The 72,089-nt window shown below is 36.9% G+C and overlaps 3 protein-coding genes and 1 pseudogene across 8 annotated transcripts; 3 read left to right on the top strand and 1 right to left on the bottom strand.

Moving 5' to 3' along the window:
• Window positions 1–8,659: 8,659 nt before the first annotated feature.
• Window positions 8,660–9,952, top strand: LOC148843565 (gamma-glutamyl peptidase 5-like). The gene is made up of 4 exons (XM_088959179.1): window positions 8,660–9,166; window positions 9,258–9,422; window positions 9,491–9,658; window positions 9,752–9,952. Exons 1-4 carry the CDS (start codon window positions 8,849–8,851, stop codon window positions 9,848–9,850), a joined length of 750 nt encoding a protein of 249 aa, XP_088815305.1. The 5' UTR covers window positions 8,660–8,848; the 3' UTR covers window positions 9,851–9,952.
• Window positions 9,953–27,504: 17,552 nt separating this feature from the next.
• LOC148843564 (gamma-glutamyl peptidase 3-like) lies at window positions 27,505–29,083 on the top strand (annotated as a pseudogene).
• A 12,069-nt stretch (window positions 29,084–41,152) lies between these two features.
• Window positions 41,153–61,893, top strand: LOC148843563 (ubiquitin receptor RAD23b-like). 2 transcript variants are annotated; one of them, XM_088957992.1, is made up of 13 exons: window positions 41,153–41,466; window positions 41,906–42,067; window positions 45,348–45,386; window positions 45,483–45,580; window positions 45,664–45,708; window positions 57,388–57,568; window positions 57,641–57,796; window positions 57,873–57,935; window positions 58,395–58,442; window positions 58,530–58,639; window positions 58,973–59,051; window positions 59,141–59,260; window positions 61,536–61,893. In XM_088957992.1, the coding sequence occupies exons 1-12, from the start codon at window positions 41,401–41,403 to the stop codon at window positions 59,255–59,257; spliced, it is 1,164 nt and encodes a 387-aa protein (XP_088814118.1). In that variant the 5' UTR covers window positions 41,153–41,400; the 3' UTR covers window positions 59,258–59,260; window positions 61,536–61,893. The 2 variants fall into 2 exon arrangements, with proteins under 2 accessions (XP_088814118.1, XP_088814119.1); XM_088957993.1 differs by having other exon boundaries at window positions 41,155–41,466; window positions 61,549–61,893.
• A 4,120-nt stretch (window positions 61,894–66,013) lies between these two features.
• On the bottom strand, window positions 66,014–69,672 carry LOC148843562 (peroxidase 46-like). 5 transcript variants are annotated; one of them, XM_088960069.1, is made up of 5 exons: window positions 69,440–69,672; window positions 68,021–68,185; window positions 67,763–67,942; window positions 67,501–67,666; window positions 66,014–66,710 (listed from the first exon to the last, which is right to left on the bottom strand). In XM_088960069.1, the coding sequence occupies exons 1-5, from the start codon at window positions 69,464–69,466 to the stop codon at window positions 66,316–66,318; spliced, it is 933 nt and encodes a 310-aa protein (XP_088816195.1). In that variant the 5' UTR covers window positions 69,467–69,672; the 3' UTR covers window positions 66,014–66,315. The 5 variants fall into 5 exon arrangements, with proteins under 5 accessions (XP_088816195.1, XP_088816194.1, XP_088816191.1 ...); XM_088960068.1 differs by having other exon boundaries at window positions 66,014–66,731; window positions 69,440–69,666; XM_088960065.1 differs by lacking the exon at window positions 69,440–69,672 and having other exon boundaries at window positions 66,014–66,731; window positions 68,021–68,396.
• Window positions 69,673–72,089: the final 2,417 nt, after the last annotated feature.

Raw genomic sequence — 72,089 nt, 5'->3', positions numbered from 1 at the left:
CTATAGTATTGTTATGAGGAATTTCTGAGAGTGACTCCAAGTGATGATTCTCTGGCGCAGGCGAAAAGACTGCAAGAAAGAGAGGATATTGGTCATTCAGCACATAAATCTTCCTATTTCCGACCAACCATGCATCAAAAATTTACAAATACATTATTCAAAGAGCCAAGGAGCAACTGGCCATTGAAGTACATGAGCTGTTAATATCCACAATGGTCTGACAATTTGCAACTTCTTGTATAAATGGTGACCCGTCAGTTCGTGACTGCACTAAGGTCCAGAACAGGACTGGTTAGCCGTTTGTGATGCACCACAACTGCTGCAATCAAACCCTATTCCATCGGCCCTCTGGTTAAGTCTAATCAAAACAAGACACAAATTTAATTGATAAAAAAGATGAATATATATGCCAAGACATGGAGATGAATGAGATGAAATCATCGACGGCCTCTACCAGGATTCATAAAGAGCACTAGAATCATTGATAACTTAGGAGGGCCAATCTCATGAGATCACTTTCATCACTTAAAAAATAAAAACAAAGGAAGAATCCTTGTTATACATCATCTTCACCATCTAATTTATTACGAATGTGCTAATTGTTATGATAAAGATACATAATTGTCATCATGAATGTTGGGGAAGATGGGGTCACTGTAACTTAAGAGGAGAAGTTCTGAGGCGCGTTTGAAGACACTGTCTTTAGAACGTTATTTGCCCCAACTCAGTTTTATTGAGTTTGCTGTTAGGTTACAGGCAAATTCGTTCCCAAGATATAACAGAGCCTTGGGCGAGAATCTGCAACCAGCAAAGTTGAAGAGTCTCCAAAGAAACCTTCTGTGAGACTATAGCAGACCGGACTGAGAGAGAGGGATAGTGAATTTCGAAATTGTGTGTTTTGGAGTCTGATTCATGCTCTTTAAATAATTTGTGAAGAGGTATAAGGAAAAGGTAGGTGTTGGTTTAGAGAAGGCACCTTGAACAGTCACAATTTCAACCATTGTGACTATTTAAAAAGTTGTTAACAGTTGGTGACTGTTAACTTTGAATTGTGCCTCTTGATCACACCCGATCGAATCATGACCGTTGATCTCATCAATGGTGATCAACGATCATCAATGCACCAAAGCCAGAGCCGCCCATCGCGAGCCACACAGGTGCGAGCAAAGTGCGTCTCTAAAGCGTCTCATTGCGCCACACACACGCGCGCACACGCGTTGCGTGGTATCGAATCCCCATACTCTCCTCTACTAATTCTAAGGAGTGCAAATCGACTCCTATTGAAATACTGAAAATAAACCTTGTAATTATCCAATGTGGGACAAGTTCAAAACTTGGTTTTTTTTTTTTTTTTTTGTAAGAGAAAAACTGATTTTCCAACCAAGTGTGCAGGTGCAATTTCTCATGTAATTGACCAATCAAACCCATTGGATTTAATCTCTTATGAGATTAAAACCCAACAATGAATCCTTCAAGAAGCTTTCACATCAATTTGTTTTGGACTTTACTTTATCCTGCTTCATGTCTTAGTTTACTTCATTTGTGCTACAATCAAACAAAATAAACTAAAGTTTGAAACAAAAAGATGTCAGAATTTACACTCAAATCATTGGTACCGTCATAATTTTGCATCAGTACAAATTTATTTGCATTGCAACCAAACACAGCCTTATAGGCTCAGGTTGAAAATAGTACAAATAAAATATGTACCATGCAAAACCTTGTATTTTATTTGTACAGATTTGCATTTGTATTATTTCCAAACTGAGCCTTATGTAAAGTACAAAATCTTGTATTTTGTATTCTAGTAGAAATCTTGAGTCCGTTTGCCGAATTCAAAAAAGGAGTCCAAATCTGTTCGTGAATCGTGACTACAGGGCTCTCAAGCAATCTCTCTATAGAAAGTTCGAAAGAGATCTATAATGCCCTATCAATACACTGTCGGTTTTGGTGTCCTTATACAACAAGGACTCACAACACATCGAAAAATATTGATCCGTCCCAGCACAATTACTTATTGCATGCATTAGCTTGCTGGTGATTATGGAAAGAAAAGAACTATAGAATAATGGATTCATTCTCTTGGGAGATTATCAATGTTTTTAAAACTGGACCAGACCGGACCGGATGGTCGGATCAGAAAAATCAGGAACCAGTTTCATTTTAAACCAAAACCGTTTTTGTAAAAAACTATTAATTTGGTCGACAAACTGCTGACGTGGACAGTCAATCCATCAAGCCGAATAACGATTTTTGACCTTTTCAAATTTTTTATTATATTTTTGTTAGAACTAACTGTCCGTTCAATTCAAATGGTCCTAAGAATTAGACCCCAAAACGATTCCCTGTCCAATTCAATTTTAAAAACCTTTGGGACATATCATCATAAAAAATTTCAAATTCGGATCAGCTCATTTATTTTCAAATCTTGAGAGAGTGTAACTGTTACAAATCATAAGAAATTTCAGTGTAGTACGAATCTTCCAAATTTAATGTTTGGTTCTAAGTTTACACTAATCAACGATAATTCATTAAATTCATGGAATTCAAGAACAACCCACTCTCTCTTTATTTATTTATTTATTTATTTCAAATTTGTCACTCGAAACCACCTTTGGATTTTAATGAATTCCCAAGAATAATCCACTCTCAATATTTTGCACTCTATACAGTTGTATTTACACTCTTTCCAAATTGAGCCTTACCTGCATCCTTCTCTATTCCCACTCTTTATCATTGCACCAATCATGGATCCTCTCGGCTTTTATGGGCCCTAAATTCAAAAGTTAAGTTGAACAATCTGATCTGAGACATCATGTGGCTACTAAGTTAAGTCTCACCTTTGATTCATCAGAGGGTGCCATGTCAGCACTTACCCATGCGTGAATCTACCATGTGCAAATGATATTAACATAGACGTTTCAAACCTTTCTCCAACTAACTGAATAGCTCTACCAGAAAGAAAAATAGGGGATAACACTTCAGGCTTCAGAGAACCGATTGCCTGAGACGATTATCACATCGTTTGCTCAATTTTGTTAAAGTAAGAATGATGAACATCATAACCAGAACCCATTACACATTCTTTTATTGAAACCGTTTAAACCTAACCATTCTCGCACGTACAGGTTCCTGGCCTAATCATGTATTTTTTTCGCAGTTACCACCTGCCCCAGAAATGAAAACCAGATTAAAAGCTTGTCGAGCCAAGAATTGCCCAGAAAACCCACTGGAGAATAGCTTATGAGTCTTGTACTCGGCAAGCCTTAGAAGTTGACATTGGAGAAGAACTGAAAGTAAGTAAATATCAAAGAGCAAAGGCAATGGCTTGGCTCATATCTTGCCATTTGCAGGCTGGGTCAGTCGGGCTAGCTCTCGGGTTGAGAGACCCACAAAAACTTGAATCGAAGTCAAGTCTTCGTTTAACTACCCTCATCCCCTGTACAGTGGGGCTAAAGAATTGATAAGTCATTCTCCATTTATTTTATTGTCAATGTTTTCATATTGGTTCTTTCTATTGTGGAGGTATGTTCATATTAATTTGGAAGGCATGAAGACCAGATTCATTTTGTACCTTTAGGCTGTTTTTGATTTGACAGAAAATAAAAGAGAATATCCAGAGAAAGTTGAGAGAAATTTCTTAAAGTAGTTTCAAAGAACCTTCCCTCAACTTTCTGTTACTCCTTTATTCTCTATCTGATCAAACACGCTGTTACAGAAGAAAAAGTAGAGAGAAAAAAAGATCAAAAGCAATGGTTTATATAAGCTTTAAAAATTTTACACTCCAGAAGCATCAATCAAGACCTTTGATTGAACAACAAGTGAGCATAGAGCAATCTATTCATTAACCCTAACCCTTAGTCTGGTGTAAATTTGGTTTGGTAGAAAATAATTAAGAGAGCAATAATAGAAAATTGAAGGAAGGTTCTTAAGGCTCAGTTTGAAATGAGTACAAATACAAATATATACAGTATAATTACATAAAAAATAATACAAAATATAAGGTTTTGCATTTTATATATCTGTATTTGTACTCCTTCAGATCTAAGCCTAAAAAATTTTTTGAAATTCTACAATTTTTTGTTTCTCTCTCATTATCTATCAAACCAAACATGCATAGCCTTAGATTAAGATTTGGTTGCAAAAATAGCTAGAAAGCCTAGAACATTTTAGTGAATAACTCATGAGCACTGTACCCCTAAATATAATGATTGATTATATGACTATCCTATAACAAGACAAAGCTACAAATCATTCTGTTCATCCAGTTCAGCCATTACTGAATGGATTTTTACTTTTTTATTTCAATATTGTTGTGGCAATTTAGTTAAATAGCTAATTGAATATGTGAGATTGGATTCAAAAATAAAACAAACTCCCAAGGTCAGATTTAGATGAACCAATATGAATGATTTTGGTGGTATTCGCCTATTCCATCGATCGGTTCGTGGTTTTGAACCAAACAATAGAAAAGAGGTTGTTCAATCATGATGTGTAAGTATGTATACATGTACTTTCATTATTAACATGACAGTTTGACTGTTTGATTGAATGGACGGTCCATTCTGACAAAAATTAAAAATAAAAAAATGGTCAAAATCCGTTGAATTCGACCACCTGAGTTAATAGGACATTAACTGATTCAATAGTTTTTTGTCAATGACCAGTTTTGGGATAAAACGGAATCGGTTGCCTAAACGGTTCTCAGGCCGAATGATCCAACCGTCCAGACCATTGCCCATTCGAAAACCATGGTTGAAATGTGTTCCAATGGCAAGAGATCCCAATAGAGGTGCAAGTGATGTGCTTGATTTTGAGATTTTGTACTGCATCAAACTAAGTTTTTGGTCGAGCATCATTCAATTTTTGACAAAACTCCAACCCAAACCCGTCCAAATTGCACCTGTACATCCCAACTCTAGCAAACCATATTTCTTGGTCGAAAAAGCTATAAAAAGTAACAAAATAGGAACACACAATCAGGAACCTAAGATACCCTCTGTTTTAGTTTTATATAAGATAGTAATGCATATTGACAAACCTGTATTATCAAACCTGGACTAGATCAGAGGGTTGGACCATTTAACTAGGACTGACAATCAAATGGTTTGACTATCGGTTCTCAGAAAAGCTGACTTAGTCAAATATATCTTTGCAATCTAACATGGTGTTTGGAAGCGTGGGCGCTTTTTGGGACCAATTTTCAAAAAAAAAAAAAACGCCTATGCTTCCAAGACCTGTTTTTCACAAAAAAACGCTTCTACCACATAGGTAGTGAACAACACTATACTGTTTGGTAAGGTGTTTCTCATCACCGTTTTTCGTGTATATGCTGACAGGTAAGCACCATTCAAAGGTAAAGGTGACGAGGTTTTACATCTATCATTTAAAGATGATGAGGTTTTACATCTATCAGCAACGTAAAACTACAATCTATTCAAACGCATGCAAAACTGAACCAGAGTGTAGTTTTACGTCGATAATAATTACACTCTTTTACCAAACTACACTCTTTTAAGTTCGACTCCCACATATGACACCAATTTGTTGTAGTAAAAAACCGAGCAATAGATGAGAGGGAGGAAAAGGAATTCAATAACCAATTAATCAACTAGGTCGTACAAATCAAGCTACTTTTGAAAACGTCTACAAGAAAATCAAAAATCTCTTAGAACTCTCCAATGATGAGGTGTAGAGAAAAAAGAGAGCTATGGTGTGCATACCTTTCTTGGGGCGCCATGCTCACCGAGGAGTCCTAATCTTGTTAGGAGAGACTCCGGGCCTAGTCCAGTCTTCTTGGTGATCATCTGTATCAAGACCTTAGCATATAGAGATGTCAAATAAAAACCGGTTAATCAGGTCGATGGCTGGACCAATTTGAGTCATCAACAAGTTCCTTGAATGCTTTGTTCAGGGCTGCATGGTGGTTTGGAATTGGGCCACATAAATGGACTTCATCAAAATTGAACTTTATTGCAAGTATACATATTATATAGGAAAATTGTCTAAAACTCACCATGATTTTTCAGCATTTCTTAAACTCATAATAACGTTTCAAAACGTCCAGGGAACCCCATGTGAGAGTTTTTATTTTCCAAAACTCATCATCCATTAGAACACTATTTGTGTACACTAACAGAAGTTGTCCAAAACAGCATAAATGCAATTTTCATGACCAAACTTTCCTTGAATGGCAAATCAGCCTTATTAAACATACTTTATGACTAAAATGCCCTTAAGCATCCAACTACCTTATATATAAGATAGAGAGACATTTTGCTGTTATTGTGCTGCTCAAAAGTATTCAAACGAAGCTAAAAAATGGGTCTTGGGTCAAATAGTAACAGGGATATTTCTGAAATATTCAAAAGTGGGTCGAATATAATAAAAGGTAAAATGGTACATGGTTTTTAAAAATGACCCAAAGGCCGAACCGGTCAGGGGTCCGGTTACCGGGTCGAACAATCGACCTGTTCTAACAAAAAAAATTAAAAAAAAAAAAAACAAAAAATGATCAAAACTGTTAGAACAGTTTGAACAGTTAACTGCCCAGGTCAGCGGTTTGATGACCAAAATCAACGGTTTTAGGCAAATTTCCGGTTTTGGAGAAAATCGAAATCGATCACCTGACCGATTCTCAGTTTTTCTCTGATCCAATCCAATTTTAAAAACCATTTATTACTCTACTAACGGTGTTAGCAGTATGGACTCCAAAGGTTATCAAAAACAATTAACCCCCATAGTCCATCTCTTATTCTCCTCCCTCCCAAGTCCCATCACCTCTTCATAGCACCAAGAAACAGCCCAAATTGCACTGCCAACCTGCCATTGGAAACGACTCTATAACCATCACCGCTGCAACACTCACATCCCCTCTCTCTTCTCTTCTTCTCTCTCAACCGTTGGAGACGGCAAAGCTCCATTGTCCGTGCATGCTTGATGAACTAATAACCTACCACATCAGCTCATGAATTTACTAAAAGTAAGATCCAACATCCAGCTTGGTGGTGGACAGAAATATTATTAGCAGTTTATACACATTTGCAAAGTTGTATTATAGTACTCAAAGAAACTTTCAGAGATGAAATATTCCATTTTGGTTAGAAGGGCCATGGCTTATAATATGTTTTTCTGGTTGCTATTTGAAATTTTGAATTGATATAGAAAAGGGTGAACGTTGGCAATTAGAAGAAGCCAAGAGATTGACAGTGGAGGTGTTAACAATGGGAGATTAAATTTGACTTGGGAAATGAGGTGGAGGGATAATATATGACAACTTCTCAACACGAAGCCACGTGAAGGATAGAATAGTTCGACACACATCAAAATATTTGATTGCCATCTGTTGCACTCTGGATCTGCTGGGTTACTCATCTGTTAAAGAGAAAAATCTAAACATTTGTGTTGTGCAATGGTAGTGTTTCAGACGACTATGATTAATAATCCTAAACTCGAGTCCGGAATTCATGAATTGCTATAATTCTGTTGCATTTTATTCACACTTTCATTCACTTTGTGACAAGTATTCCAAAAAGAGAGAGAGGGGTGCGAGGGTTGCAGCGGTGAGCCTTGCCGTCTCTGACGGTTGAGGGAGGAGAAGAGAAGAGAGAGAGGATGTGAGGACTTGTTAACGACGGTGAGATTGGCACTGTGTGTTGGTGAGGGTGAAGGGGTGGTGGTGATTGGGGAGGGAAGAGAATAGAAGGTTAATTGTATTTGATTAAATTTTGGAGTCCAAACTGTCGTAAGGTCTGAACTCCGTCAGTTTCAAATGAGTCTGGGAGAGGATGGTGTGTTCGATCCTCATTGGATGGGACAGAAAATTTTCTGTGATGGTGAGTTTTATGGACAATTTTCCCTATTATATTATATAAAATATAAACATACAATCCATCACAATGAATTGTGTGATGGTGAGTTTTATGAACTGTTTAGGACAAACACGGATACACACGATGCAGAATTCTGAATTCCAGCCCCCCCTACTACTATAAAGCACATCCTATCCGTGAATTTGACATGAATTCACGGTCAGGATGCATTTCCCCTGTACTTTGGAGCTATAAAATTCTGATTTGGGTATTTGGTCATTCTCCCTTTTAATTTGTAAGGCTCGTTTGCATAGACTGTATGGAAATAACTGTCGGGACTGAAATGGAGTGATTTTCCTTAAAATCCAACTAATTAAATATTTATTTTCATTTTCTTTTCCTGGACAAACAGGTCACAATGGGACTCTAGCATGGAAAGATGGAAACACACCGAATAGATAAGAAGAACTGGCTCCAGTTCAATAGTACCCGAATGAACCTGACTAGAATTGAAGTAAGATTCAATTTGATTAAACCATGCAGAAGACTAAAACCAAAAAGTGAATCGGTCGGTGGTAGGTTCAAAGATTTGTTTACGCCAATAATCCCAGCGAACGAGCCAATGTGCCTATGTGGGGTCAGTATTACGTAAAAACGCGTAGCAGCCATTACCCTCGTGATGATAATCAAGAAATTTCATTGCCTAAATCAAAGGAAAAATTAAAGAAATTTCACAAGAAAAAAGAAATAGTTTGATTGTTACTTACGAAGTCAAAATAGACATGAAAAGAAACCGTGTCCTGAGATTGACTATGAACTATATATACCTCCTCCAATCCTCCCTCACTAAGACATTCACCACAAACAAAAAGACAGCACTCTCAGGCTTTCATTCAACTGAAAAACCAGTCCATTTCCTCTTTAGTTCATAACACAAGTGGGTTTTAGATCTTTGCTTCCCGAAACTTGGTTCCTTTTCCTTTATCTCTTCTCTTAGCTTGCTTGCAACTCTCTCTCTCTCTCTCTCTCTCTCAAAGATGAAGGTTGCAAGGGAAAGGAGATATGCTCTCCTGCTAGCAGCTAGGGACTCTGATTTTGTGAAGAAAATGTATGGTGGATACTTCAATGTCTTCATGAATGCGTTTGCAGAGGAAGGAGAGCAGTGGGATTTGTTCAGGGTTGTCGGTGGAGAGTTTCCTGACATGGATGAGCTTGACGAGTACCACGGCTTTGTGATCAGTGGTAGCCCTTTTGATGCTTTTGGAAACGATTTGTGGATCCTCAAACTTTGCCTCTTGTTACAAACAGTAGATGCCATGGGAAAGAAAGTTCTTGGTATATGCTTCGGTCATCAGGTACGTATATAGTAGCAATACACATGAAAGAAAAGTAATTAGGTTATGCTTTTATTCATTCTTTGCTAATTTGTTTTTCTGCTTTTGCTAGGTTCTGTGCCGAGCATTGGGTGGCAAGGTAGTGAGAGCTTTTAGTGGTTGGGATATTGGTCTGAGGAAAGTCAAGATGGTGGAGGATTTGCCTCATTATGGCTTTTTTGATGGATTAAAGGAAATCCCGCCTTCTCTTTCCATTATTGAGTGCCATCAAGATGAGGTAGGTGGCTAGATTCACATTCCCCTCTCTCTCTCTCTCTCTCTAACAAGTTAACTATGGAATAATAGGTATGGGAGGCCCCATTTGGAGCTGAGGTAATTGCCTCCTCAGACAAGACAAGAGTAGAGATGTACACCCTTGGAGACCACATATTAGGCATTCAAGGCCATCCAGAATACACCACAGATATTCTATATAATATCATTGATCGTCTTGTTAACAACAACTCCATAGAGGTAAACAAAACAAAATGCATTTAAATCTTGTAATTTCATTAACTTTATCCATTTAGATTGCCATCTAATCTGAGCTAGTTAACTAATTACCAGAGGTCATTCGCTGAATGTGCTAAGTCAAGATTGGAGGTGGCTGAACCGGACAGAAAGATATGGGAGAAGATTTGCAAGAGCTTTCTTAAGGGGAGATAGATAGATTCACCTTTAACTTCTAATTTGTATTGCTTTTGTGTCTTCTAACCATGTTCAGTACGTACAACTCCAACAATGTGGATTCAAACTGAACTTCAAATTTGTACTGGCAATCTTTTCATTTCTGTAGTTACATATCAAGTCCGACAACAGAGACTGAGACCGATAAAATTGACAACGTAGGCTCTTTCACTTGAAATCAATGACTTATTTCTGAACTTGTTTTCAATTGTCTCCTACAGTAATTTGAGGGGAGTTATTTTTCTGGATATTGATAGGAGGGAAAGTTGGTAAATGGGATTTTGATTCCCATTGACCAAAAATCCTATGTTCTTTTTTCAGATTTATGTGAGGATTAGGGAAAGTTTATTTTCCTGGGTATCACTTACCCAATTAAGTGATACGGTATCACTTACCCAGGGAAACTTATTTACCCACCTAGGAGATTGTCAACTTTCCCCCATCTCCTAGGTGGGTAAATAACTTTTCCACTTTGGGGGAAAGTAGCCAATACTTGAATAGAACAAAAATACCCCTTGAAATAATGGATTTTTATGGCTAAAATGGACATTGTTTTGTTTGCATGAGAAATAAAAGAACATGGGTGCACTTACCCGGGTAACTTACCAAAAATCAAGTCGATGGACATAGGACTTGGTATTTACAGAAAGTTAACTGATAACGTGCACTATAATTGTGCATAATTAAGGGTAAATTTTTTAAACCATCCTTATGGTTTAACTAATTGACTAACTCTACCCTTACTGTTTGAAAATTGACTATGTGTACCCTTACTATTTCTGACAATCAACTAAGTGTACCCTTAACCGTTAAATATGGATGAAAAAGGTAAAATGCTCGTTATACCCCTATGTGAAATTACATTTTTATCCTTGTTTTTAACTTAACTCAATGCCTCTCAAACAGGCTGCCATCGCCATCATCACCGACGGCAGCCGCTAACACGAAGGTCTGACGAAAGTCAACTCTGGCCAATGACGAATGGCATTGGGAGGTCAGTGAGTTTTCTTCATTCAAAGTCGTTTCTTCCTCTGTGTCTCATCTCTCTCTCTCTCTAAAACGTCCCAGATCTACAGATGAGTATGACGGAGGAAGAAGAAAATAAGAGAAATCTTCTCCTTTTTTAAAGTCGCAAGTCCCAGATCTAAAGAAGGGGACGAAGGAAGAAGAAAATAGGGAGATCGACTCTAGCCGACGACAAACAGCGCTAGAACCATGGACTTCCACCAGAGGTTGGTGAGTGGATGCGATCTAGTTTTCTAAGAGCTCTGCGGCCACGGGGGCACTCGGCTAGAAATTGAACATCTCAGACAACATCCCGCTTGTCTCATAGCTCGGCAGCCCCCCGAACTCTTCCGCTTTTATGCCCACTAAAGGGGGCGGTGGTTCAAACCCTTGCACCCTTAATTTATCCCTCCGGCTTTGTTGGGTGATGTGTTGTGCTTGTTGTGCCGTTGTCGATCTGTCGAAACCATTTGAGAAACCAAAGATCCCCTGATAGAAGCTTTGGGACATAGAATTTACACAACTAGGTTTGTCTTGGGAGGCCGATGCAGTCTTGGGAACTAGAATTGGGAGGTGATTCTTCAAGTGAAACAAGAGAGGCGCTGGCGGTGGTGTTGCTACTCCCATATCAATGTATTCTTCATCATCTCTTTCTTCTTCGCCCCACCAGTACCGTTTCTCCATTCTCTCTGGGAGGAGGATGGAGGAAGAAGAAAATAGGGAGATCGATTCCAGCCGACAATGAACGGTGCTGGAACCACCACGGCAGTAGCCATGGCTACCACCTTGGGCTCTTCTTTACTATATTCCTCAGATTTCTTCTTCTTGTTGCCGTTGTTGGTGTTATTATTGTTGATTCCTTCAACCAATGAAGTCTCTTGCATTTTCGATTTCGCTATTCAAACTCACTGGAATCTCACCGGAACCTACAGCTTCACTAGCATTTTCTGGTAAGATCCCAGAGAAGCTCTCCGAATTGTAGGGGTTGTTGGTCCAGAAAAAAGGGATGAGGGTAATATTGGGTTTTAAAATTTTTAAAAGTCACATAGTGTCAAGTGTATACGGATTTTAACGGAAAATTAACAGATGCTAGCGACAGGGGTAGAACTAGTCAATTGTCAGAAATAGTAAGGGTACACTTAGTCAATTTTCAAACAGTAAAGATAGATTTAGTCAATTAGCTAAACCATAAGGGTAGTTTAAGAAATTTACCCCATAATTAATTATTCATGCCAAACAAGTCAATGGACCTGAGTTAAATTGAGGAGAAATATCTTGTGGCCTGCTCACAAGCAGCAGCAGTAACAAATGCGAAGGTTCTAATTCACTTTTGCTTTGAGTTTTACTTCACTTCAGGTTTTGTCTTAATTCATTGCATTGCAAACAAACAAAACAAAATTAAACCAAAATTTGTATTGGACTAATTTGCACTCCCAAACTGTTGCACCAGGATGAAATTGAGCTGCAAAATAATTAGGTCTAATTAACATAGATAAACTGTTTTGTAAATAACACCTGAAATGGAATAATTGGGTCCTGAATTCTACGGTTCGTGGAGATGGACCGAGTGTTAAACTCCGAGTATAACCGTAGACAATTCAGACTGATTAGAACTTCATTTTCGAAAAGGGAAAAAAATAGGGGGACTGGTACAGCTAGACCTGGCAAAAAGTTGACCTAGCCTACCAATCCCACCCAATTCAAACTGAGGAAAACAGGGTTAGCGTCTCATATTTAGATACTTGAATTTGAGAATGGCATGATTCAACCCAGAAAAAATCGGGTTAGGTTGGGTTGGGTTATGGGTCAACCCTTTGACCTGATTGTCAGGTCTAATTGAGGCTATTTATGCATTGTTAGAAGTTTCCACTTTTTAATTTTTACTATTTAATCTTTACTCTTTATTGTTTATTCTTTGAATTGTTAAATGTTAGTTTTTTATTTTATATTTGGAATTTTAAGATTAATTCCTTTAAATATTTTGACATTTTTCATGTATTTTTTTTATTTCAGTTATTTTTTGGGATGACCCGAATTGACCCATGGGTCAACCCTAACCAAAACATTTGACAACCCAATAAGAAATTCAACCCGAAGTGTCTTGACCCAACCCGAACCTAACCCACCCAACCCAATTGTCAGATCTAGGTACAACCGGTGTTCTCTAAAGGAGGGAAATTAATCTTGTAGAGATAGCCAATGGCAACAGTGTTGGATCTCCGCAACCCATCAAGGTTCAGCGACTTCAACCTCTACTAAAGTACATGGTTGAAGGATTCAGCTCAGTGTCTCTGAAACAAGTTCAATCAGAGCGCACAGGAAGAACAACTGTGCATGGAACCAAAAGGAAACTCAAAACTTATTTAGTTTCAACTTGATCAAAAAGCTTACATAATGCCAAGAAGAGAAAAGAAGACAATACAATTTTGGTGCTCAATTATTAATATCCCAAAATAACTAAGCAAAAGATGAGGTTTGCGCAAAGAGAGCTAAGAGCTCAAAATGGAAATTGCAGCTAACTATCACTAGTGACTCCTTTACCGCGCCATCAAGCACCTACCATCGTGCCACCAGAGTGCCTACATCGTGCCTTCATGGTGTCATCATGTGTGTTATGGGTGGGCTATGTATGTATCTTGTAAGGGGGGACCGTCAATGGCGTTATTGTAATTACTCAGTATGATTTTTCACTCTTTTGATGTTTTTTTATGTCATTATTCCAAAAGTTTAGCGTACTCTTTGAGGGGAGGTAGGTAGTCAAGTGAATCAATAGCGTGTAAAGGTTAAGCACGAGATCCCCTTGACACTGAATTGTGTGCTTGTACTTGCCATCTATTAATGCAATACAAATAGCCTTTTACTAATTCGTGTGTCATCTTATTGCCTTTTTATGTGTGTTTGTTTTATTGTTTAGACTTATTCGCCCCATTCTAGTGTCGCACAGGGCCTCAACGATTAACTCCGTGACAACTAACAGCATCTAGAAGGAGGAATCTAAAATGATATCCATTTGAGGGGAGACCAAATCTGCTCGTAACTCTTAGAGCCTCACACCGACCTCACATGCACATCTCACGGTGGGATGTGCCTGTGTGGTCGTTGTGAGGCGCCCTATGTGAGGAACAGATCCCACCTCTTCGGTGTATAATATGCAATGGAATTGGCTACAGAATGCTGACATTTGGTAGGTGGCATATAGACTCAAGCAAGAATATACGTTGGTTCACATCTGGCGCTTTGTGGACTACTCGTGGCTAGGGGTGGCAATTTACAACTCAACCCGCTCAACCCACCCATTTATCAGCGGGTTGGATCGTATTTGTTAACCGTGGGATGGGACCATTAAAATATTTTTAATGGATTGAATGGGTTGGGACAATTGGGTGATGGGCACCCAAAAGGCATTCAATAAGTTTTACTTTTCTTTTTTATTTGAAAAGAGCTTTATTCTCTCTCTCTCTCTCGACCTACATTTCTTACTAATTACTACAATCCTCAGAGAACATTACTTGCAGCGGTGAATTCAACATTAGAGTATGTTCTTATGGTGATGTGAACTTTATCAGTGTCATTGCCTGAAGCCGCGAAAGACAGAGGTTCGATTAATCAGACGATGAAGTTCGGATCAAGTACAAGGAGTTCGAGACTAATGTAATAGTGATGTTTCTCGCATTCTCAGTTCATGCTAGAAATCTGATACTGGTGTAGAAACTACTGGTAAGCCATTGCAGTTTTCAAGATCGTTGCAACTGCTCATTTATCACTTGTATGTAAATAGAGGACTTTGGCTTGAATGGAGCATTTCATTCCTTTTTCACCTGCTTTTTTTTTCTCTGCATTTTATTTTGATATTTTTTTCTGGACAGAAATTCATTCTTCACTTCTACATGTTTTTCCGGAATTAGGATTTTTCTAGGCTTCCTTTTGTGCTTCCCTTGGTTTTTACATTTGCCCTTTTTAGTTGGAGTTTTCTTACTTGAATTTTAAAATTATTTTTAAGCCCAAGAGGAATTATTCCCAACTCTTAAATCTACAGACAAACAAGCTGGTGGGATTTGGACGTTGAAGTGGAAGTGAAATTTCCTCTTCTTGATGTCTGGTCTCCTTCCCAGCATGCTTGACGAAGAGGAAATTTCCTCTTCTATTAATTACATGCTTTGTTACAGTGTTGCTCAAAATATTAAAAGTAATTGATTAAAATGCTAATCTTTTTTTTTTCTGAGGAAAAATTTTCTTCTTGATGTCTGGTTTTTTTTTGTAATTTATATTATTTTTTGGGTTATTTTTGTAATTTATATTATCTTTCTTCCTTTTTTAAGTTATTTTTGTAATTTATGTTATTTTTCTGTGTATTTCTTTGCTTTTGGGAAAAACTCTAATCCTGAACTTACATTTGGTTTGGGTTAAATAATCAAAACTCTAACCTGACCATACACCCTAATAAACCTGACTCTAACCTAATCATGTAGGTAGGGGTGAGAGAACTAGAATTCACCATTTAAGTTAAGCAATTGGCATCTCCATTCGAGATTATCCACCCTTACTTGGGTTTTAACTTGGATTATAGTGAAAGCAACTAAACAGAAGTCAAAAATATAATACTTGATTTGGCTTGAATTGGCCATTTCTTTCTACTTCAATTCTGTGTAACAAAGCCTGTGCACTGAGAATAAAATCCTATTGTGGGATCTCAGCAAGCCATAACCTTTAAAACGAGGAATGCCTGATTGCATTCTTTACTCTTGCAAAACTTGAATACTAAAAATTCTCATTAACAGTTTCATGAAGATATATTGATAGATAAACAAAAAGACTTTTAGATTTCGAAAGATATTTTTACTGTGCTTCTTTAAATGCCATAACTCAATGGTTAGATTTAAAAATTAAAATGTTTAAACAACCACCATTTTAAAGCATAGAATTAAAATAATGATTTTACTATGATATCCAGGTCATCAACTAAGGCAAGGGTAGCATTTCTATAAAGATAATGGACATGGGTGGTTAGTTGGGGTGTCTGACTGACTAGATTTGGTACAATCCGGTCCAGTCTAATGTGAGTCCATTATAAATGGACCAGGTCCAATCCAGTCCAATGAATTTTTTGGATCATTTTGGATTGGTCTAATTCAATGTCTGGACCATCCAATCTATTCAATTTTATTTTGATTTGGATTGGTTTCAACCCAAACCTGGTCCATTGACACCTATATTCTCATCTTATATCAATGGACTATATATTGGCTTAATCCAATCTAGTCCAATATAAATTTATTATGGACGGATCAGGTCCAATCCAATCTAATAAATATTTTGGACCGGTTGATCCAATCCAATGTCTTGTTGGTCCGTCTAATCAATCCAAATTGATTTTGGACTAGATGGGGTCCAAACCAACCCCAGTGAAAATTTTGGGGGTCGGCCCGGAATGACCTAGGCCCATGTGGGCCCGTGCTGTGCCATGTTGTGCTGTGAGCCAAGTTGGCCCGTGAGTCGAGCCCTGGGTCAGGTCGGGCCGTGCATCGGGCTAAAGCTACTTAGTTAAAAAAAATTGACAAAAAACTTAAAATTTTAATTTTATATGAATTTTGTGTATAAAATTGCTTATATATGCAATAATTAAATAAATTAGTATAATAATATTAAATATTATATTTATTTTATTAATATATTATATATTATATATTATTATATAATTATAATTTATATATTATATAAATATATATGGGCCGTATCGGGTCATGAACAACACAGCTTGCTCGATTGTGTCGTGTCGTGCCGACCCGTGGACCTAAAACCCCAGGCCTAGCACGGCCCATGGACCATTGTGCTAGGCCGTGGGCCATGCTGTGCCACGAGCAGCACAGCCTAATTTACACCTCTACACAAGACACTACAATTGTACATTGGGAATATCTCTCCATAAATGATAACATATAAATACAGAAGATATTTCTAATGTACAGCTGTAGTTTCTTGTGGGATAGTGTAGGTAAGATCGTTGTGGGTAGGAGATGCGAGCTCGTAAAAAACGTGGGGTGGGCCATGCATGGTAGGGGAGTAAATAAAAGGTAAAATACTTAATCCTTGTCTCAGATTTCTCATAAATACTACGATCTCCCCTCTCTTTTTTAAAACGACTTAAAACCTCCCTTGTTAGAATAAAACATTGTTTATATCTAACGGAGTCAATAAAAAGACTCCTTTACCCTTAAACGTCCTTTAAATTTTCAACTAGGACCCAAAATTCCTTATCTCATGATCAGCTGAAGTAGAAGACCGAATCTCCATAGAAACGTGCTCTAAGTTTGCTTGTGTTGTGTCAATCGACAACCTCTTCATCACCATTGTAAAAACCCATGCTCGTCAATTTGGGTGGTGACACTCCCTCTTGTATTTCTTTTCTGTTTAAGCTTAATTTGGAAAGAGTACAAATATAAATTTGTAAAGCGTAAAATCTTATATTTTGCATCTATTTGTACTGTATATATTTGTATTTATACTCCTTCCTAACTGAACCTTAATTCTGATTTATCTCTCGGTGAGATTACTGTAAACCAAAATTTTATAGGTGAATGAAAGTTGGATTAAAGCCTTTCCAACTCAAAAAAAGAAAAAAAAAAAGAAAAAAAGAAAAACAGTTGTTGGTCTTGTTGCTGCCAACAACTCAAAATCCATTTTTAGCCCCATCTTCAATTATTCAAAACCGTTCAATTGTTTCCATTTTTTAAGAGACATCTGGTATATATAATGCAATTTTTCTCTTCTGAGTTCTAACCACCCCAAAATCTAAAATCTGTTGCTGAAACCTGTTAAAGATCATGCCATTCTGGCCGTAAATAACAACCCGAAAAGGAACAATAGTGGTTGCTTCATATGAGTACCAACAAGGGCAATATTTAAAAAGTTTAACTGCATATGAGGTCACATGCAACCGAATCCTAACAAATTCCTAACATAATGGAGGTTTTTGTCCGATAAGGAGGTAATATTAGTATTGTAAGAAGAGAGAGAAGGTATTAGTATTAGCATAAAAATCAAAAGAAGTTTAAGGTCATGTTAGGAAGTGCTTAAAAATAAGTGCTTATTTGGGTGGGGACTACATTATTAAGCATATATTGGTATTTGAGAAATAAGCCTGAAATAAGTGCTTATTTTAAAAATAGGGGTTTATTTTTTAAGCCCAAATTTCCAGTTTTTTTATTAAGTGCTTATACAATACATACTTATTCAATTTTTTTCAAACCACGTAATTGTCCCCATTGGATTTTTACAATACCAATTATACCCTTTTACAAAGGCACTTTTATAAAAGTAATTTTATGAAAAGTACTTTTATAAAAATAAAGTATTTTTACGAAAACACTTTTATGAAAGTACTTTTACAAAAGCTATTTTATAAAAAGTACTTTTACAAGAAAGTACTTTTATAAGTACTTTTACATGAAAACATTTTTATAAAAGTACTTTTACAAAAGAACTTTTATAAAAGTACTTTTACATCAAAGCACTTTTATGGAAGTACCTTTATGAAAGTACTTTTACATCAAAGCACTTATATGAATGTACTTTTATAATTTTATAAAAGTACTTTTATGAAAGTACTTTTATGAAAGTACTTTTACATCAAAACACTTTTATGAATGTACTTTTATAATTTTATAAAAGTACTTTTATGGAAGTACTTTTATGGAAGTACTTTTACAAAAGCACTTCTATCAAATTACTTTTATTCATTCACTTTGGATTGGATATTTTGAAATTTTGAAAGAAAATGAAGGATAAAAGAGTCACAATTGCTTATTTAAGTGCTTAGTGGAGAAAAAAACCACCAAACGCCCAATATAAAATAAGTGCATATTTTTTAAAATAAGCACTTGAAAAAGTTGGGTGCCAAATGCAAATAAGTGCTTATTCGAATAAGCACTTGTTTTTAAGCACTTATTTTAACATAAGCACTCCCAAACATGGACTGTCTTTTACCCTTAGGCTCCATTCCCTTTTCGGAAAGTTACTTACCCAAGTAAGTGCAATTACCTGGGTAAGTTTTTCCTAAGAAATACTTACCCGGATAAGTGCATTTACCCATGTTCTTTTATTTCCTAGTAAACAAGGCAATGACCATTTTAGCCATAAAAATCTATTATTAAAAGGGGCATCTTTGTTCCATTCAAGTGTTGGCAACCTTCACCCTAGGTGGGAAAGTTATTTACCCACCTAAGAGATGGGTATCACTTACCTAAGAAAGTGATACCCAAGAAAATAAATTTTCCTTGGCCCCCACATAAATATGAAAAAATAACATAGGATTCTTGGTCAATGGGAACCAAAATCCCATTGACCAACTTTTCCCCTCTCAAAATCCCAAAAAAGAACGCCCCCATAGTAAAACTCCTTCATTTGCTTTGGTTGATAACCCCCTCTTGGCTCTAACGATGGAGGAGGTAAGAAATGTTCTTTTGGAACTTGCGGGACAGTTTTATCAAATTTGAATTCAAATATTATAGCCCTCATTAAGCACCCTTAATCACAGACAATGACAAAAACTCAAGACTTGGAATGGGGTATGGTTGGGGCTTCAGATACGGGTCAAGTTTCTTGCAAAGATTTGGTTTTGGGTGAGCTGAAGGAGGTTGGTGGGTGTAGGGCCCAAGTAGGTTTTGGAAATCCTAGTGTTTTCTATCTGGGATCATTTAAAAAGGGACTTGGGCCCAAATCTTAAGATCCATCTAGCTCTATAGCCTAAGCTCAAAGTTTTGACTTGTTCCAAAGGATGTACTAAGAATGTCGGTTAAAAGTTTTTTTTTCAATGGAAAGCGAACAATTCATTGAAACAACTTAAAGGGGGTACAAGTTCTGATAATCCTGATTCAAAAGAGAAAAGAGTCAGGGTGGGCAAGAAGAGCCCTCTTGGATTACAAAATTTTCATGCCATGACTTGGCTGCCAAATCATGGGCAATTTTGTTAGATTTCCTACAGATGTGGTGTACTTTGCTCTCTGTAAGACAGCTCCTTAGCTGGGAAATATCATTATAAATTACCCCATCAGGAGAGAAACGAGCTAAATGATCCTTGCCAACTATCTTAGTAACTTGCTTGGCATCTACTTCAAAAATAACCCTTGTATTATGTAGAGAAATGGCTAGTTTGCAATTAAGCCTTAAAGCTTGGGCTTTTGCTGAATCCACAGAATTGCAATAGATTTTTCCCGTCTGAGCTTTAAGAAGATCACTATCAGGGAAGCGGAAAAACGCATGAGATGGTGGCCTCCTTTAAGTTGGATGTGAAAGATGCGTCACAATTGCATTTGACCCACCCCAAAGGGAGTGGCTCCCAATGGGCTACTTGAACCTAAGGAATACTAGGCTGAGTAGCATGGCTACCTATATTGTTGATGTACTCCTAAATTTGACTGATACTTAGGTTAGCTATTCTAAATGGATCACCATTAACTTGATTGAATGTCTACTTGTTCCTCTCCTTCCAAATGTTCCAGCTTGTAAATAAGTGAAGTGCTATCTAGTCGGCTCTGTTCTTTGAGTTCCACCAACTAAAGTTTTTCCAAGCTCCCACCCAGTCCAAGAAACTACGAAATAACCAGTCCCATGTTCTGTAATTCAAGGGGGTTGACAGCCAAACTGCTCTGGAAAAATCACATGACCATATCATATGTATGACAGATTCTGGCTCTTCCATGCATCTGGTACATAGGTTTTGGCTAGTAATATGTCTTCTTGCCAAGTTATCATTGACAACTATAGCATTATTGGTGCATCTCCAAAAGAAGCTTCTTACTTTTGGAGGGACTTTGGCTTTCCAGATTTCTTTCCAAACTTCATTTTGGGAGATAGCTGTTGTGAGTCCATTCTGCTCCTGCCAGCCTAAGTGATACCCAGACTTTGTTGTGTATTGGCCATTTTTGTTTCCCTTCCAAATCCAAGTGTCCTCACTGCCATGCCAAGAAAAGGGAATTGTGAGAATGACTTTAGCTTCCTATTGATTGAAGGTTTGCCTTATTAGCACATTGTTCAATCTTCGGGGGTTCGAAATGATTAAATCTGCGACTTTTCAAGGTTGGAGTCGGAAGGTCTCTGAGTTTGGACCTACCCACTTGGAAGATGTGGAACCCATTGGTCATCCTAGATTTTTGTATTTTAACCATTTCCAATTCTTTTAATTAGCCCTTTCATGAGAAAGTTTTTCCTAGCCATTAGGCTTCGCCATCCCCAAGATGGGTTGGACCCTATTTTAGCCGAAAGTAGATTTGTTCCCGTGTAATACTTGGCTTTCATGAGAGTCATCCACAAGGAGTTCTCATTTTGGAGCAGTTTCCAAGCTAGCTTTGCAAGTAGAGTTAGGTTAAATAGTGAAAGATCTCTAAACCCCATGCCACCATCACGTTTCCCTCTACAGAGCTTCCTCCAACCTACCCAATGGATTTTCTTCTCATTTTCTTTTTGTCCCCCAAAAAAAAAGCTGTACAGTTGTTGTGAATTTTCCTAATCAAGTGCAGAGGAATCTTGAAGTGACTCATGATATAGGAGGGAGTTGCAGTAACCACTGCTTTAATTAATATTTCCCTGTCGATTTCATTTAGTAGCACTCGTTTCCATCCTTTCATTTTTTATAGAGTCTTCTCAAGCATGTCCATCAATTGGATTTTTTTCCTCCTTCCCATCATTATGTTGAGCCTAAGTACTTGGTTGGGATGCTTGTTTCCTTGATTCTTATCATGGATGAGAGGATTCTTCTAAAACACCTGGGGGTATTGCTACTGAAATAGATTTTAGACTTGGTATAGTTAGCGAGTTGTCCTGAGGCAAAGCAAAAGACTTCAAGGATGCTTTTTAGAGCTAAGACATTTTGTATATCAGCTTTAATGAACAAAATACAATCATCAGCGAAAAACAAATTCAGCATTGGAGTGGCTTGCCTTGAAATTTTGATGCCTCGCAAGGTACCATCTGTTGATGGTTTGGCGAGAACTGTGGATAGGACTTGAGCTGTCAAAACAAAAGGTAGGGGGACAAAGGGTCTCCCTGCCTTATGGCTCTTTAAGATTGGAAACTGCTAGTTTGATTTCCATTGATGATGACTAAGAAATCCACTGTAGATAGACACTGCTCGATAATGTTCCTCCAGTGCTGGCTAAGACCCAGTCTATCCAAAACTAAGAGAATGAAATGCCACTCCAGCCTATCAAAAGCTTTGTTCATATCAATTTTGACTGTCATAAAGTACGTTTTCCCCCTCTTTTGGACATCATAAAACGAAACATCTCGTGGGCTATTAAAATGTTGTCTGAAATACTTCTCTAATCAACAAAAGCTCATTGAGTGTTATCAACTAACTCTGGCATTATGCCTTTGATTTTGTTCACCAGACATTTTGCAAGGAGTCTATATCTCACATTGGTTAAGCTAATTGGTCTATAATCAGCAATGGTTGTTGCCCTTTGCAATTTGGGGATCAAAATGATATTTGTTTTATTCATTTCCAAGCTAACCTTGGCATCACTAAAGGCTTGTTGTACAGCTTTGATGACATCTGGTCCCACCTCGCTCCAAAAAGATTGATAAAACAGAGCTGAAAAGTCGTCTAGGCCTAGAGATTTGTTAAGGTTCATAGAGAACAAAGTCGATTCTGTTTCCTCTGAAGTTGGAGGTAAGGAGAGCAGAGAGTTTGTTTCTGGAGTTATCTTTTGAGTCACTAGTTCTAGAATTCGAGGATTACTAGAGGATCCTATAGATGTGAAAATATTACAGAGGTAGGAGATTATCTCATGGACTGTTTCTTCTGAATTTTGAGTCCAAGATCCGTCATGGCTTTTCAGGGTGTAAATCTGTTGGATTGGCGTCAGATCAATGTAGTTTGATGGAAAAAAATGAGTGTTTAGATCGCCTTCTTTTAACCATTGAATTCTAGATTTCTACCTCCATAAAGCTTCTTCATTCTTAAGAGTCAACCTAAGTTGGTTGTGGAGGTTCTCTTCTCCGTGTCTGTTACTCTCCGAGGGGGGCTGACATTGTAAAGAAAGAAGCTCTTCTTTGACTTAGCTTATCGTTTGGTGTACCTTCCAAAAGGACCTAATGTTCAAGTCTTTAAGGTATCTCTAACAAGTTCTCACCTTCCTATTTAGAATTTGGCCCTCATCAAAATTCCTTGGGTTCAGGCAAGTCTAGGCTCTATGAACAATTTCCTTGCATTCGGGGTGAGTAAGCCAAATTGATTCGAAACAAAAGGGTCTTTTACCTTTCCTGACTTGATGATTGCAGTTGAGAATAATCGGAGTATAATCAGATCCCATCATTAAGTCATTTAGGACATAAGCCTCCAGGCAGCAAGTTTTCCAGTCGGTAGAACAGAAAAATCTGTCCAACCTTTCCTTTATAAGATTTCCTCTCCTTAGGTGAGTACTACTAGTCAAACTAACACGAAACCTGTAGTATTATAATAAGTCTATCCCCTTACACTTGGTCAACAAACTACTGACCCAAACAGTTGAACCACTAAATTGTTCGACCCAATGAAGGGTTTTCAGCTCATTTTTGTTTTAATTATTTTTTATTTTTTATTTTTCAAAATATCATGGGATGACCCATTTAGATCAAACGGTCAAACCGCTGACCTAGAAATCGGTGGCCAAAGTAGTTCCATTTTCAGGTCAATTTTTAAAACTTTTATTAATTGGCCTAATTTACTTATTTGGATCAATTAGCTTTATTTATTTATTTACTTAATTAACTTAATTTACTTATTCAATTGCTTAGTTTACATAGTTGACTTAATTTATTTAATTATCATACTAAGTGTAATATATTTAATTTATACTTAATAAACTTTATACCATCATAGACCTTGAAGTAATTTACTTTATTAACTTTATTAAAGTACAGGTTTTTCAAAGTTTGGGACTAAATGGCCTTTCCATCATAGCTTGAGGGCAAAAATGGCCTTGTAGCCAAAAGTTCCCAAAAAATAGTTACTTGTTTAATACTGATGTTTTAATTTATTTTTTAAGGTTTCCAATGTTCAATAAAATAGAGAATAATTTTTATGAATATTAAAAAAAAAAAAGGTGAATACAAAAATACCCCAATGAGCCTTCTCACTATAAATGCCTCTTGTTAATTTATACGAACCCAGGAGATAAAACTTAATAACTTTGTAAGAAAAATAAACTACATCATCATTTAATCTCTTCTCTCTCTCGGATGGGCTACCACCCTTAAATAAATGAATAAACAATAAAAAAAAGCTCTCCTTCCCTTAAAACTAAAAAAAAAACTTTGTTATTGCATTTTGATAATGAGTAATGGTAGAAAAAAATCAATTTAGACTCCAAGAAGCTAGAAATTAAAGATCGCATCGTTAATTGTCACATGATGTATAGTTTCTAATAAACAGGAAACCTTCTAAAGGCCATGCATGTGCTAGGTCCCCATCATCTTGAAAGTAATGTTTTATCAAAAAATCCTCTGAAAATAATGAAGTTGGTTGGTTATGCATCCAAAAGACCCACCCAGACAAAAAAAAAAAAAAAAAAAAAAAACCCATTATACCTCCAAAAGCTAGAAATTAAAAAATCACAGAGTTAATTCACTTGATGAATTTGTTTCTAGTAAATAGAAAAGCTTCTTCTAAGTTTGGTGTTTGGTCATGCTTGTTGTATGACCCTAGTATAGCAAAGCTCCAATGTTAGTAATTCAGGTATATCTCCAGTCTCTCTCTCTCTCTCTCTCTCATGGCCAGTTATGAGATCACTATGAAGAGAGAGAGAACTGCGAGATCTGAGATCAGATCTGTTGTTGCCACTTCTGCGGCCATCACCGGAAAACCATCATCTCCTCCTTCATTCTCCCTCCTCTTTTCCTTCCTTCCTTCTTTTCTTTCTTTTTCTTTTTTCCCTTTCCTTTCCCAGCCGACAGCCACTTCCTCCTCTCTTTTCTCATAAATATATGTGATGCACCCTTTTTATCCTAATAGGTCAAATAGATCAAACCACCTGAATAGTTTGGTCCAGATGATGGAACCACTGACCCAAAAACTATTGGTCAAGGCGGTTCTATTTCTGTGTGAGCTTTTAAAACTTTGATTATAACAGTACCAATGCTAGATGCATTGTGAGTCCGGATTCGGTGGATCCTTCGGTTCACGGGGCGCGTGAACCCTCCAATAGCACGTCGCCTCTTCGGCTCTCCTGTATTCCGTTATCTAAGTAACGCTGAATTCGCCGTTTTCCTTGTTAGCGTGGTTCAACTAGGCAGTAAATTAAGAAAGCCAAACTTTCCCTCTTTGTTTGAACTCCCTGTTTCCCATTTTTCATTCGAACCCTAGCTCAAGAATATAAGACCACTGGCGGCGTCCGCATTATTTCACGGAGACGGCTTTCTCTCAGCCGAAGATCTTCGTTTGTATGCTTTCGAACTCAGCTATTTGGCATGGTATCGTAATCCCATCTGGGTGGTGGAACCCATGCTCTCCGGCCTCCCTCAACAAGTCTGTGAATAAAGGGTGATTGAAGTAGATAACCGGCACCAAGAACCGATGAAGACCGTCGTCTTTCTGACCCACGTACACCATGAAGAGCAGAGTCCCTTCGCCCCTCGCTTCAGGCAATTACCCCCAGTTGCAAATTTTGGATATGGCCTTGCTTTTGCAACTCGGAGGATCCAACTCCAACCGGCGGTAGCCAGCTGGCTTTCGATTCGGCCTGACTACCCATCTAAACACCTTAACCAGCTTGCGGCCCAACTTGAAACCTCTCGTCTTCCTCATAGTGTGTGCAGTGAGTGAAGAGAAAGATGAGACAGACAGCGAGAAAGAATGGGAGGTAAACTATGTACGGATATTGTTGTAATTGGCTTTGTTTAGGAGAAAGGTTATAGGTCTGCGATCGACATGGAGAGACGGAAGAGAGTGAGACAGACTTCAGAGAGAAAAGTGGGGATATGTGACATGGTAAGAAGAATGAAGTGTGCTAGAGAAGGAGAGTTTCATTCAAATATTCAACAATCAATTACTTATAAGGAATCGACCATGGCTTTTGCGGCCTTCTCCTCCTTTTCTTCTCTCTGGGAATTCCTTCGTTTACGTTCACTTGTTTTTAATTAACCTCCAATTTTATGGGGCTTGTGGAGGTGGAGGAGACGGCGGTTGCGGTGGTATGGCGAGATTCTTTGATTGGAACAGAAGAATAAGGTTCCTCCGCAAGAGGATTACAGAGCTTTTTTATAGATGCCAAAGCAGTCAAAACCACGAGTTAGAAAAACGAGGAGAGAGAGATTGATGAAGCTTTATTAGTTGGTTGGCGGAAGACGGGAGAGATTGATGAAGCTTCTTTGTCTTTTAGCGTCCGGTTCAACCGGACGGAATCCGAACCGGTTACGCTAAGGGTCCACTGAATCCGAACTCATGCATTGTAGTGTGAACTAACCTACGACACAGGAAAAGCCCTGCTGATAGCCCAGGCTGTCGAACATGGACAACCAAAGTTGTCTAACTCTGTAATGTGACTAGAGATGCAATTTGGGTTGATTCAAGTTGGATAGCAGATAAGATCAACTTTTGTCCCCTAATATTAATAAAATAATATTTTTAAAAATAGGTTAATTTTTTAAAAATTATATCAATTTAGGACAAAAACATTGTTTATCTTCTTCTTATTTCGATCCATTCATCAATGCCGCACGCTGTCGCCTCCGGCAATGCCTGTGCTTATCTCCGCCCAGCTCCACCTCTGCCTCCAGCAACGTTGTCGGAGGTGGGCAAAGGTAGAGGCGGCAGCGGCAGTGCTGATGGTCATTCCTATGCCCAACGCTGCCACCTCTGCCTCCGGCAACGTTGTTAAAGGTCGGTGGAGGCAGGGGCAGCTTCTGCGCTGGTGGTCATTCCTCTGCCTAATGCTGCCCACCTTCGGCAACGTTGCCGGAGTTGGGCAGAGGCAGAGGTGATGACGGAAGTGGTGGCGTTGGGCAGAGGAATGACCAAGGATCTAATCATGCACACATCACTATACAGTTCCGGTATTTGCACGTTACCATTCATATACAACTATAGTATCATTGGCTAGGTGTGGATAAGATTCTTGTGGGTGATCTCAATTGCGAATTGCAACCCTAAGCAGGCCTGGAGCCTAGCCTTGTCAACCACTGTGAAAAAGCAGAAGTAAATGCTTCCAGGGTGGAGGGAAATCCAGTTGTTTCACATGGGGAAACGCAGTACACTTGGTCACTATCACTCATTGGTTTGAAAACTCAGACGACAAAAAGAGATGGGTGATTGAATGAGTTGTATACACAAAGAGCTGTAATTTCCCAATGTGAATGAACTGATATGAGAAAGATCCTGCAATTCACCAATCAAAATCAGAAAATTAAGAAATAAAAACCAAACAATGAGGCCTGTGGGGTCAAAAATTGCAAACCCTTTAACCTGTAGCATACTAAATGATTAAATATCATGATATCCACGTGATGAAAAATAAAGTGCGCTGTAGGGAACAATAGACAAAAATGATTTAATAAGGTCGACCTTGACATACAGGCTTATAAATGCCACCTCCTCCCCAAGAAGACACAACCAAGCTTTCTTTTTTACCCTATTTCCCCTAATCTCTCTCTCTCACATGAAGATTGAAAAGGGGAAGAGATATGCTGTGCTGTTAGCACTGAGAGACTCTGATTATGTGAAGAAAGTATATGGAGGGTACTTCAATGTTTTTGTTAATGCATTTTGGGGAAGAAGGAGATGAGTGGGACTCGTTTAGAGTTGTGGATGGAGAGTTTCCTGACATGGAGGAGCTTCACCAGTACCATGGATTTGTGATTACTGGTAGCCCTTTTGATGCTCATGGAAATGACCCTAGGGTCTTGAGGCTCAGTTTCCTGATTCAGACTCTGGAAGCCATGCAGAAGAAGTTGCTTGGAATCTGTTTTGTGCCGAGCTTTCGGTGGAATGGTAGGGAGAGCTCATACTGGTTGGGACATTAGGGTGAGGAAAGTGAAGATTAATGTTGGGGATCTGCCCTCTTCTGTTCTTTTTGCTGATCTGAAGGACATCCCACCTTGTCTTTCTGTCATAAAGTGTCATCAAGATGAGGTATATATATGGCTCCTCTTGTTGGGGAAGATGGGGTCACTGTAACTTAGGAGGAGAAGCTCTGAGGCGCGTCTGAAAATACTATCTTTAGAACGTTATTTGCCCCCATTCAGTTTTACTGAATTTGTTATTGAGTTACAAGCAAATTCGTTCCTAGGATACAACAGAGCCTTGAGCGAGAATCTGCAACCAACAAAGTTGAAGAGTTTCCAAAGAAACCTTCTGTGAGACTGTAACAGACAGGATTGAGAGAGAGAGATAGTGAATTGTGCCTCTTGATCACACCTGATCGAATCATGACCGTTGATCTCATCAATGGTGATCAACGGTCATCAACATACCAAAACCAAAGCCGCCCATCGCAAGCCACGCGGGTACAAGCAAAGTGCACCTCTAAAGCGCCTCATTGCGCCACACACACGCGTGCACATGCGTGTGCGCGCGTTGCATGGTATCGAATCCCCATACTCTCCTCTACTAATTCTAAGGAGTGTAAATCAGCTCCTATTGCAATATTGAAAATAAAACTTATAATTTTCCAATGTGGGACAAGTTCAAAACAGGGTTTTATAAGAGAAAAACTTATTTTTTCAAACAAGTGTACAGGTACAATTTCTCATGTAATTGACCAATCAAACCCATTGGATTTAATCTCTTATGAGATTAAAATCCAACACCTCTCTCTCTCTCTCTCTCTCTTGTTGTTTTGCTAAGAAATATAAGAAACAATGGAGCAGGTTTGGGAGGTCCCTGCCGGAGTGGAGGTAATTGCCTCCTCGGAGAAGACAGGAGTAGAAGCTTTAAGCCTTGGAAACCACATTTTAGGCATTCAAGGCCACCCAGAATACACCAATGGCATTCTGTACAATCTCATTGATCGTCTCATCAACAATAACTCTACAGAGGTATAACTGCTTACATGTTTATTTGTAGTTTTGTTAATTAACTCGTCAAGAAAACTTTCTTCCAAGTCGTCTACTAATTTAGGGTCAACTTACTACCAGAAAGAGTTTGCCGAACAAACGAAATTAAGACTGGAAACAGCCGATGAACCAGGTAGGAGAACATGGGAGAAGATTTGTAGGGGCTTCCTCAAGAGCAAATAACTTCAATCAACTTCCGATTTATTTTTAGTTGTATTTCTGTACGTAGAAGTCCAAGATCATGGACTTCTATAAATCGATACGAAGACTGTTAAGTGTAACCTGTTCGAAAATGATAAGGGAAATTTGTCTTATTGGTTTGAAGTCCAATGCCAGAAAGAGCATTTATTAATTGAACAACTCTACATGTTCAGATTCCCAGCAGGTGAAAAGACTTATCGGTGTCCGTTGTTCTTTCTCTTTCTCAACCGAGCTATTTAAAAAAAATGTCGGAAAAGGAAAGGGAAAATTCCAAATCAGAACCAACGTGCGCACACGCAAGAAGACATTCCACTGTACCACCTATGATTTTACTTAACATGATTTCTCTTGAGGACTCCGGTCATAGTTGTTGCGGTGAGAAGATGACGCTCCCAGGCCTGTCTGCGTCAGACCCGGTTCGCCCGAACCGAGTTGAGCGGGTCAACCCGACGAGTTACTCCCAGTCAACTTGGCAAGTCAGATTTAACCGACACTGTTCAAACCGGTCCAAATCGAGATAGACCAGACCAACTCAACCCAGACCAAAAGTATTGAACAGGTCGGTTCAAGGCCCTAGAGAGCTTAGCTTATAATGAAATTTCGTATACAGGGGTTTTGAACCACTCTGAATCTATTCATGTGGATCCCACACCCCGGTTCACATCAGAACCTTGTGGTTTGGCCCTAGTTCAACAAATCAGAAACTTTAACAGGTCGGTTTAGTGGTTTTTGGAACTCAATCTGACTCCAGTTTTTTTTTCCCCCCATGGTTCAGTAATGGTATGGGTCACATCCTGACAAAATTTGATAAATTTCTGATCTGTTTTGGGCACAGGTTCATCTATTAGAGCATAAGTTAGCAATATTTTCCCATTGATTTGACATAAATTTGCATGATAATGTTTTATATTTAACTAATAGATGCTTATGTCATATTATTTTACGATTTGATGTGTTGTTGCATGACATATTATCATTTGCCTCATTGTTGTTATTACTAGAGAGGATCATGCATATATGCTTTTGATTCATGCGAGGAATTGAAGCCATTTGAGTTGGATTCTTTGTCTAGTCACCAAAGTGGCATACTCATGAAGGGTTTTATGGTTTTGAGTACAAAAGGCATTCATTACAAATAAGGGACTGTAGTTTGGCATTTGATTGAGCCCAAAGGTGGGTCATTGGGATCATCCAATCAAATTAATGGATTGAGATGGTTAATGTAAGCAATCTAATTGAGAGGTATCTTCTTCCCAAAGGTGAAAATATTTTGAAATTAGGTGGTTTACAGTTAACTAGTGGGAGACTGGCATGTGATGGTCTCGGCCCAAAGGAAAGGTTGTCAAATGGCCAATTGATTCCATTCAGAATTGATAGTCTCGAGGCACATTCATTAATTCTAGAAAGTTTAATTGACATCCCCACCAATTGAACTACTATACTAGCTTATTCTATAGCATGTATGTGAATGATTATTTTGCTTAATGGCAACTTTGGGTGCATTATCTGGAAGTGTGAAAACCCTAACTGGGTCTAATTTCTCCGATTGAAAAGATGACATCCTATTTAATCTAGGAATTGGTAATTTAGATTTGACCTTTAGGATTGATGCCCCTCCAAGAGGAAAAGAAAGCATATGAAGGATGGGAAAAGTCTAATAGGCTTAGCCAAGGATTAGAGGTGATATCACAAATAAACCATTAGCCAAGGATTATCTTCAAGCAATTGGAGAGCATTTAACAACATCCACCTAATCATTGGCCATCACACTCATAACCCAACTAGAGACCATGAAGTATGATGGACATAGTGGTATAAGAGAACACATCCTGAAAATTTTAGACATAGAAAGCCAACTAAAGGGTTTGGACAATTTGATGTCTTTAAGACAACTTATAACGCTCAGAAAGAGAAATGGAAGATGACAGAATTGATCAATAAGTGTGCACAAGAAAGAATCTGACAAAATATACCCGAGGGTGCACATCTGGGAATTCAAGGATTAACAAAAGGAAATAACAAGTTCAAGAGATTTGGGGAAAAGATGAAAAGGACTACAGAATCTAGCAATGGTCAAGCATGTAAGCCAAACGGGAAAAAGAGAGTGGCATGTTTCTAGTGTCACAAAAGAGGCCACGTAAAGGAAGACTGCTTTGGTTACAAAGAATGGCTGACAAAGAAAGGCAGCGCCCTATCTCAAGTGTGTTTTAAGTCTCATTTAGCTGTTGCCCCATCAAATACTTGGTGGGTTGGCACGTGAGCCACAATTCACATTTGTAATTCCATGCAGGAATTTCTAAACCAATGGAAGGCCAATAACCAATAAAGAATCATCTCCATGGGAAATGGGATAGAATCTAAAGTTGAAGCCATTGGTCTTGTTCGTTTGACAATCAAAAGTGGTTTTATTCTTAGTTTAGAAGATACCTTTTTGTTTTCTCGATGACAAGGAATCTTATATATATATATCTGTTGCAGAAAAACCCTAAAAAACCAGATTCAAAATGGCACTCAAGCGAAAATAAAACAGAGATAAAGAGAAAACAAGAATAGATAATACATAGATTTACGTGGTTTGGCTTATAGCCTACGTTTACGGGCGAAGGAGAAACAGAAATCCACTATGTAGTAGGTAATGGAGAAGAAATACAGAGTTGTGCTCTCACGGTAAAACTCTAATAAGACCCAAATACACCCAATGTCTCACTCCTCTCTCACAAGACTCAGACCTCTATATACAAGAGGGAAAACCCCCAAAATACATGACTCTTCGTATTTGGTTCGGACCAATAAGATGAATATGGATCGGGTCCACCACATACCACTATGAAATTTTGCCTTTGGGTTTTCTCAAATTAATTCGGAGCAGATTCATGAAGCGGGTCACCACAAAGAATTCAAGGCACAAACATAACAATATCTGTCTCAAAACTAGACCAGTTAGGTTTTGAATTCCATTTTTGTAATCAAACTATGACTAATATTTTGTACTCTTATCTTGGTGGAACTGGCTCTTTAGTTGATGGTTTTTATTTACTTGATCTTGACTCTTCTTTTGCTTAGTCTCTTCTTTCCTTGAATATTGGGACCAAACATAGTTTTGAGAATAATAAATCTTCTATATTATGGTGTAGATGACTAGGCCATATCCCTAGAGAAGGACTAGAGAGATTGGTCAAAGAAGGGGTCATAAATACATTAGATTTTTCTATTTTGGTGTTTGCATTGATTGCACGAAAGGAAAGTTAACCAAATCTAGGAAAAGGGGTGCTACTAGAAGTAATGATCTCTTAGAAATAATCCATATGGATATTTGTGGCCTATTCCCTACACCTTGGAGTGGGTAAATGTATTTTATTACCTTCATAGATGATCTTTTCCGTTATGGTTATGTGTACTTAACAAAAGAAAAATCAAAAGCGTTAGAAACATTTAAATTATACAAGACAAAATTTGAACATCAACTTAATAACAAAATTAAAAATAGTATGGTCTAATTGTGGTGGTGAATACTATAGTAGATATGATGAAATTGGACGTAATCCAAGGTCATTTGCTAGATTTCTACAAGATTGCAAAATAATTGCACAATACACAATGCCAGGAACCCCTGAACAAAATGGTGTAGCTGAACGGAGAAACCACACCTTAAAATATATGATAAGTAATTCCACCTTACTGGAATTAATCCTTGTGGGAAGAAGCATTAAAACTGCGACATATATCCTAAATAAAGTTTCTACTAAAGCATTGTCCAAGACCCCTTTTGAGCTATGGATGGGCAGAAAGCCCAATTTGGGTCACATGCGTGTTTGGGAATGTGCTATAGAACCTAGAATGTATAACCCATAAGAAAGAAAACTTGATCCTAAAACAGTGAGTTGTTATTTCATTGGCTATCTGGAACGGTCAAAAGGTTATAGGTTTTACTACCCAACTAACAATACCAAAATTGTAGAAATTCTAAATGCTAAATTCATTGAGGACATTGACACTAGTGGGAGTGTTGGATCATGGCACATGGCATTTGGGGAAAATCAAATTACAAAACCTCTATCAGTTCCTCCAAATGATTTGATCATTCCAACAATAGCCATGCAAGATGATGATGAAAATCATCAAATGCCGGAAACACAAAAACCTCCCATAGAAAAAGTCCCTATTGAACCAATGGTTGTGCCATTACGTAGGTCACAAAGAGAGAGAAGACCTGCTATCCCGAATGACTATGTAGTATATCTACAAGAGAGCAACTATGATTTTGGTACAGAAGATGATCCCTTAACATTTTCTCAAGCCAAGGATAGCAAGTCATGCTCTTTTATGGTTAGACGCCATGAAGGATGAGTTGAGCTCAATTCATAGGAACCAACTCTAAATTCTAGTTGACTTACCACAAGGGGCCAAACCCATTGGCTTCAAATGGGTGTTTAAAACTAAAACATGACTCCAAAGGTGAGAGATACAAAGCTAGACTTTTTGTTAAGGGCCTTACTCAGAAAGAAGGCATTGATTATAGAGAGACATTCTCTCCTGTTTCAAATAAAGGTTCATTTAGAATAATAATGGCCTTACTAGCTCATTTTGATTTAGGGTTACATCAAATGGATGTGAAAATTGTTTCTTAAATGGTGACTTGTCTAAGGATGCTTATATGGTTCAACTATAAGGTTTTAAGATCGAGGAAAATGAACATTTGGTTCACAAGCTTTAGAAATCCATTTATGGGTTAAAACAAGCATCCAAATAGTGGTACTTGAAATTTGATGCAGTAATTACCTCATATGGGTTTAAAGAAATTACAATTGATGAGTGTATATACTTAAAGGTCGGTGGGAGTAAGTTCATCCTTTTAGTTTTGTATGTCGATGATATTTTGCTTGCTAATAGTAGCATTGGCTTGTTACAAGAAACTAAGCAGTTTCTATCTCAAAATTTTGAGATGAAGGATCTTGGTGAAGAATCATTTGTTATTGGCATTGAGATTCTTTGAGATCGGTCTCATGGGTATCTTAGCTTGTTCTAAAGAGCCTACATTGATAGAGTTCTAAAAAGGTTCAGCATGCAAAACTATAAAGGTGGAAAGGTGCCTATTGTTAAGGGTGATAAATTTAGTAAAATGTTCTCGATGAAAAATGACCTAGAGCAGAATCAAATGAAAAATGTTCTCGATGCATCAACAATAGGGAGTTTAATGTATGCTCAGGTTTGTACACGACTAGATACTGCATTTACTGTTGGCATGCCAGACAGATACCAGAGCGATTTAGGGATGGACCATTGGAAGGTAGCAAAGAAAGTTATGAGATATTTGCAAGTGACTAAAGATTACATGCTCACATACAAAAGGTAAAAAATCCGCTTTAAGTTATGCCCAAGGATTAAAGCATCGGTATCGGGTATCATATCGGACAATTTGGATACGGATACCGATACAAATACGCTTGAGAAATGCATGGATACAAACAAAAATTATGAAAAAGCTTGAGTATGCTAAGGAAATGCAAATAAATTCAATAATTATATTAATAACTTCAAGTTTAATGTCAAAACAACTATAAATTAAATAATGTATAAATACATAGGAATTTATTTTAATGGTATATCTAAAGAAATATATTACCATTGATATAACAGAATGCATTGATATTATACAACTTTATTGAAATGCATCAATTTTAATTTTTATTAAAATCCAAGGAATAAAAAATATGCAACCATTATATTAGAATTATTATATCAAATATTTTTATTTTACCATTTTCATTTTTTAACATCAACAAAATAAATCAATTAAAAATTAATCTTCAAATGTTCCCTAAATAATACCTTCACTTTTGTAAACGATAAATATGTTTATATAAAATGTAAATGAAATTTTGAATATGCATATCATATGAAAATTCATAAATTTTAATTACTAAAATAGTTACATTATTAATATTTTTATTTTTATGATTTTTTTAAAATAAAAAATTAATTTTTATTTAAATGTAGATTAGTGTATTTGATAGATTCAATTTATATTATATTCTCAAATATTTTATAAACAATATTTTATCTTTGTAATAATAAATAAATTGTTATTTAATGCAAATTAAAATATTAATTAATAATTTATAAAATAATTAATATAATTTATCAAGTCTATATTAACAATTCTTAGTATTAAAGTAATTATTCTATTAATAATATTTTTATTTGTATAAATTTATTGAAACTAAAAATCATTTATATATATATATATATATATATATGTGTGTGTGTGTGTGTGTGTGTGTGTGTGTGTGGATTTGATAAATTATTTTTTTTGTTTATAAAAATCATAATTTTGAATATTATTCTTGTTAATTTGTACTTGGAGTTATTGAATATACTATTTGTTTAGATTAAATATAAGAATTAATTTTAATAAAAGATAATTTATTTCATTTATTATAATGAAATGGAAGGTGGCTTGATGGTTAAGATCCCTACACTCTTGGATGTTACGCAACTCGGGTTTTAGGGATTGAATCACATTAAAAGTCTTTTTCTAGTAAAGCACTTTTCTGTGTGATAATGTAGGTTTGATGTGCCTCCATATCAATGCATACTAGTCGTTACTTTGCGATACATGTCGATACAAGTCCGTATCGGACCGATACGCTTGATTGATACGATATAGTGCCAGTTGTGGCGCATCTCGTATCTTCCTCTATCGATTTCGATATGATCTTCCCTATATCGGGTGTATCGTTTCAATATTTGAATCCTTGGTTATATCTTCATGAAGGCCGATGGAGCCATATCATGAAGAAGTGTTAAGCAAACACTTATAGTTTCATCAACAATGAACACAAAATTTATAGCGTGTTTTGAAGCTACAAGTCCTGCGTTATGCTTGCAAAATTTCATCTCAAGATTGAAAGTGGTTAATTCTATTTCTAGGTCATTGGTCATTTTCTATTCCGGGCCATGTTGCACGCATGGGACTTTTTTATAGTTTTAATCAAAGATTTAAATATCGGCAGAAACTTACGTCACATAAAGCGCATAAATTCGTCATCGCGATATTAAACCACCAAACCACACTTTATCTTATGGTAATTAATGATATAAAACACATTTTATAATGTTTGTACCTACATGCAATTTAAAAGAACACATGCTTATATTTAATTATAAGTATTGAAAGCAATAATATTCAAAAGTAGTAATAATATTTTAATTTACATTAACAAGTAATAACATCACATTTATTATTTACAAAAAATAAAAATATTGTTTACAAAATATTGAAAAATATAATATTAAATAGAATCTATCAAATCAAAAAATCTACATTTATTTGAAAAAAAAATGTTTTTTTTTATTTCATATAACTTATACAAATAAAAATATTAATAGTAGAATAATTATTTTAGTAATTAAAAATTATGAATTTGTATATGATATATCAGAAATTTTAACAAATTTGATATACTTTAAGTTAAGATTATATTTTTATAAATTATTAATTGATATTTTGATTTGCATTTGAGAATTTAACATTTATTTGATTTTTTGTTAATGTTAAAAAATTAAAATAGTAAAATAAAAAATAATTGATATAATAATTAAAATATAATAGGCACATATGTTTAGTGTCTTGAACTCTTGATTGATGCATTATAAATAAAATTATATGATATCTATACATCTCGGTATATTAATTGTAATATATCTTTACCATTAAAATATACATTTTTATGTATGTAAATACTATTTATGACTATTTTAGTTCGTATCCATGTGTTTCCATATTTTCCGTTCGTATCCATGTGCTTCCAAAGCATATTCATATTTGTATTTGTATTCGTATCTGAGTTATCTGATATGATACCCAATACCAATACTTTAATCATTGATTTTGATTATCATGATTAGTGGGAGGTTGTATTTGGCTTAATGTGATCACATGTTTTTTATCCTCATTTATATACATTTATTTTCCATATTGGTGCACGTGTGTATGGAAATTCTAATCGGTTTGTGTCCTAGTCTGAGACACATTTTTTGACCTATGCATAGCATGGTTATTCATTAAGTTGTGGCTATGCAGTGAAACCTGGACTCTGGAATTGGGTGTATTGCCATTGTAACCATGAATAGTCTTGTATCAATGAAATGGTGTAATGACTCATGATTCTATGTTGATGCATTTTAGAACTCCATCGACAGTGATAAACATTTCTCATAAAGTAGTGGTTTGTTTTTCAAAATAGAGTGCACACTCAATAGTCATTTAAAAGTTGTTAATTCAGTAGTCTTTCTAAAGTGATTTTCAAAATAAAAATATAGTAAACCAAGTGAGATAATTTGGGTGGTGGAACAATGGTCTCACTATAATTTTAATTTTTATTTAAAAAATTACACACTAGATTAACATGGTGTTTGGAAGCGTGGGCGCTTTTTGGAATCGATTTTCAAGAAAAATGCTTCAAAGACCCGTTTTTCACAAATAAGTGTTTCTACCACATAGGCAGTGAGCAACACTATGCTGCTTGGTAAGGTGATTTTCATCACCGTTTTTCATGTATGTGCTAACAGGTAAGCACCACATAGGATACACATCAGTCAACCATTGGGGGAAACGGTTCACCGATGCATGAAACACCAAATTTGGCATTCCATGCATCGGTGGGGTCTTGATTTTCGAGGCATGCCCGATTTTTTTAATAGTCGGTTGAACCAAACAATGAGATACATGGGCATTTGTTGAAATGCCTATGTGGATCCGACGTGGCACATTTTTTTTTTTTTGAAAAAATGGCCTTGATTCCAAACATCCCCTAAATCCTTTGTTTTATATGGGACTTGGTTTTCTGACTGGAGAGCCCATAGTTTCAGAGGTCCAGAGTTGGTGATGGAGTGACTCTAAACCACTATATAAGCACAAGGGGTCTCTAGCTCTTACATATCATTAGAAGCATGAAGGAGAGGATTCATCCCTCTTTGCATTTAGTAGTGGAGAGAGTTGAAGAGCCCCGGTGAGATTTTGCCTTCTCATAGTTCGTCAATCCCATTAGTAGTTCAGCTTGAGTTCAATAATGGAAGGTAAGCAACCCAACCATTCTTTCAGTTTCCAATTGATTTCAGCATGTTAGAAACGAGATTAAGTATTATTTTGCACCTAACATGAACTTTAAATTGTCCTTTTACTATATTTGATTGGATTTTCCATTGAAGAAAAGGTGAAAGAAAGCTGGTGTTAAATCAATGGATTTGTTTATTTGCCAACGTGGAGGGGATGTGAATGCAACCAATCACATTGGATAGATGACACTACATTAGAGTGTTGTAAGAGATGCAATTCCATGTTGATGAACTCTTACTCCAAGTTGGAACTTAAGTCAACGTTGCTGATTTGTATGATTATCAAGTTTGTAAAATTGGTAAGCAAACTAAGAGTCTTTTGAAAGTACGTCTACAGGGACTTGGGAATGTAGAGATTGGAGCCGGTGATGCTATTGCAATAGTTTTCCAGACATTTTTTCCGGTGATATTTTCTTTTCCAATGTCATCTTCCACATATTAGAGTCAATGCGAAGAACTATTTAATAAAGAGCACTTGAAGGGCATTTGTATCTTTTTACGTGCCACTTAACAGCTGGTTAACAATAGGCACGATATTCGCATGCTTTGAAAGTTTGAGTATTGGATTGGTACATTTTAAAGTTCGGGGACCAAAATGAAAATAGGCCCAAAGCATAGGGTACTAATCTAAAATTTTCCCAAAAGGAAAAGTCGAAAAGATCCAAGGTTCGGATCCAGGGGAGAACTCAGTAAGTGAAGTTAGGTTGGTGATGAAAGAAAGGGACAAGGTAGAAGCAAAACAAGGGCTATAATGTGAATACCTTATCCGAGAAGGGTCTTTTATAATGAAAGGATTGTGCTCGTCAAAGAGTCATAATCCTATTAGTAGACTACTAGGCCCGGTTTGCACTTCCTAAAGGTCATCCTTATCAAGACCTTTGGCTCGTTGGAGGCATTCGACTAAGACTGCTTAGTAGGTCAGTGGCTAGACCAGTTCAAGTCATTAACGAGTTTCCTTAGACATTACATCCGAGGTCACGTGGTAGCATAGAGTTGGGTCGTGCAAATGGGCCAAGAGGTGTAAATCCCGTGGGCTAAGTTTTCCTATGCCCTATCATTTGAGGTTCATATAAAATGTACATTTCAAATAATAAAGTATTAATTTCTTCTTTTTATTTTCAATTTCAATATTCATATTTTCATAATATGATACAAATAAAACATGTAAATCATATTTCCTAATCCTAGGATCTAGTATTGTAGCTAAGCAATAAAGAGAAGAAATTTTCTCCCAAAATTATTTAAATTTATTTTCCATTATTTCAACAGAACTTTTAAATTTTGAATTATTATTATATTTCTCAAAACATTCACTAATCATAAATAAATGATTAACTAAAATACAATTAGTTCAATAATAAGCACACAAAAATTCATTCGTCGTATCATTAATTTTTTGTAAAAATCATTTATACAAACTGCCACTTTCCAGTCATCTTCAAATATAATATCATGCGGCAATTTTGCATTATAAAAATAAGTAAGAACTTGTTTGTAAGAAATGTAATTAACTTTTTAACATAGAGTAAGTAGAATTCACCTATGTTGAACATCTAATAGAAAATTTTTATATTTTAAACCATAATTTTGACATAAATATTAAAATCCTTGTTTTCTTGTTCCTAAACTTCTAAGTCTATATAATACAATTTCAAATTTTAGAAATATAATGAGAAATAATATTTAAAGCATCCTAAACACATAAATTAATATGTGCATGCACATCTAAAATGAAATAATTTATCATTTAAACATTATTTAATTGAGATTTTAAAATATTTATTATTGAATCATTATTATTGGCATTATCAAAACTAATAGAAAAAAGTTTATATTCAATTTCATAATTATGTAAAGTATTTAAAATACTTACAACAATTGTTAGGCCAATATGTGGCCATTCAAGACTAATAAAACTTAGCATTCTTTTTTGTAAAAGTCAATTTTCACCAATAAAATGTCCAATAATACAAATATAACTTATATTATATTTAGAAATCCAAATATAAAAAATAATTGCAACTTCAGAACTAAGAGTTGATAAAGTAGAAATTTAATTTTGTTTATATGAATAAAAATTTTTAAAGCATTTGATTTAAATAGTATTTTTATAAACTTTTTTAAATTGAGGGTTTATAGAATGTTGTAAAAATCTTTCAAGATTAGTGTCTTCAGCTAATTAAAGTGGTTGTTTATCATGTACAATATATTTTACTAATTCTTGCCTTATTTTTTCTTAAGAATATTTAAAAATACAAAAAAATCCACACCCAATTTGTGTTTGTTATGATTGTTTCACTTTTCCTTCATATTTTTGATTATTGAGAATATGTTTGCCTAAGTTGCTAGTACCACCCTTGCTACAATAACTAAAGTCATTCCTACATTTACGGCAAATGACTCTTTCTCCCTTGCTCTCAACCTCTTCTATGGTAAATGCTTTACAAACTGGTCTAGTCAATTTAATGCCCGTCATTTTCTTTCCCCTAGTAGACAAGGCCGATTTAGATCGGGTTCTCGTTTTGATTAGGGTCTGATTAGGGTCAAGGCCGATTCAGATCGGGTTCGTGGTGAACCAAATCCGTGCTTATTAATCCGCCCCGTTAACATCCCTATTTCTACAGATTTATTAATGGGTTCATGACCTTGTCTGGATTTTTCCTGATCCATACTAGAGACCCGACCAATTGAAAACTTTATACAACGAAACCGGCATGGACCCTGGTTAGATCAGCCTAATCCCGAATGCTCTACAGTTTAACGGCCAATCACGATACACCAGGTTGGCTCTGTATATGTAGGGTCCACATAATCTGGTTTGACGTGCTGTGTCGTGATTGGCCCAGTTTTGACCGGGGGAAGCTCCGTAGTCCGTACTTGGCCGGCCCGATCCGATTGGGAAACCTATTTTTCTTCTAAAAACGTACGTATTCCGTGGTTGGTCTGTCTTCTTGTAGTCTTGTGTTTTGCGAAATATCTTGTGTGAACTGAACCGTATATATATTTTAATGCACCGTCTCGCCTTCTTTCTCTTCTTCTTCTTCTTTATTTTTCCCACTCCTTTTTATCTGTCCCTCTCTCCCGATCTCCGAGCGCTCTAGGGTTTCCCTTTTAGGGTTTTTGTCATTTCTCCTCTTCTCACATTCATCTAAATTGATCTTGTCTTCTGCAAGTTAGTCGAGATGAAGCTGACTGTAAAGACATTGAAAGGCACCCACTTTGAAATCCGGGTTCAGCCCGGCGATACGGTGAGTCCTCTTCCGTTTTGTTTATTTCTGTTACCTGCATAAGGTTTTATTTCTCAATTTCATTAGCTAATGGCTAATCTCAATCCAAATTGACTAAAGCTTTCAGCTTGTTTAACGGATTTTCATAGGGACATAAGGACGGTGAGTTCTGTTTCGTAATGAAGGTTGTTTTCTGGGGACGGATGGATTTTGGGGTTTGAAAAAAAAAGGCTAGGTTTTTGGCATTCTGGCTATTCGTATGGACGGGTTTGTGCTCAGTAGAGACCGTATATCTTGCTAAGTAAAAGAAAAAAAGAACATTGGTTTATTTTCTTAACTAATGGACTACATATCATATTGTTATAGGGCTTTCATATTTTCTTGTTGTATTGGGATTACCGACATTGCATAACAATTTATGCTAACTCGATTTGACTTATTTTTTTCATCTGTTTATTAGATTATGGCGGTAAAGAAAACTATTGAGGATGTACAAGGAAAAGACAGCTATCCATGTGGGCAGCAATTGTTGATCCATAATGGGAAGGTTTTGAAAGATGAAACCACATTGGAAGACAACAAAGTTAGTGAAGACGGTTTTCTTGTTGTCATGCTCAGCAAGGTAGTAGTTCTTTTCCTTTATTGTATTATAACAACAGCATGACCTTTCGGTGCTATTCTTTTTTTTTTTTTTTTTTAAATTCCGAACCTTTGTATTGCTAATTTCCGAATTTGTAATTAAGAATGTTTTCTAGGGTGATTTGTACAATTATTAGTCATATCTTGACGGCGGTTTGGTTGCTTCTACCAGATTAACATTCAAAGCTTAAATATCTTTCTTATGTTCTGTATTTACATGGTATCTTTTCAGGAGACTATTCTTACATCATAACTGTGCAGATACTTGTGCTAATATCAGCTTATTATTTTCTGGCACTGGATGTTGTCTATGTGATTCTATCCTTAATACTGTTCATGACATTTCCCTTTTGAGTAAGGGGGTCCATACAATTGAAAGCTATCTTTATTAGAACATTATATCCATTAGATGATCAGAGGCAGAGAATAGGATCAAAACCTTGATTCTAATACTTTTAAAGTATTTCAGGTTGTTTCCTTTAATAGCCCTTATAAAATGGTAGGATATTGTTGCACAGTGGTGTAGCTTCTGTTAAACTTAACTAGGTATCTAGCCATTCACTATTAAGTGAGAAGTAACCCACTTGATATCGTGTAAACTTTCTGTTGTCTTCTTTCCTCAATGGTAGGAGTGGATGCTTGAATATGTTATGTATATTCAGATAAAAAACATGTTGGTGTAGTTCTCAAGGCGCCATGGTGAGGCTAGGAGAGAGGGGCTGCCTTGTCGCTAGGGTAGTTCCCTAGGTTCCATAACCATATTTCCTTAATAACTATCCATAATTTTCATAAGAGAAGTATAAACTTCATGTTTAAGTATGGAAAATCAACATATTCATGAGAAGATAAAGAAGAAAGAAAAGAAAATTAAAAAAATATAGGGTTCACAAGAAAAGTATACACTTCATGGTTAGACAAATTTTTAAGTTCTTCCGTACTTGTTGGTTCAGGTTTTTAAGTCTTTGAGGGTTCAACACAGCAGTTAGCTATGTCTATGTTAATTAAACCCTAACAAATAAGCAAATAATAAAAAGAAATTAGTATATAAACACACAAAATGAATATTTTAGTTTAATAATGACTATTTTATAATTATAATCTCAAAAAATTAAGAATACAAAAGTATTTAATAACACAACATACAAAACTTATTGGCAATTAGGCAAGGTGAGCCTCCAAGGGCACTTTATCGCCTAGGCATCGTCTTGAAAACAATGCATCTTATATGCTTTTAAGGGTATTGCTCCAGTTACACTTAGAAGGCACTTATTTTAGGATTTTGTGGAGGTGCACTAGGCCAGCAATGTTTTGGAGCATTTGGGAAGACAGTAATTATAAATATTTCTTGATAAAAAGGCAGAGGTTGAAGTCATAACTGGCCTGTACAATAGTGGTAGATCATTGGATATCTACATGAGAAGATTTTACAGGTGTCCTTGTTGACTTTTTCATCAGAGGTTGTCAAATCTCTTTTATGTTTGCTTCCCTTAGACAGGTGATTATGCATGGATCAAACTAAACCTTGAGCGATGTTAAATAATGAAACCAGTTTCTTCTGGTATGGGTGGAACCTTCAAAGCACTGTTACATGGATTTCCATATATTCAGGCTTGATTTTAGAGGGAAAAGCAGTAAAGGTCAAGATACTATCCTGGAGCCTTCAAAGGACTGATACATGAGCTAATTTCCATATATTCAGGCTTGATTTTGAAGGGAAAAAGCAGTAAAGGTCAAGATACTTTCATGCTATAGGGGTTAAGAGCCTGTTTCGATTTTCTTGATGGATTGTTAGGAGTCTGTTTCTCCTATAGGATGCAAAGACTTTGAGTAGAAGTGGATTTCTTAGTAGTGGTTGGCTGGAATTGGTTACTTTCTGATGGTAGTCTATAGAAATCACAATTTACAGGGATGGCAGGGCATGGCAAGTGGAGCCGGGCTATGTTGCTCAGATGTGGCTGGACATGGTGTCAGATGAGGAGTTGATACTAAAAATTCAAGTATTAATCATTGATTTAAAAGGTGCACCTTAGGCATGCCTAGACAAAGAGATGCTCACCTAGGTTCCAAGAGCAGCATTTTCAAAAGGCACGCGCCTGGTGTGCCTTCCACTTCAGCCCTGATGCATGCCTTTAGAAAGTTTATGCATTTTTCTGTTTTTTATCTCGAGCATTTGGGCCGCCCCTGGACCTCCAACCAAGCCACTTGAGACAACCCCAAACAAGTTCATATCAAAGTCTTAAATTCTTTATCCCTATAAAAGGAGATTTATAATTTTAATTGTCTTTTAAAAATATCGTTTTTTTTTATGATGAATGAATGAGCCAACAATTAAAAGGCTCTGATAAAAGATGTTTTTAAAAGACAATTAGAATTATAAAATCTTTTTTATAGGGGATAAGAATTTAAGACTCTTATATGGATTTGCTTGGACTTGCCTCGAGGGGCTTGGTACAAAGGTGGTCCATAAAATCAGGAATGCATAACATTTAACATCTCATTAGCTGTTTGAAGTAATGCAGTTGAAAAAATAAAGAGATTGAGGGTTTTCCATACTTGAATATGTTGTACATGTTTTTCTTGATTTTTATTTTTAAAATTTCATTTTAAATATGTTTTACATGCTATGTTTAAGTATTTTAATTTGAGATAATAGGTTTTATAAAACATTTATTTTAAAATTTAAGTTTATATTTCTAATTAATATTATGTCTAGCATTTCTAATTTTTTTGCCTTTCTTTTTGCATTTTTGCACCTTGCTTCAAAAAGGTGCATGCCTTGGGCGCAAAATGCCCCTTGCACTTTCTTTGTTCCTTTCGCTTTTAAAACACTGGTATCAATGCAAAATGCCCCTTGCACTTTCTTTATTCGCTATTAAGTGTTAACTCCCTAGATGCGAACACCTAGAAAAGCCTACATGCCAACTTGTAGATTTCTCTATCATGTTTCTTCTTTTCCCCCTCATAAAATAGGTCTCATTTGATATTGTCTCTACATATTATGGCTATAGTTTAACATTGTGAATCTTGTTCTACATCAAAACCTTTCTTTATAGCAACCCCTTCACTAGTTCTGGCAAAATTTCAAAACTGCAGTAGAATTGTGACATTATGGGATGACTTGTCAGCTACAATTACTTGAGATATACTTTGCTTGTGTCACATTTCAAGATAGTAGTTTGATCATAAATCATGCTTGGACCATAATGGAAAGTGTTTTTATTTCATTCCTCAAGTGTAGTTCTAAAATCTTGTTATATCTGCAGACCAAAGCCTTGGGATCATCTGGGGCCTCGTCTGCTCAGGTATCTTCATTTTTTAGTGCTGAAGGGGTGTAACCTTTTTTCCCTGATTAAGTAGTTTCGTATATTGAATAAAGGCTAAGACCTATCTTTTAACAGCCTGCAACAAGTGCTCCAGCAGCTGCACCTACACCAGCTCCAGTTGCTGCACCTACACCAGCTCCAGTTGCTGCACCCGAGGCTCCTTCACAGGCACCGTAAGTTAATAATACATTCATTCTTGTAGTGCATCCTTGGATTTAGTAATTTTGACCTATCACTATGGATCCTCTTGTTACAGGGCCCCAGTAAACGTTGCAGCTGCATCTGAGAGACCAACAACTGAGTATGTTTTCCATCCCAATTTCGCTGCCATTCTCTTAATTATTCATTGTTTTGATATTAACAAGAAATATTGCCTGTTATGGAGAAGGGATTGTGATGATCCAAGTTTTGTGTTTTTTCAACTGTGTGACTTTCTGTTTGTATGTCAAAGAAATATTGCATGTTATGGAGAAGGGATTGTGATGATCTAAGTTTTGTGTTTTTCAACTGCGTGACTTTCTGTTTGTATGCCAAATCTATTTCTTTGAGTTTTTATTCTTGATCTTTGAGAATTTATTGTTGTATTGGCTTCTCTTGATGCTATCATTATTTTATGGTTTCTACTTCTGTATCAATGGATCAGTAGATAAATTGTTAGTCCTCCCATTTGGGGTCAGCTAAGAAATCCTATTCTAGAATTATAGTCTCTTTAAGGACATTTCTTCTCATAATCTCTTTATTTGCATGCACCTGTGGAAAAGAACAGAACTTCAGAGAACAAATGGGCTTTTGAAGCAGTTTTTGTTAGTAAAAGTGGGAGATAACTATTTACTTTTGCAATTCGCCTTTATTTGAAAGATTTGTGTGGTGTTTGTTGGGTGTCTGGTCTTTGTTGCATAGGTGATACTAGGTGAATGCTGGGGAAAGATAATCCATATGTTCAATGGTTAGGTTTGTCCAATTAGCTGGGATTTTTAACACTTGACTGTGGCATATTGTAAAGTGATTTAGCACTTAGGTGATCAGAAAAGATGTGCATATTAGCTTTGTCTAGAGTCTGGAAGCAGGAAAACACATGAGGGATCTTTTGGCTACATGGTTGTGTTTAGTATAATTTTCATGTTATGATGTTCAAGGTACGTTAGGTAACAATATGTTGGTTAAATATATATACTTACACATGTATATACATGTTTCTCCTATAATCATCATTGGCGTTGTTGTCATTATCATCATCTAAGCCTTGTTCTAAATATATGGGGTTAGCTACATGAATCCAATTTCTCTATTATGCTCTGTTTAATGCCATGCCCATTGTTAAATTATGAGCACGTAAACCATTTCTTTCTACTTCGATCCATGTCCTTTTTGGTCTGCCCCTAGCCCGCCTATTCCCTTCAACTTGTAACAGATCACTTATGCATGTTGTTGGTGGTCTTCTATGCTCAGGACCAAATCATCTTAATCTACTTTCTCTCATGTTATCACCTATTGGAGTTACTCCTAGGTTTCTTCTAATGACTTCAATTTTGACCCTTCTTTCTAGTTTTTCAACTCATTCATCTAAGCAGGCACATTTTCTGCACACTCGTTTTTTGGATGTGTGGTTTCTTGATTGCCCAACACTCTGCTCCATACAGCATAGCTGGCCTTACAACTATTTTACAGAATTTTCTTTTTAATTTAAGTTGTATTTGCCTATGCTTAAGACTCTGCATGCACCCCTCATTTTTCCCTATCTTGCTTTAATTCTATGGGCGACATTCTTGTAAGTTCTTTTTTGATGAGCAACATCCCCTTCAATATCTCCCTTGTTTATAAACTATCGAACTAAGGTACTAGAAAAGGTCAAACTGAGCTATCTCTTGGTGTCTAAACTGTATCTTGATTTGCACTCTTTTTATTATTATTGTTGTTGGTGTTGTTATTATTATTAAATTTACATAGCATATGTTTTGTTTTAATCCCTATTTTAAAACCTCTTGTTACCAAGGTATTTGTCAATAAACTTAGTTTTGCATTCAATCCTTTAATACTCTGATCAATTAAAACAATGCCATTATCAAATAGCAAGAACCATGGAGCCTCTTCCCCTATATGTTTAGTGAATTCATCTATTATTGGAGCAAGTAAATAAGGGCTGATTTGCCTTGGTGAAGACCCTATGGGTTCTGATAAAGTGTATTTCGTAGGTCTTGTCTTTTATTTGGTTAATTTGGGGAGGGGGAGGGTAAACTCTACAGGTTCTGGTTTTGCTTGGGACAATTGTTGTGTTCTCTCTCATTCTCTCTAGTAGTGTAGTATTATTAAGATGAAGTGTTGGTGATGGGTGGTGTTGATCTTTCTTTTCTTCTTTCGGGTGACTTCTTGTCACCTTCTTTGTACTCTCTTTTTTTTTTATTTTAATAAATTTTATTTTATTACCAAAATAAGAACCTTAGGGTTCTTTTTGTTTGTAGTCAGGATTAGAATTGGAATCGGAATGAAAATCCTTGGGAATCAGAATTGGAATTGGCTATCACTGCATCCAAGCTTTGACTATTTTCCAAGAAAATTCTGCTATTTCTCTCTTCCTACACCACCCAACGAATTGCTGCCTTAATGGCTTTCCAAAGCACTTTCCCCCTTTTCTTAGGTTGCCTCTAGAAGTTAGGGTTAAAGAGACCCTCCACATCTTGGGATGGGACCCACCTGCACCCCAACAGAGAATAAAAAACTCCCTTCTCAGCAGAAAAGGACAAGAGAAAAGTAAGTGAGATAAAGTCTCATTGTTACCCCTACAAACGAAGCACATGTGAGGAGAGAGACAAACATTAGGCCTTTTTTTGCAGAATGTTACAAGTATTTACCTTACCAAGAAAATTTCCTAGCAGAAAGCTTGAATTTTTAGTGGGATGGGCTTACTCCAAATTACTTTAACTGGAAAGTGCACTCCTTGAGAGCTAGATGAGGTAAGGGATTTAAAGGAGGTTGAGCAAGTAAATATGCCATCAGGAGAGGTCAACCAAATTCTAGAATACTCAAGGGAAGAGTACAAAGAAGCTTGCTTTAAGGTTTCAAGTAAGAGAATCAAGGACAAACATTCTTTTTCCTTTAATCCCCTTCTAAACCCTAAATTCTAGTTTAAACTAGTTGGAGAGGGTGTTCCCAACCTGGAGATAGTTTGAGAAATTTAAAAGAGTTCATGGATTTGGTCTTCAAGTGGACTTGGCCCCAACCATAGGTCTTCCTAGAATCGAATTTTGTTACCCCATCCCACATCATACTTGATAGAGTTAAGAAAGATTGCATAGACTTCATGAATTGCTTTCCATAGAGACAAAGCGGAGAAGCAGGGAGCAATTTTCTCATCTTAGCACCGGCTGTAACAAAAACTGAACCAGCTAGAAAAAGGGGTGAGCCAAGAGGGGAACCCGGTTGCACCTTGAGAGGCCCACGTGACAACTTAAGTTATCTTGTGGGGCGGTTTTGTGAAAACTCGTTGATAGATGAAACTTGTCATCTATTATCGTCTAAGGAGGGTTTGGCCGAACACCTGAAACACCATAATAGGTGCGTGACGGGTGGTAATCAGACTCTGAGTTGGGTATGTAGACAGGTCGGTGACGAGCAGAAAAGCCTTGGTCTTGATCGTCCAAGCCTGCGTTATGCGAGGAATAGAATAGAAGAGAGGGAAGAGGATGACAAAGGATAGATAAGCTGCAGCTCAGAGAACGATTGTGATGAGAAATTAGAAGAGTTTGAAAGTTTGGGCAGCTTGGAAAATGATGATAATATTGAAGATCAAAACAGGGGAACATTAAATTTGGAACTTCTGTTTCTTGAGGAGGTAGTGGGGGAGCAAAAGGAAAAAGGGGAGGAGTGGGTGAACGAAACAAACACTTGTAACAGAGCTGTCCTTAGCCCAAAGCTGGACGTGCCCCTCCCAAGTTCTAGTGTCTTGCAAGAATCTAAGAAGTAGTTAGCCCGAGTTTACTATGAACTGAACAAGAGTACATCACAGAGGGGTAAACAATTGGGTACAGGAAGAGGTCTTTGTGCAGACCAAGTGATGAGGATTAATTTTCTCCAATCCAAGGAGATAGAGAGCTCCAAATTCTCTGAACAGGGAGTGACAACCAATCTTCCTCGTTTGAATACCCCTTTCCACTCTCAGCTGACCTCGGGTATTTCTGTTAACTCTGCCAATTCAGTTTTTGCTACTGATGAGTGCTCTGTGTCTCTTGTTCCATATTCCTTTCTCAACCAAGTGTTTGAGGTCCATGGTTAGAAAGTCACAGTGAGTATATAAGGGGATAAGGAAGGGGAGGAAGTGGTGGAGAAAACTTGTAGGGAGACAAAGATATGGGAAATCATTGAGGGTCTAATGGGTGAAGTGGAGAGGAAGGAAATGTAGAGGGGGTTTACAGAAGGGGTAGAAAGGACAAATGATGGAGGAAATAAGGAAAGGATTGAGAAGATCCCTAGGAGTGAGAAGAGAGGAACATTAGATAAGTGGGAAACTAGCAAGGAAGAATCAATGCAGAATTTGTGCCAAAGTTGGGGTGTAAACTGAAGAATCCAAATGATCTAAAAGTTTATCTGCATAAAAAAAAGAGGATAGTAAGTTAAAGAAAAGAAAGTTGAGTGAAGTAGAGAGGTTGAAAAGAGATATTGAGGGGGACAAGAAGTTTGAGGTGAGAGGGGATAGAAGGAAAGGGGTTAAGTAGAGGGTGGAGGAGTTGGGATTGAGCTTGAGAAGTTAAAATGAGAATTCTAAGTTGGAATGTGAGGGGCTTGGGCAGTGTTAGGAAGAGAGCAACAATTAAAGAGGTGATTAAGAAGTTTAACCCGGATGTGGTAATGATCCATGTGTCTAATAGAATGGATTTTGATTGCAGATGGGCAAGGAGTGCGTGAAGGGATAGGGGAATAAAGTGGGTGGCCGCTACATCATGGGGATCTTCAGGCGGGATTGTAACACTGTGGAAAGAAGATATACTAATCAACTTAGAGGAGCTAATAGGTGATTACTCTGTTTCCCTGAAGTTCAGACAGGTGGAAGATGGGTACGAATGGGTGCTAACAAACGTTTATGGCCCCAATGACTATAGGTAGAGGAAGAAATTGTGGGAGGAATTGAGTGATGTTAGGAGCCTCTGGGAGGGACCGTGGTGTGTGGAAGGGGATATTAATGTAGCGTGGTTTACAGAGGAAACCAACAACCCTAGACAGAGAGTGAAAACTAGTATGAGGAAGTTCAACCATTTTGTGGATACTTTTGAGCTTAAAGAATTTCTACTCCTAAATAATAACTACACTTGGTCCAACCTTCAGTCGAAGCCGGTATGCTCCAAGCTGGATAGGTTCTTGTTCTCAACAGACTGGGAGGAACATTGGGGTAACCTAGTATCTAGGGCACTCTCAAGAATTACTTTAGACCATTGGCCTATAGTGATGTGTAAGGAGGAATTGAGAGGTGATGGACCCACTCCATTTAAGTTTGAAAATATGTGTTCCCATCTGGGGTTCAGTGAGAAGATCAGGGAGTGGTGGGAGCAATCTAATCCGGTAGTAGAGTGGGAGGGAATGAGGTTCCACAAGAAACTTGAATTTCTAAAGTCACAACTAAAGGAGTGGAATAGGTTGGAGTTTGGAAGAATAGAGGAAAGGAAACAAGTCCTTTTGGGGCAAATTGAGGATTTGGATATGAAGGAAGAGAGGGGATCCTTTCAAGAGGAAGATAGGAAAATGAGATGGGAGTTGAGGAGGCAGATGGAGGATGTTTTGATTAAGGAGGAAATAAGTTGGAGGCAAAAACCCAAGTGTAAGTGGCTTCACAATGGCTTTCTATCAAGATTGCTGGGATACAATGGAGAAGGATCTTAGGTCAATCTTCGAGGAGTTTCACAGTAGGGGAATAATTAATCCAGGCCTGAACTCAACTTTCATTACTTTGGTCCCAAAGATAAAAGAGGCATCACAATCTAAGGATTTCAGACCTGTTAGTTTGGTGAATAGCTTGTATAAAATAATTGCAGAAGTGTTCCCTCTCAGGATAAAGAAGGTCCTCTCCTCTATTATTGCATTCAACCAAGGAGCCTTTGTAGAGGGAAGACAGATAACTGATCAAATCCTCATTGCAAATGAGAGTCTGGTGAGTTTTAGGAAATCTAAGAAGTGAGTGGTATGCAAATTGGATTTGGAGAAGGCTTATGACTTAGTGGATTGGTCTTTTTTAGTGCAACTATTGAGAAGCTATGGCTTTGGAGAAAGGTGGTGTAAATGGATTTGGCGCTGTATTAGGATTTGTCACTATTCTATATTGGTAAATGGAACGATGGTTGACTTCTTTCTTGCTTTGAGAGGTATAAGACAATGAGACCCACTCTCCCCCTATCTTTTTACCCTGATGGCTGATGTACTTGGGAGATTGATCCATAGAGCAGACTCGAGGAATCTGATAAAAGGGTGGAGATTTGGAAGGGAGGAGGTACCACTGACACATCTCCAGTTTGCAGAACACACAATTTTGTTTTGTGAGGGTGGGAATATGAGCTGGACTCGAAATTTAAAATTAGCAATAGAACTCTGAGCAGATGTCTATCCTTAAGGTGAAGTTTGATAAGAGTTGTGTGGTGGGGGTGAATGTGGAGGAGAGGGAGTTAAGGAATTATGCAGGTGTGTTAGGTTGCACAATCTCAGATTGGCCTTTGACATACTTGGGCCTCTCTTTAGGAGATAACCCTAAGAATGAAAGCTTTTGGACTCTGGTAGTGGAGAGATTTGAGAAGAGGCTTGCGTCCTGGAAGAGAAACTATCTTTCCTTAGGAGGGAGAGTCACTCTAATTAGGTTCACCCTAGCTAACTTGTTTATTATTTGTTAGTGTTTAAGATCCCCGCTAACGTTTCCAACTTATTGGAAAAATTAAGGAGGAATTTTCTGTGGGAGTCGGGAGAGGAGAAGAGAGATCATAGGGTGAGATGGGAGGTGGTTATTAGATGTAAAAAACTAGGTCTTGGGATTGGAAACATCAAGAAAAGGAATATGGCGTTGTTGGGAAAATGGTTGTGGAGGTTCACAATTGGAAAGGAAAATTGTGAACAAAGATCGTGGCTAGCATACATGGGCTGGAAGATAACGACTTGGATTTTGGAATTATGGCAAGGGCTACCACTTCTCCTCTATGGAAATCCATCCATGATCTGCTTCTAGCTTTCTCCCCTTGGATCAGGTACGATGTTAACTCTGGCAATCGAATACAATTCTGGGAACATCTTTGGGTTGGGGTTTCACCTCTGAAGGACTAGTTTCCTTCCTTGTATGCTCTATCAGATTTGAAAAATGAACCTATCTCTTCTTTTTTAGTTCCTTCAGACTCCACTTCTGGTTTTGGGTGGAACCTTGGCTTGCGAAGGGCAATTAGGGATACAGACTTGGACAGCCTCTCACCTTTTTTAGCCATCCTTGAGAATATCTTCCTTAATCCTAATAGGGGACACCGGAATTTGGACCCCTGCTACTTCAGGAACCTTCTCTTGTGCTTTGTTTTCTGAAACCTTAACTTAGTCATCTGTCCCTCTTGGTGCGTCCTTTCCGACTAAGGGAACTCTAAGCAAGCCCATTCCTCCTTGGGTTGGGTTTTTTTTTTTGTTGGGAAATTTTCATGGAAAGAATAAATACAAATGATCTACTTCAGAAAAAGTGACCTAATTCTTGTTTACTTCCTAATAGATGCTCTCTCTGTAAAGATGATGGGGAATCCGATTACCACCTTATGGTTTCTTGTAAGGTTACTAAAACTATTTGGGAGTGGGTACTCTCTCGCTTTGGGTGTACTTGGAACCCTCCTGAGAGTGTCCAAGGTATGTTCTCCCCTTCATATTTTAGATGACCTAAGAAGCGAGGGAAGATGATGTGGAGGAGTATTAGGGCAGCAGTGTGTTGGTCACTGTGGGAGGAAAGTAACTCTCGAATATTTTCAGAAAAGGAAAGATCCCTGGAAGACCTATTAGACCTAATACTTTTAAGGGCTGCCTACTAGCTAAAAGCTACGGAACTGTTCTTAGACTTTCCTATAGCTGACCTGTTAAGAAGCTGAAAAGAGATAGCAACCTCTACTCTATGTAAGAGGACTCTTAGTTCCTTGTGGTCCCCTCCTCCCTTTGGATTTATAAAAGTGAATTTTGATGGCAGTAGCATAAGGAATCCATGGCCCTCTGTGATTGGGGGAGTTTTTAGGAATGAGGAAGGGATTGTTATTGCTCTGTTCTCAGGCCCTTTTGGAGAAGGAGACTCTTAGGGCTGAGATCCTTGCAGCTATAGAAGAGCAAGGGAACTAAATATCAGTCGGCTGATTTTGGAAGGTGATTCAAAGGTGGTGATTAGCTGGTTGAAGAAAGAGGACAATGGCTTGTGGAGTTACAAATATGAAAAGAAAAAACTTTTATGGCTATGTAGGGGCATTGAGATACAATATAGCTGTGTGAAAAGGACTGCTAATTCTTTTGTAGATGGGTTGGCCAAGCAAGGGGTGAATAGGGAGGCTTTATTTTGGGCTAATTTTTAATCTTCTTTCATTGCAATTTGCTGATGGGGAGCTAAGACTTTTTATCTCCCCCTTATTGTACCTAAAGCTTCATAAATCTTCTCTTAATTATTAAAGTTTCTATTATTGATAAAAAAAATTTCTCATTAGCCATTACCATCCAACCCATGAATGCTTACAATAGCTTTGTGCCACATCCTCTCTAAGTCTCTCTTAAAGGGGAATCTCCACAACCAATTACCTGAAAAAGCTGTGTTTCTTAGGACAATGTTCCCTAATCCTAAACCCCTTTCTTCCTTAGGTTTGCTAACTTATTCCCACTTTACCAGGTGATCCTTTTTTTCCCTCTCCTGGTTCCCAAAGTAAGTCCCTCATATAGTTTTCTAACTGTCCTACAGTCTTAGTTGGGATGTGGAAGGTGGAAAGGAAATAAATAGGAAGGTTTGTCATTGTAGATTTTATTAGATTAATTCTTCCTCCCAACAAATTGTAATTCCTCTTCCAAAAGGCTATTTTCTTAGCAAACCTTTCCACCTTTGGTTTCCAAAACTCATTACTTCTAGGATTTCCTCCCAACTACAAACCTAGGTAAAGTATTTTCCATTCTCTAGTTTCACATCCCAGAACCTTAACAAAACTTTGCATTTTTCCTATCTTCCATGTTGAATCATGAAATCCCACTTTTGCCCTACTTGATTTTCAAGCTAGTTAGTCCCACGAATTCATCAATCAACAATTTCGGATTTTTCACCATTTTAAAATCCACACCCTCACAAAACAAAGTTGTATCGTCAACAAATTAGAGGTGGGAGATTACCTTTTGATTTCCTTCTATTCTCCATCCCTTAATCAAACCTTGTAGATTTACTTTCATCATTTCTAATCTACTTAAAACCTCTGCCACTATGCTGAAAAGAAAATGGTACAGTGGGTCTCCTTGTCTTAATCCACAATTGGCTAGGAAAAAATCTTTTGCCACTCAATTGATAAGAATTGAATAATGAAGTGAGCTAGCACAACCATTGGTCCACTTTCTGCACTTTGGCCCAATCCCAAATATCTCTAGGGCAACACTTGCTATACTACTAGGTCATAGGCTTTCTCTAAGTTCACCATGCAAACCAGAATTTTCTCTTTGCTTTTCCTCTTTCTACCACACATTCATTAACCACCAAGATTTGATCCACAATCTACCTTCCTTCCACGAAGGCTCCTTGAAAGGGAGAGATTACTAAGGGAAGGACCACTTTCAACCTCTCGGACAAGACCTTTGAGATGGTTTTATAAAGGCCTTCGATTAATCTTATTGGTATAAATTCTAAAATTGTCTCTTTTTTCATTCCTCTCTCTAATCCCAAATCCTTCATAGACCATATTATATCTTGTATTTTTTCTCCATATAACCATTTTGATCTCCTATATAATTCTTGTCATCATTTGGAATATCTTGGATTGATCCTTGTAAGTTTTCCAATATCGTCCTTTAATGTTTTCTTCTTAACCCGCTTAAGGCTCATAAGCACTAGTTATGTTAATGGTTTCCTCACCTAAAACAAGTTAAGCAATCATTTAAATGGTATTTTAACTCGGGGCTTCGTTCAAAGGTGGCTTGTAGAATTAGGAATGTAAGATGTTCAACATCACATCAACTATTTGAGAAAATGTGATTGTGATAAATAAAGAAATTGAAAGTTTAACATGCTTGAATTGTTGAGCACTTGGACATGTTTTGTATGCTACGTTTGGTTTTGTTTTTGCATTTTCACTGTCAATATGTTTTATATGCTAAGATTATGTATTTAAGTTTGAGCTGATATGCTTTTTAAAACATTTTGTTTAAAGTTAAATTTTGCATTTTTTATAAATATTATTTTTAATAATTAATTGATTTTGTTTTGATTTTCTTTACTTTTTTTTTGCATTTTTAAAACTTTGCACATTGCTTTGAAATTGTATGTGCCTAGGGTGCAAAACATCCGTTGCACTTTTTGCGCATTGTGTTTGTAAAAAATATTGGTGTAAAATTCTTCTATGTCCAACTCTTTTAACATTTACTCATTTATCAAAAAAAAAACTCTTTTAACATTTAAAATTTATTTTTTAGATCTTTATTTACCATTGTTGCTACTCCATTTCTATTATTTACTTCTCCCATGTTCCATAATTTGTAGCCATCAATTTCTTTAGCTTTTTTACCCTTCTATTTAGTTTTTTTTTTTTAAATATGCAATATTAATCCTTCTCTTCATTATGTCTACTAATTCCATAGTCCTTCCTGTTAATGGTTCTATATTTCAAGTGGCTAATTGAATTTGTGTTTCTTGGATTAACTTCTTTAATTAATTTCATCGAAAAGGATGTGGGTACCCTTGCCCATTTTTCACCACATAATTGGGTGTAGCTGTGATGTGTTGCTTCTAGGGAACACCCTAGCATGCCCTAGCATGAGCAGAAAAAGACACTTTGGGATCCATCTCAATCTTTGAGCTGAATCCAATGTGTAGATTCTGTAATTTGTTTTTGGCTTAATAAAAGTATTCTGTTATTTATAAAAAATATGTGTAGCTGACAAGGACTGCCTTGTACTACTTCCTTTCTACTTGTACTTTGGGGTAGGAAGGAGCACTTTCATGAATGATACAAGTTAATCATTGATTAAAAAATTGAAATAGAAGTCCTCTCCCCTGTCTTGTTAATGTATAGCTTATACGGTTCAACTTTGAATATGGTGTTTCCTTGATTAATCAAGTAGATGAAACATGCATCATGGCTGGATTGCTTCGTTGGTGATTATCATATTAGAACTTTATTCCCTGTTGAACTACAAAATTGATGTCTCAGTTCTTTAGATTTCTTTTCAGTGTTTTTAGGACACCATGATTTCTTTAACTACTGAAATATAATGTTGTAATAAATCATGTATGATATGTTAACTTCTTTCTTAGTCAACTTTAATAACTGCTATGGAAAGAGACATTACGACAATAATGTTTTACAAAAGCAATGATTATTTTCTTATGTTCATTCTTATTAGGTCTTGCTGGTAGAGCTGCACCTAATATGTACTAAATTTTAATCGTGAAGTTAAATTTGGTTTTTGCATGTATAGATTTATGCAGATGCATCTGATTTCTGTTTTTTCTTACATGTCTATACAAACCAATACTTAACTGGGCTTGTCCATGTACATCAGTTTGTGAACATAAAGATAACGCCCTGGAATCATGAAAATTTGGTACAAAGAGTTGTTTATTTCTCATACTGTATCTATATTTATTTACTTCCCTACATGTGCAAATTTTTATTTTGAAATAGACAAGGAAATGGATTCCCTCTCTTTTTCTCTGAAAGTTTTTGTAGTAGTTGCATTTCAGCATACCTCAGTTATATCTTTTCTACCATGTTTGTCATTTAGCACATTAGATAATATTATATTTGACATCTCGTTGTAGGGTTCCTGCATCTAATGTCTATGGACAAGCTGCATCAAATTTAGTTGCTGGTAATAATCTTGAGCAGACTATTCAACAAATAATGGATATGGGTGGTGGCATCTGGGACAAGGAGACTGTTACACGTGCACTTCGTGCAGCTTACAACAATCCTGAGCGAGCTGTGGATTATTTATATTCTGTATGTTTAACCCTTATGGTGGTCTAACTTATGCTTTTCTTTGGTTTAACTGATTTATTGTCTATCCTTTAGGGTATTCCGGAATCAACGGAGGTTGCTGTCCCAGTGGCTCACTTCCCTTCTATTCGGGCACCAGATAGGCCTAACCCAACAAATGACACTGGTGTAGCAGGGACTGCACCTGTATCTGGTCTACCTAATTCTTCTCCCCTCAACTTGTTTCCTCAGGTGGGTTCTAACTTTAATTACTTGTCTATGTATTTTCCTTTCTATGTACTTTGTTCTGAGGTAAATTCTTTCACAGGAGACGCTCAATTCTGGTGCTGTTGGTGATGGATCCCTTGATTTCCTCAGAAACAACCAGCAGGTATATTACTATTCTAGATTTATATATACCTTATTTTAAAATGTTTAAAATCCATTATTTATATCTAATGTATAATTTTAATTCTCAACTTATGCATATTTATCTAATTATATATAAACAACACATACCATAATGTATTAGATTGTTTTTTGGTTTTGTTGTGCATATCCAATGATCTGAATGTCAATGTATTACAAGGAAAATATTATGCAAACAGCTTATCATTTAGAGGCAAATGAAAAAGGTGCTTGATAAACACCATTTTATCTTCTTGAGGGGGTGGGCATGACTAACATTTAAACAACATTTTGTGTGCTTTTTTGATCAGCAAGCAATTTATTGATTAATATAAGAAAAGCAATTTATTGATGATTATATAGTGATAGAAGATTATAGAAATGCCGCTTTGATTCACTACTAATTTTTTTCTTTATTTCCCCCCTTTTTGGTGCATTCTAGTTCCAAGCATTGCGTTCAATGGTTCAAGCAAATCCACAAATTCTACAGGTCTGTATGTTCTCCTCAACCTCAAGACATTAGATGCTTTTTTGGAACAATTTTAGAGCTCTAGCCTAAGTGTTTGTTCTGTTACAGCCAATGCTTCAAGAGCTAAGCAAGCAAAACCCTCAACTTCTAAGACTAATTCAGGAGCACCATGCTGAGTTTCTTCAGTTAATAAATGAACCCCTCGAAGGTTCTGAAGGGTGAGTATTTAAGAAAAATTTCAGGAATATTTATTGACAAATATAAGGCATTTTGTCTGACTGCTTGTTTCATGATAGAACACATTTCCTTAGCTTACTCTGAATGGCTTTATTGTGATTATTTTCATCACGGGACTCCCACTCACATTCATGATTTGTTTTAGTGAAGTGAAAACTTTTTGCTTGTGTTAATTTAGTGTCTTTGTAAGTTCATCTCTTCCTCTTGAAGATGCCTAGATGTTGAAGTATCTGACATGATACAGCACTGTTGCACATGTATCTGGGTATACCTTCACCTTTTACTTGCTGATTGTAGCAATTATCTGGATTCAGGGATCTGTTTGATCAACCTGAGCAAGATATGCCCCATGCCATCAGTGTGACACCGGCAGAACAGGAGGCTATTGAACGTGTATGGATTTTCTTTCTTTGTTTGTGCTTCTTTTTTTTCCTGAACCCTCTTACACCACTTTATAAAGTTTCTTGTTCATATATTTCCAGCTTGAAGCAATGGGATTTGATAGAGCTCTTGTCATTGAGGCATTTTTAGCTTGTGACCGTAATGAGGAATTAGCAGTCAATTACTTACTGGAGAATGCTGGAGACTTTGAAGACTGAATGGTAGGCATTGATACTTATTTCTGAAACTGCATTAATATAGCATGTGTGGTATGCAACTGAATCCTCTGCAATTTTAATCACTGGACATGTAGTCAACACTGTTACTATATGCTTTTAAGCAGGAGCAGAGATGTGGAGGCTTCATTTTTCCTTCGAATGATACGTAAACCTAACCCTCTGTCAGCCCTGATCCTAGAGACTAGTTCCCAATTCACCCTCTGTCACCCAACACTGTTACTATGCTGGATGCACCAGGGTTGCATAGAATGCAATCGTTGAAATTATGTTAATTCGCAATCTTCCAGAGCACTACTTGAAGAACTTACTGCCTTCTGATGGGAAACCATGCTACAGTACTCACCCCTTAATATATTGTTAATTGTGACCATCTAATTATTTACATTACCAAAGTCCAAGGTGCTACCCTCACTGGGAGAGTTCAGCCAAAGATTGTATGTTTTTGTACCTTGTTTTAAAAAAATTATTGCATTTATCTTGCACCAAAGGGCTCCAAAAAAGGGCTGCCCATGTATGATGCTATATGTTGTGCAACAAGATGTCAAATTTGTTGAACAAGATCAAAGATATTAGGAGGTTTCTAAGATTACCCTGAACGGAGGAAAATACAGTTCTGCACTTGAGTAGGAAACTAACAAGTCAAAAAAGGTGGTTTGGGTTTTGTCCACTCTTGAGACAGGGTAGACACAAAGGGGATAGGCACCAGGTTTTCCACCTCTATTGGAGCCTATCACACATCTGAAAATTTGCCTCCAGCAAAAAACCGACCTTTTTTTTGGTACAAAGGGAGAACAAAAAGCTAGGACAACCCTAGCAAAGGACAGCTAGCGTTGTCTGCTTGAAGAATATATCTAAGATCCCACAGTATATAAGCTAAATCCTCATCTTGCAATGAGTGACCTTTATTTGCTATCCAAAATCCAATCTGCTACCTGATTTCCTTACCTATGAATGTGGTCATAGTTGATTTCAAGGCCTATGTCACAAACAATTTGCTTGCATTTTTCCTTCATACTGCTGCATCTCTACGTGGAAGACCTTTTATCTTGCAAGGCTTCAATGGTTGCTTTTGAATCTTTTTCAATGATTATGCTTCTGTTATGGGGATGATTAACCAATCTATGTACTTCCAAGGTTGCTCTCGTTATTGCAAACATAATTGAACTTACGCTTGCAGAACCCATACTTATTTTAATCACTCTGCCCTTGTGATCTCTTGCTATGCATCTGTAGGCACAGCTTCCATTAGAGGCCTCTTTTGGAGGGATCCACACATTCCAACTGATAGAGGACTTTCTTTTTTCTTCCATCAAATTGTCTTTATTTGCCTTTACATATTCTGTTAAAAAGATGACTGCTTTATGAGCTATATCGGAAAGGTTGTACATCTCATCATTAAAGATTTTAACAATACAAATTTTTCCATAGAGACCAGAGAATAAAACTTATTTTTTCCCAAAAATTTTGAAAGCTCTTACATGTTTTTGGTCCATTATTTTCACCGACCAGTCAAGAATGTTGGGGTCTTGCCCTGCTTTTGGAATAAGTAGTTGATCTTCTAAGATGGCCCATGTTTTGATAGCCATCGGGTACTTCATAAAAATATGGTCAGTATCTTCTGAGTCATCACAGAAGAGGTAGTCTTGATCACAATCAAAACCTTTTTGATATAGCCTGTATTTTGTAGGTAATTTTTTCCTAATAAGAGACCATAAAAAGAATTTTATTTGAGTGGCAGAGATTGTTTGGACGGACCAAGTTGCTCTCTTCATTACATGGTTGTCCTCATCCTCATTGTTAAGCATGGCATAAGCTGACTTAACTGCTAAGGTCCCAGAGGGATTATGGGCCCATACTAATTGCTCTTCACATTCTATAGTTGGAAAATGGATAGCCTTCATCTGGGCTGTAATCTCATTTGGGATGATGTCATTTATACTCTCAATGTTCCAGTATTTGGATTCTCTATTAATTACAGAATTTATTGAGATTATTTCTCTCTAAATTTTCATCCCTATGTATAAACCATTCATTTATACTCAATGTTCCAGTATTTGTTTCTTTACCCACATATCTTTCCATAGATTGCAAGCCACACCGTTTCTAATTTTCCAATCCAAATCCTGGATGTCAACATATAGTTAACCATTCATTCAGTATTATCATTTTCTCGTAGAGGATGTCAAGATATAATATATTGTATCATAGCATATTTTATTGGTATTCAGCCTCAGGACTGATGGTGTAATGGCTTCAGTAATGACTTTCAGGGGATATCACGATAGGTGTCCAGAGTTTTTGTGAAAAGGGCACAGCTTCCTCTGTTGAAAATTGGGAAGCACTTAGCACATTGGTCCTGGAAGTGCAGGTGTTATTGCCTCTTTGGGTAGTGAATTCAATTGGTTCATTTGCTGATCTATGAACATGACAATCTTGAGTCTGGAAGAAGGAAAAGCTTGTTTGAGTGCTGAGCTGGGACCGTGCTATGCATTTGTTTTGTGACTATTCTTTACGGTGTTCACAGGTGTATTATACAGTCTTTGATAATACTGATAGTAGACATGAATTTCTGTGTTTTCTTTACAAATTTGCTATCTATGATTTTGGTTGTCTTATACAGTGCTCAGTAAGCTAGGATTAGGCCAAGGTCAGCCATAAGCAGGAATTAAGAGAGACCCGAAAAGTGAACTATTGATATCTTAAATCTTCATTGTTCTACTTTAGTGGAAAAATCAAATCAAGGATCAAAATTTCGATGCTGATACGTATCGTATCAGGAGGCTCCTGATACGCCCTACAGAGGGCGTGCGTTACAGGGTTTAACCTGGTTCAGGGGGTAGAAAGGCCTTAGACTGATCCCTCTGAACCAGGTTCACAAAAAAGATAAAAAAAACTAAAAGGGAAGGGGGGGGGGTTGTGAAGGTCGATACGTATTGGGCTGTATCGATATTGTGAACCTTGGAATCAAGAAAGCTTGACTAACCTATATTTATAACATTATCGTCCTGGATTATCAAAACATTTGGCCTAGAAACGGTCATGCCATTGTTTCTGTATTTACAATGAATCCTTCTATCTTTGAGAAAAAGTGAAAAACGTTGAAATGCCTAGAAACTGCTGGCTCGGGTGGTTGAACTGTGAAACTGTTTGACCCTGACAAGGTGTATGGTCATGGTTTTAAAACCGCCGTACACTTGGATCAAGTTCCAAATATCAACATACAGCGTATGGGCCTGTATTGATATATATATATATATATATATATATATATTATATATTTATTTATTTATTTTTTTGAAATCGTTTCCGAAGGGTCAGTTTAAGGCTTGATCACCTTCTGAACTGGTGGCTGACTTGATACAACCCCGCCATCTGCACGATACATATCCGCCTATATTGATACTTTGAATCTTGACTTGGATTGCCAAATTATTTGGCCTCATGCCATTGTATTTGTCTTGAACCGCTGTCATGGAGAAAAGCGTTGACATGGCCAGACAACTACCGAATCAGCACTCAGGTGGTTGAACTGATTGACCAAACAGTAGCAGGGGTTTACGGTTTGATGTTAAAAAACAAGGTGCTATCTTCTCATTTCCTTTGCTGCCGTAGCTCGGATGAGATGTAAGTTTTATCTCCATTTCTTCATTTTTCATTCTTTTTTTTTTCTTCTTTTTTCTTTGAAAACTTACGGGCGTCGTTTATTTTTGGGTAAATAAGGCCAAGTAAATTGGTGACCAATTTAATTGTGTTTCTTTTGCACTATTGCTCGTCCCATGTAAATGAACTCGACAGTAACTCATACCCTCGATCGACTTGGCTAAGTAACTTGCATTTGTAACAGGCTTTTTGACTGCTTGGGCCAAAGACCACGTTTACCTGTGTAAGTGTGCAGCATATGTGAATACAGAGAATGCAGTTACTTGTGTAAGTTTAACTTAGAAAACACTTACCCAATTAATTAAAAAGGAATGAGGTAAAAAGAGAAACCGGGGGTAAATAAATAGCTGAGGGGAGTGAACGATGGAGTGCCATGGACAGAAATTTTGAAATTGGATGTGAAAAACTACTCTCTTTTTTCCTACCTTTCTTTTTCTTGTATTTTTAATTTTTGCACTTCTTCTCAAATTTTATTTATTTTTGCATTTTTTCTGCGTGTTATTATTATTATTATTATTTATCTAAAACTTGCCATGATGTTTTCTTATTTCTCTTAAACTGGCCATGACTTTTTAAAACCTCCAGAGAGTGCTTTATCAGTAAGTTTTATTATTTAAAATTCACCTTACTTTTATTAGATTATCATTAGAGAATGGTGATTATTAACTGAAGTTGTCCACACAAGTTTTTAAGCATATTACATGATAAAATTACCCCTAAATGGTCAGTCAAGCTTATTAATATTTTTCTATGACAATTATCCCTCACTCAGGCAGGGTCATTTAGGGGTAGTTTGGTCATATAAATACTTAAATGCTTACATGAATAATTATGTATGATCACTAAGGTGATCTAACCGAATGTAAGTTTGGACAAAAAAATTCACAAACAAAGGATTTTCTAAAGGTTTTCAAAAGTCATTATGAGTTTAAGAGAAATGTGAAAAAGCCCCACATTGACCCACTTGACCTAACTGGTTGAATTGCTAACCCTAAAATCACAGGCAGTGTGCTTTCCATTTCCTAATTGGTTTAAAAACCCTTGTTGGAAAATACTGTTGTGGACCCACTATTGGGCGTGGGCGTATGTCATCTAACACTTTGTAACTTTAAATACAAATATGTATTTAAAGTTATTTGGAAAGAGTATAAATACAAATATGTATACTATAAATACATATAAAATAGTACAAAATATAAGGATTTGCATTCTATATATTTGTATTTATAATCCTTCCAAACTGAGCTTAAAATATCTGAATTGTCGTAAAAAAAAAAAAAAAAAAAAAAAAAAAATATATATATATATATATATATATATATATATATATATATATATATATATATATGCTTTGGATACGTATGTATAAAAAGATTTGAATATATTTAGATAAATCTAAGAATTGCATTATTAATATAAATCTAAGAATTACTACGATTATAAATACATAAGAATCAATGACTAAGTAGCTGAGACATACTACCATATAATTAATGATCAAGCCAATGTAAATACAGGCTCTCCGTGGTAAGGTTAGTGGTGCGTCCTACTCTGTCCCCACTCTTCAATCCCCTTCTAATATACTATATATATGTAATTTTGTATATTAGAAAAATACATAAGAAACTTATACTTTAATAGTTTATTTTTATATGATGAAATATATTAGAATTGATAATATCAAGAGTCTAGGATACATATATCATATAACGACTTTAGTAAAATATACATCAGTCAATATATTATAAAATTAATCTGAAGATACAGCAGATACATGAAAATGTACAAGATCAATAGATCAAAAAGTTCATGACACAAATCAAAAAATAATTGCTTTAAGTTATATAATCAGTTTTTCTATATTTTATTCTTTTTAATTATGTAAGCTACCAAAAAAAATTAAGTCAATGGGTTTAACTTCTTAAAAATTACTAAATGTAAATAAAATCAATTTTGTAAATAATATATGCATTATTGTTTTTTTGTAAATAATCAATATACTATTATTTGCAAGTATATTATAATCAATATACTTGTAAATAATCAGATCCATTAGAATTTCTAAGATGCATATGTAATTCACAACTTTGAATATATTACTACAACAACTGTTCTGCTTTTATTATTTTTATCACTAAATGACCAAATAAATAAAAAATCACTTTTTAACAGAAGTTCTTGATGGATCAAGGGATTTGATTGATATCCTTCTTATAGTTCTTTTTTACTTTTGATCGATTAAGAAATCAATATATCATTGTATTTCAAACACCAAAATAAATATGTAGACATACCATTAAAGAATCAAATGAAAAAAATGCATTCTTCCTCTTACTCTTGATTCATGTGAGCCTTTGTTTTTTAAAATTTTTAGACCTCAAGTGTTTTTTAAAATGGAAACTCTCCCATGCAAGTAAGAAAGTGAAACCAGAAAATATAAATCATTTCACCAGTGGATGAGATACTTTAAACCTTGGTTACCAGTGGATGAGATGACTAGAAGTTCATATTTCTACATTATGCTTTTGACTGTTGTACACTGACAAAATAAAATTCATCAAAATTCAGAAAGGTGGTTTTGATTGGTCTAAATCTCAAACACGAAATCTCCCCTTATCATACACACCCACTCTCATGTTTGATTGGTCTAAATTTTAATTGGTTATTACAATTTAGTGCAGCAGAACCGGATTCGATTAGAAGATGGTAAAAGAAAATTCTCAGATATTGTAGCCGATCCTTGCACTGCAATATTGTGGAACTCAAAGCCAAAGAACTCCTTAGTAGTTATATTGTTTAATTTGAGAAGTCGATGGCTTGCTTCATTTGAAATTAAAACAAAGCAATGTTCAAAGTATCGATACATGTCAGTACTTTTTTTTTAGGTTTTACTTATTTTTTTTTGAAACCGGTTCAGAGGGGTTGGTTTAAAGCCCGGTCACCCTCTGAACCAGTGCCTGATCCGATACAATCCTTGGAGGGACGTTTCAGAAAGTCATCGGCACGATACGTATCAGCCGATATGGGCCAATAAATATTGATACTTTAAACCTTGGAACAAAGTACAATTCTCCATTTATTTTAAACTCTCATTGGAAATTAAAGGGTAATACAGTTTTCTTCACCACTAGATGAAGAGAGAGGCAATCTTTAGAAAACAAGTAGTAAGCATTTCTAGATGCTTAGCACATGAAATATCGCCAGATGAGAATTCTTGCAATAAGCTTCTCAGAAACATTGTACGCTGGGCAGACAGAGAGGTCCTATATAACCATAGAGACCCAACTTATTCCAGCACCCCAAACTGCTATATATAAAACAATACTACAGAAATTCTAAATAGTTGCAGAGAAAGTTGGTGGTAATGATTTCCTTCTTCATCCATTAATGGCTCTACATGAAGTACGTACTTCTCCTTCATCGCCTGTCTTCACACCTACGCTACTAAGCTTCAGAAACGACTCTGTCCATTTCTCAAAAAACACATCTTGGCTATCGGAGAACTTCTCTACTTTGGCCTTTGTTCGTCCATCACTAAACAAGACTGAATCTGACTGGAAGAGCCCCTTGTGGGAAATGAGGTTCCGATAATACTGGTTGTCAAACAAGAGGGACGTTTCGGGATCATTGTTGACAGTTATGGACTTGTCAACCCCTGCTGGGCACTGCTTTATCAGCTCATTGGCATAGATTATGTCTAATGATGCGTCAATGGGCGTCAGGTTCCCTTTGGAGTCTTCTTGGAACCGATCACTAAATGAACTGCAATGTGCTGATCCTATTGTGTGAGCTCCTACAGAACTGAACCATGAGGAGATGGACCATAGATACAGTCATGGTGAAAATGGGAATGACATAAATTTGGAGTCTTCTCCTGTTATCACGGTTTTTGATCTATAATTTAATGGTTTCAAGTAGATGGTCCTTCAATTACCAATTGGGTAGTAATAATTGTCTGATATGAACTTGGATTCCTGCAATTTTCTCTTCTCCTGGCGACACACGGTTTTAGAATTTAATGGCTTCAAGTACATGATCCTTCAATAATTACCAACCGGGTAGTACTAACTATTTTTGATCATCGTCATAACTGTTTGATATCTACTTCAATTGCCAACTCTGGTTGGCAGTGGAATCAGAATCAGAATGGTTATTCCCTTGCCTGTTTGGTTTAGACAGGAATCGGAATTGGAATACCTTAGAATGGGATTCCCATTCCCAAGGGAGGGGAGAGAATGACCATTCCCTCAAATGGGGGAATGCCATTCTACCAGGAATGGGAATTGGATTCCATTCCACCCAATCAAACAGTTGGAATTGGAATTGCTTTCCATTCCAGACCCCTATTCCTGTGAACCAAATGGATCCTTGAATAAATAAACCAGTCAATGTGGGTTTGATCAAAATGGTGATCAGAGTCCAATATGTGGAATTTCTGGGTGCAGGAGCCGCTCTATATAAGAGGCAAGCCATTGATTGAACTGTGTAATTCATTGTGAAAGTAGGCTATGATTGGAGTATTAGGCAAATTAGATGCAGAATGGGTTGCATAGTTTGTGTACCTGAAAGAGTGACAAGGTCTTCTAGGGATAACCCTTTAGAGGAGAAGAGTTCAAGCATCTCATCCATGGTGAAACTAGTGTCCACTATGTTGGGTCTCACGTTAGAAACCGAAGACACTCTTCCATCTCTCCTACCTGTAGGAATCTGAATGGATGGTCCTCCAGCCTGTGTCAGATGACCCTCATCAGTTTCTTCACCATTATTCCTTCAATCCTATTTGAGTTTGAGTGAGTTTGAGAGAGAGAGAGAGAGAGAGAGTACAAATTCAACAGCATCTCTTGCAGCTAGAGCAAGGATATCTGCACAAGAAACAGTTTCTGGGCAGAAGAGTTCAAGCAAGCCTTTGGCTGACTCCACCACGGAGAATCCCCCAAGCGATGCATTGGCTGGATCACTCCTCTCTGTTTCATTTCCTTCCAATAGCACAGAAGCATCACAACCCTATAAGGTAAAAATGCAGCGTTACAAAAAGGGACAGTCCCAGAAATCGGATTTTTGGATCAGTTGAGATTCACTGACCTCCACCATGCAATCATGGAACAGTAACCGGAGGAGTTTTGCAGGGATTGTTGGATCATCAGTTGAAGCTGACCTCAGTGTGTTTTTCACCATGGCTTCTGCTGTTGGGCATGAAGCTGCATAGAAGTCGAAGAGGAGACCAGAAGAAGCAGCCAATACCCCTAACTGGAATGGAGAGGTAAAGAGAGTAAGGATGAGAAGGATGTGGAGAAGAGCAGATGGAGAAAAGATTAAAAGCTTTGGCTCCATAAACAGAAGGTTTGAAGAATCTGCGCAAGAGAGCAATGTGCACTCCGAGTTTCTTTTACTTGCACATTACTGTACAGTACACAGCAAAGAGAGAGAGAGAGAGAGAGAGAGAGAGAGCGATTAATGGCTACGTACTCGTCTATATTTAAAGGTGCATTTAATCAAAAGATCCTCTGAAGTAAAGGTTCATTACTGTACACGGCAGGAGGTAGATGGGTTTGGTCTCAGTAAAAATCCTCTGAAGTAAAATTCTGGACATGCAGTTAATTTCTATTTTGGAGAAAGAGAGAAGGAAATTTCTCCTTTACTATAATCAAAGCGTTGAAAGTTCCAACCAGCTTTTAAGAGCCTCAAATGGCAATTATTGCACGGTCACCACCCAGATCATTCGATCATCAATGGGATCTTAATTTGTGTATCTGTTGCACATACTCTAAAGAGTCTAATTTATGAAGAACAATGTTACTGAAAATGCTACAACACAAAATACTACAAATCAAAGCTCAAAATTAGTTGCAAAATGCTACAACACCAAATATTCTCAGATAAATCTATCAATCAATCACATATGTTCTTGAACTACAAATAAGAATAAAAGTCAAGACTCCAAGGTTGCGTGATCCAGTAAAATTCAATATCTAATATAAATGCACCAGATTCTCCTAGACTCGCTCACATTTGAGATCATGGCTATTTCCGCTGATACAAGTTTCTCTGCTTGTTCTTCTAGACCAGAAACTCCTCCCTCTTCCACCTTACCGCTTTCTAACCTTTCTAACTGTAGGAGGAAAGGAGATAAGGTGACGAGGGATCAAGTTCTGTAGCCATCGCAAGGTCAAGAAAACAAACTCTGTTGCAGAACCAAACTCTGTTCAAGAATTGTCTCTGTTCTTAACAAGAGTACGATCTTTGTATCAAGAAGACAGGACCACAGGAATACACTGACACGGCAACAACTGTCTCAACTAGAAGCAGCGATAAACAAATCTTCACAGCAACCAGAAACGCAGATCTCTTAAATAATCATTCAACTTAAAAGCTTAAACTCTTAGGTGAGGTACTTGAATAGATTGATATTGTCTAGACAAGTCTTCACAGAGATTAGAAGCGCAAACTCGAACAACCATGACAAAGGAACAGGAGAATAGAAAAGGAAAATGGAAATCTTACCATACTGTTTCTGACAATTGCCACCATTGTTAAATGGTAATGGAAAAAATAAAATATCGAATTTAACTTTTGAAAATTAAATCCAACTGTTGAATTTTTTAAAACCTAAAGGCCGTGAAGCAGAGGGAGTATTCGTCCGAATCGGAGGGATCAACACTCATAAACGGGATAAGCCTCTAGCCTCCTTTATGTTGAGAGGTAGAGACCAGAGAGCAAAGAGTGTCTCCATCCCCACTCTAAAAGAAAGAATCAATTAAAATAAAAAGAGCCAAAAAGTGATTTTTTTCATGGATATTAGCATTCACGATGAAAGAGCATCCCCACCTCTGAAAACCCTAATTTTCTCCGTTTCAAATTTGGTAGATACCAGATTCTTTGTCGAGAAATCTTGTTTAATGGTGGTCATTTCAAACTCTTTGGTTCTAACAGATGCTGAAGATCGACTGACTTTGAATTGAGAGAGAGAACAGATCTCCCCTCCATGACCATACCCCATTCTCCAAACACCCTCAAATCAACCCCATTGCTATAGCATCACCGCCTATTTATTAGTCAGTCCCACTACGGACTTCTCTATTTGGATGATTGAGTAAAGAAAACTATGAAGCAACAATTAGTTCACTACACTCCATCAATCAAAACTGTTGCTTAGTAACTTTCACACCATTTCCAATGACTAATTGACTTGTATTTTGTGTTGGATTTTAATCTCATAAGATATTAAATTCAATGGATTTGATTGGTCAATTACATAAGAAATTAAATCAGTTTTTCTCTTACAAAAACCTAGTTTTGAACTTGTCCCACATTAGAAAATTATTAGTTTTGTTTTCAATATTTCAATAGGAGCTGATTTAGACTGCTTAGAATTAGTAGAGGAGAGTGGGGATTCAATACCGCGCAACGCGCTCGCACGCGTGTGTGTGGCGCAATGAGACGCTTTAGAGGCGCACTTTGCGCGCACCTGCGTGGCTTGCGATGGGCGGCTCTGATTTTGGTACGTTGATGACCGTTGATCACCATTGATGAGATCAGCGGTCACGATTCGATCGGATGTGATCAAGAGGCACAATTCAAAGTTAACAGTCACCAAGTATTAACAACTTTTTAAATAGTCACAATGGTTGAAATTGTGACTGTTCAAGGTGCCTTCTCTAAACCAGCACCTACCTTTTCCTCATACCTCTTCACAAGTTATTTAAGGAGTATGAATCAGACTCCAAAAACACAATTTCGAAATTCTATCTCTCTCTCTCAGTCCGGTCTGCTACAGTCTCACAGAAGGTTTCTTTGGAGACTCTTCAACTTTGCAGGTTGCAGATTCTCGCCCAAGGCTCTATTGTATCATGGGAACGAATTTGCCTGTAACCCAACAGCAAACTCAGTAAAACTGAGTGAGGGCAAATAACGTTCTAAAGACAGTGTCTTTAGACGCGCCTCAGAGCTTCTCCTCCTAAGTTACAATGACCCCATCTTCTCCAACATTTTGTATTTTGACTCATATCGTTGTCTCCATGCTTAGAGATCCAATCCATCATCTTCCAAGCACATTCGCTGCTGGGTTTTGAGTCGCTGTTGGGTTCTGGGTTCAAGGTTCACGCCAGATTAGTTTGCTTTTATTTCACAGTTCTCTATGCTGCTACCTTTGTAGTACCCGAGAGCACGCATCCTGCTGCATATTCCGGCTGCCATTGGCCATATCTGCAGATAGAAAGAAGCAACCAGCTCTTGTTTTTACCTGCTAGAGGTGGAGATGATGAAATAGGGGAGAGAGAACAAAGGGGAAGAAGAAGGAGAGAGAGAGAGGTCAGAGGTGGAGGGTCTGCTGCTGTAAGATGAAACAAGGGAGAGAGCGAAGGGGAAGGGGAGAGAGAGAGAGAGAGAGAGAGAGAGAGAGAGAATGAGTGAGTGAAGGGTAAAACTGGGTTTTAAAAAAATTATATGCCACATGGTGTTACATGTTTTTGGAATTTGACAGAATATTAAATGATAATGGTAAGGGTAATTTAAGACAATACTGAAATAGTAGGGGTATAATTAGTCGATTTCTTAAACTTTAGGGGTACTTTAAGAAATTTTCCCTAACAATTAACCATCTTATCGACTAGGCCCATTTGACCTATATTTTGATCCACGTGTCTTACAGTTGTATCAATTTTAACAAACTCAAGTATTGCCTTTCCTCCTACAGCTTTATATGGCCTTAAATAGGCCCCATGGTGTTGGTTTGAGAAATTTGCTACTGCCCTAAAAAATATTGGGTTTCAATAGTCTCTGACTGATTAGTCATTGTTCACATCCTCTCAAAGTGAATCATTCATTGCTTTCCTTGTTTATGTGGATGACATAGTGATGGAATGACCCTAGTCATATCACCCAAGTAAGTACTGAACATAACCGGAATTGATCCAATTATATAGGGTTTGGGTGTGTGCATTAGGCATCCCAATTATAATTGGGCCGAGATTGATTTTGCATGTTTGAACCGATCAAGACCTGCTATCGGTTGTCTCCATATCAGCTCCTAGAGTCAAGAATTTAAGCATACCACCATAACTCTCACCACCTACATTCATTTACTCCATCCTATTGATTGGTTTGTTACTTGGATTCAGTTTAGATTTCACATATTTAATTCATTTATAGGTAA

Source organism: Nelumbo lutea, chromosome 8 (genome assembly GCF_056320005.1).
Source record: "Nelumbo lutea isolate HS-2025 chromosome 8, American lotus-T2T, whole genome shotgun sequence".
NCBI lineage: Eukaryota > Viridiplantae > Streptophyta > Magnoliopsida > Proteales > Nelumbonaceae > Nelumbo > Nelumbo lutea.
Note: the sequence above shows the minus strand (reverse complement) of the source record. Positions and strands in the feature narration are given on the sequence as shown.

What these genes read in the sequence shown, in the direction of transcription:
- LOC148843563 (XM_088957992.1), top strand. Translation starts at nt 41,401, where the DNA reads ATGAAGCTGACTGTAAAGACATTGAAAGGCACCCACTTTGAAATCCGG. An exon ending in CCCTCAACTTGTTTCCTCAG is followed by an intron (nt 57,797 to 57,872) that starts GTGGGTTCTAAC and finishes ATTCTTTCACAG; the next exon opens with GAGACGCTCAATTCTGGTGC. An exon ending in AACAGGAGGCTATTGAACGT is followed by an intron (nt 59,052 to 59,140) that starts GTATGGATTTTC and finishes ATATATTTCCAG; the next exon opens with CTTGAAGCAATGGGATTTGA.
- LOC148843562 (XM_088960065.1), bottom strand. Translation starts at nt 68,269, where the DNA reads ATGGAGCCAAAGCTTTTAATCTTTTCTCCATCTGCTCTTCTCCACATC. An exon ending in TCCATGATTGCATGGTGGAG is followed by an intron (nt 67,943 to 68,020) that starts GTCAGTGAATCT and finishes TTTACCTTATAG; the next exon opens with GGTTGTGATGCTTCTGTGCT. An exon ending in AGACCTTGTCACTCTTTCAG is followed by an intron (nt 66,732 to 67,500) that starts GTACACAAACTA and finishes TCAGTTCTGTAG; the next exon opens with GAGCTCACACAATAGGATCA.
- LOC148843565 (XM_088959179.1), top strand. Translation starts at nt 8,849, where the DNA reads ATGAAGGTTGCAAGGGAAAGGAGATATGCTCTCCTGCTAGCAGCTAGG. An exon ending in GTATATGCTTCGGTCATCAG is followed by an intron (nt 9,167 to 9,257) that starts GTACGTATATAG and finishes TGCTTTTGCTAG; the next exon opens with GTTCTGTGCCGAGCATTGGG. An exon ending in TTGAGTGCCATCAAGATGAG is followed by an intron (nt 9,423 to 9,490) that starts GTAGGTGGCTAG and finishes ATGGAATAATAG; the next exon opens with GTATGGGAGGCCCCATTTGG.